At 49.6% G+C, this 71,261-nt stretch overlaps 4 protein-coding genes across 4 annotated transcripts; 2 read left to right on the forward strand and 2 right to left on the reverse strand.

Moving 5' to 3' along the window:
• The first annotated feature begins 26,102 nt into the window (after positions 1-26,102).
• On the forward strand, positions 26,103-27,050 carry LOC123350359 (olfactory receptor 52E2-like). The gene has a single exon (XM_044988903.1). It carries the CDS (start codon positions 26,103-26,105, stop codon positions 27,048-27,050), a length of 948 nt encoding a protein of 315 aa, XP_044844838.1.
• A 7,052-nt stretch (positions 27,051-34,102) lies between these two features.
• On the reverse strand, positions 34,103-35,050 carry LOC123350351 (olfactory receptor 52R1-like). The gene has a single exon (XM_044988892.1). It carries the CDS (start codon positions 35,048-35,050, stop codon positions 34,103-34,105), a length of 948 nt encoding a protein of 315 aa, XP_044844827.1.
• A 28,390-nt stretch (positions 35,051-63,440) lies between these two features.
• LOC123350373 (olfactory receptor 52K2-like) lies at positions 63,441-64,382 on the forward strand. Its single transcript, XM_044988928.1, has one exon. The coding sequence runs from the start codon at positions 63,441-63,443 to the stop codon at positions 64,380-64,382; it is 942 nt and encodes a 313-aa protein (XP_044844863.1).
• Positions 64,383-68,220: 3,838 nt separating this feature from the next.
• LOC123350366 (olfactory receptor 52R1-like) lies at positions 68,221-69,168 on the reverse strand. The gene has a single exon (XM_044988917.1). It carries the CDS (start codon positions 69,166-69,168, stop codon positions 68,221-68,223), a length of 948 nt encoding a protein of 315 aa, XP_044844852.1.
• Positions 69,169-71,261: the final 2,093 nt, after the last annotated feature.

Consider the following 71,261-nt stretch of genomic DNA (forward strand, 5'->3'; position numbering starts at 1 on the left):
GGGGTCATTAGTCCTTGTTCAGAGCTTCCTTGTTGGAAACCCAGTTAGAGAAATGAAGATAAGATGGAGCTGTCTCAGGGGTCCTTTTATATCCTCTGCCCTGTGCTTGGAATTTTACTGTCCCAAACAGAGCCCATGCCAGTACATTGTCAATATTAATAACTTCAGACACATATACACAGGATAATCATACTTAGCCAATCATTACTTTCCCACTGACACGTGGCAGGACATACTTTGTACAACATTTGTTGCAATTGTATAACCATGGTAGCAAGAATGATAAAAATGGTCATATTCAATCATATCACAGCATGTTTTCATCCCATGATGGAGCAACAGCTGCAAGTGTCAGAGGGGTAGCCGTGTTAGTCTGGATCTGTAAAAGCAGCAAAGAATCCTGTGGCACCTTATAGACTAACTGATGTTTTGCAGCATGAGCTTTCGTGGGTGAATATCCACTTCTTCGGATGCAACAGCTGCAAGCAACCTAAGCAAGGGGCATTGCCTGGGTTCTAGCACAGTGAGTAGTTGGGACACTAGAGACACTGAAGGATGGGAAGAGCAGATAAAAATGTGTTTTGACACAGGGAGCCTGCTCCTTGTACACAGAATGGAGGAAAGAGTTCTTTAAAAGTGAGAAGTGGACGTCTGTGAACTTGGCTGTTTCCTCCAAGCATCACCAGCCAGCGTCCTTGGCTTTGAACAACCTGCCCATACAGGGGTGCTTTTAAGCGTCCCTGCATTTTCTGGGACTACCCCAAGGACAGAACTCCTGTGATGGGATCCCCGGGGTGCAACCAGAACTGTGGGGCCACTGAGCCCTCTGTCCTGCCAACCTGGGGTGTCCCTCTCTCACTATGATGCCTTTACTGAATAAAAATAAAATATATTGCACAAAGTGGAAGAGCTCCAGCCAGAGAAACTGAGAGCTCCAACCAGAATATATTGGAATTGGAAAAGGTTCAGAAAAGGGCAACAATAATGATTAGGGGTATGGAGCAGTTTCTGTATGAAGAGAGATTTAAAAGACTGGGACTTTTCAGTTTGAAAATAAGATAACTAAAGGGAGACACGTTAGAGGTTTATAAATTCATGAAAGTGAATAAGGTAGCGTTATTTACTCCTTCCCATAACACAAGTACTAGGGGTCACTAAATGAAATTAATAGGCAGCAGGTTTAAAATAAACAAAAGGAAGTATCTTTTTCACACAACGCACAGTCAACCTGTGGAACTCCTTGCCAGAGGATGTCGTGAAAGCCAAGAGTATAACAGGGTTCAAAAAAGAAATAGATAAATTCATGGAGGATACGTCCATCAATGGCTATTAGCCAGGATGAGCAGGGATGGTGTCCTATGCCCCTGTTTGCAAGAAGATGGAAATGACCGACAGGGGATGGATCACTTGCTGATTATCTGTTCTGTTCCTTCCCTCTGGGGCACCTGGCATTGGCCACTATCAGAAGACAGGATACTGGGCTAAATGGAGCTGTGGCCTGACCCAGTCTGGCCGTTCTTATTTCTCTCATAAGAAAGCAGTGACCTGTCCTACGCATCTCATGCCAGCAGAGGCTCACAGCTGACAGGCCCACATGGAAATAGGCACCTCCCTGCTGCCAGTGAATCATCCCCCTAGCAGCATACATCAGTTGCCATCAGGTGCCATTTGTGAACCACTAGAAATAATCCCATTAGATGATGATTCCCCATGGACATCTCCTTTCTGAGATCTATCCATTAGCCAGTTCTTCTCCATTTAATGAATGCTCTAGTGATATTGTCTAGTGCTAGTTAATTAATCTGAGTGTCATGTGGTACTAGGTCAAACTTGCAATGGTCTAAATCTATTACATCTCCCCAGTTCCCTTTATCACTCAAATTTGTTGTCATCTAAAAAAGGCAACTTTTAATTCTTTATTGACTAAATCCCCTATCAGCTTTTCCATTATTATGCCCAGGACTGATGTAAAGCCACCAAGCATTTAATACCCACATCACACTTTTAGAATATTTACATAATACTGGATATCTCTGGTCTTCCAATATTTATTAAAATTACCTTCAGTTGAACAGAGATCTCCCCAGGCAACTCCTTTAGGACTTTTTGGATGTGAGATATCTGGGGCTGCTGATTTAAAAATATTGATCCCTAGTAGGTGCTGTTTACCATTCTCCATAGTTATCAGTGGACTGGAAAGAAGTTCATGTGATCTGAGTGCATCATCCTGCTTCTTTCCAAATACAGCACAGAAAGGTGTATTGAACATTTTTGCCCTTTCTGCATCATTATTAACAGGGTTACCATCTCCAGCTATCAGCGGGTAGCCAGGTTAGTCTGTATCCACAAAAACAACAAGGAGTCCGGTGACACCTGAAAGACCAACAGATTTATTTGGGCATAAGATTTCATGGGTAAAAACCCCACTTCTTCAGATGCATGGAGTGAAAGCTACAGTTGCAGGCATTATATACTGACACAGAAATAGAAGGGAGTTACATCACATATGGAGAACCAGTGTTGTCAGGGCCAATTCGATCAGGGTGGATGTAGTCCACTCCCAATAATAGATGAGGAGGTGTCAATTCCAGGTGTCAAATTTGCAGATGAACTGAAGCTCAGCAGTTTCTCTTTGGAGTCTGGTCCTGAAGTTTTTTTGCTGCAGGATGGCCACCTTAAGATCTGCTATGGTATGGCCAGGGAGGTTGAAGTGTTCTCCTACAGGTTTTTGTATATTGCCATTCCTAATATCTGATTTGTGTCCATTTATCCTTTTCCGTAGAGACTGTCCAGTTTGGCTGATGTACATAGCAGAGGGGCATTGCTGCCATATGATGGTGTATATTACATTGGTGGACGTGCAGGTGAATGAACCGGTGATGGTGTGGCTGATCTGGTTAGGTCCTGTGATGGTGTCGCTGGTGTAGATATGTGGGCAGAGTTGGCATCGAGGTTTGTTGCATGGATTGGTTCCTGAGCTAGAGTTACTATGGTGCGGTGTGCAGTTACTGGTGAGAATATGCTTCAGGTTGGCAGGTTGTCTGTGGGCGAGGACTGGCCTGCCACCCAAGGCCTGTGAAAGTGTGGGATCATTGTCCAGGATGGGTTGTAGATCCCTGATGAGGTGTTTTCACACCTCAGCTGCTAGAACAGGGCCTCATCCTCCCTGATTGAACTAACCCTCGTTATCTCTAGCTTGCTTCTTGCTTGCATATATATACCTGCCCCTGGAGTTTTCCACTACATGCATCCGACTCAGTGGGTATTCACCCAAGGAAGCTCATGCTCCAAAACGTCTGTTAGTCTATAAGGCGCCACAGGACTCTTTGCTGCTTTTACAGATCCAGACTGACATGGCTACCCCTCTGATACTTTCCTAGAGACTGGCTCCAGTGGGGGGGGGGGGCGAGCACCTGGCTGGCGTATGTGGCTCCCCGCCTGGTGTGCTGGCTTTGTGGGTCCCCTTCCCAGGCGCCCGCCTCTCCCAGTCACTGTGCAGGGAGCCCAGGCGCCGAGCTCCGCTTTGTGGAGCCCAGAGATCGAAGTGACTGACAGCGCCAGGCTGCATCGCTCTACCCCAGAGACTCTGTGGGTCCAGCCGCAGGGACTTGCTCAGGATCGCCCAGGATGGACCTGTCTGAAGCAGGAATTGAACCCAGGCCTCTTGAGTGTCAGGCCTGGCCCCGCCACTGGGTCCCCCACGCTTGCTTCCTGCCTAAGGGGGCTCCGACCCTATGAGCCTTGTTCCCCTCTATTCACAATACAGCTGAGGCCATCTCCCCGTCACACCCAGCTCCTCTCCACACCCATGGCCGGCCGGGCAGCCCCCCGCCCCCACCTGTCCCGGCTTGTCCCAGGTTAGCCCCACTCCTGCGAGGCGCAGCATGTAGGGACATAGCTGTGCCCATAGGGAGCTCACCACAGGATCGGGGCCTGAGCCAGAGAGCCCTGTGGGGCAGGAGACGGCTTGTCTGCCACGTCTGCCCAGCACAGGGCACCCTGCTCCGGGATGGGGCTGACGGGCCTGAATGCAGTTTGAAGGATGCTAATTATAGCTCAGCTTCTGCTCCTTATCATTAGTTATCTCACAGCTACAGCTGGGATCAGAGCTCCCTTGTGCCGGGCGCTGCACAGACACAGCGAGAGAGACAGGCCCTGCCCCAGCTGGGATCAGGCCCTGCTGTGCCAGGCGCTGCCCAGGTGGGGTTGCCAACGTTCTACTTTCACAAATCCGAACACCCTTGCCCTGACCCCTGCCCTGCCCCTTCTCCGAGGCCCCGCCCCCTCTCACTCCATCACCCCTCCCTCCGTCGCTCACTCTCCCCACCCTCGCTCACTCGCTCATTTCACTGGGCTGGCTCTGGAGGTCGGGGTGTGGGAGGGGGTGAGGGCTCTGGCTGGGAGTGCCAGCTCTGGGGTGGGGCCAGAAATGAGGAATTCAGGGTGAGGCAGTGGGTTGGGGTGCGGGGGGGGTGAGGACTTCAGCTGGGAGTGCAGGTTTTGGGGTGAGGATGGGGATGAGGGGTTTGGGGATGAGAGGGGGTCAGGGCTGGGACAGGGGTTGGGGCGCAGGAGGGGGTCAGGGTGAAGGATTTTGGCAGCACTTACTTCAGACAGCTCCCGAAAGCAGAGGCATGTTCCCCCTCTGACTCCCACCCAGAGGCACAGCCAGGGGGCGCTGCACGCTGCTCTGTCTGCAGATGCCGCCCCCGCAGCTCCCATTTGCTGGGAACTACGGCCAATGGGAGATGTGAAGCTGGCGCTTGGGATGGAGGCAGCGTGCGGAGCCTCCTGCCTGCCCCTATGTGTAGGAACTGGAAGGGGGACATACCGTTACTTCTGGGTGCCATGTGAAGCCACGGCAGGCAGGAAACCTGCCTTAGCCCCATTGTGCTGCCAAGTAGACTTTTAATGGCCTGGTCAGCGGTGCTGACTGGAGCTGCCATGGTCCCTTTTCGACCAGGCCTTCCTGTCAAAAACTGGACACCTGACAACAGTAGTGCCAGCCACTAGACCCTGCCCTCCCCTCTGCTGCTGTGTTGGGCCCCAGATCACTCCTGCAGATTGCACACAAAATTGAGCTTTATTAGCCACCTGCAAGCCCCAACCCTAACTTTCGTCCAAGGCCCGGAGGCGGCTCTCCTCTTCGGAGGCGGCGCTGTTGAGTGACGGGGACAGCTTCCTCCGCCGGGCCTGCATCCTCTCCCGCAGGGCACACAGGTTCTCCACGCGCAGCGCTGGCGTTCTGTCGTGTACGTGGCGATGGTGGGCGTGAGCACGATGCTGGTGGAACCAGCACACCTGGCCTGTGCTCTTGCCAGGACGTGACCCTGGCTGCGGAAGCTCAGTTTCCAGCCCGGCCCGGTGCGCACGGCGCTCCAGGTTAGACACTGCGACTGTCCCAGATGTGTCCTCGGTGGCGTTTCCTCCCACGCCATTGGCTGGTGTGGCCACCCCGTGTGACCTGGCCTTGCCTGGCCTCCTGCATGTGCCCTGCCGATCCTGGACTTCCTCTCGCACCAGGGATTCCCCTTCTCTGCTTCTGGACCTTGTTCTTCTACCGGTGGGCCTCCCTCTGCTGCCGGATCTCCACTCTCTGCTGCGGGCCAGGATCCCCTCGCTGTCCGGTCCTCTGGCCCTGCCACTGCACCGCGGGCCTTCCACCCGGCTCTTGGAGCGGCCCCGTGGGTGAGAAGGGCTGAGTCCCCGACCCCTCTGCTCTCTGAGCTTTGTTCTGGAGGACTCCATGGGAGACGGCTGGTTGGAGCCCAGGGCTGCTGAGCCAGACTGTGAGACTCCTTTGCCTCCTTCTCCCTTGTGACTGCCGGTTGTTCGGGCGTCCCTGGCAGCGGGGCAGGCTGGGGGTGGTGGCCATGGGGCAGAAGGTCCCGCTGACGCAGCCGGCATCCCACTGGGGTCATGCACCTTCCCCTCCCTGCATTCGCTCACTCTCAGGGTCACCCGCTCTTGGTATCCACCATACTCTGCTGAGGGCCCTGTTTCCTCTGGAGAAGGTTCTTCTCCCCTGGTCACGCTGTCCCCTCGCCTGGCATTGGGGGAGGCTGCCCCATATCCCTGGGGAGCCCCATTCCCTGGCAGCCCCCTGGTCCGAGCGGCTGCGGCTGGATCCTTTCTCCCAGCACCGTCCATCTCCTCCGTGCTGGAACACAGCTGGCATCTCCTGACCTTTGCCCGCACATGGACGTTGGCGCTGAAGGTCACGCTCTTGGGGGACAGAGCGAGTTTCTGAGGGGGTGGCGGGGCTCCACGTGGTGCAGCCACTGACCTGTCGACCTGCCCTCTCTTCTCCACAGATGCCCTGGAGGTGACGCGTTTGAGGAAGCCCAGCATGATTCCCCTGAAGCTGGAGCCCTTCCTCTTGCAGGGGATGGACAGTGACTCGGCCCCTCTCCCTGGAGGTGCACGGGGTGGCTGTTCAGCCCCGGGCGGTGCCTCAGTCAGCACCAGGGCCTCTGTCTGCCTCATGTTGGTTCCAGCCCTGGGGCCTGTCCCCTCCGCCGGCATCTCTCTCATGCCGCATCGCCCCTCCGTGTCACTCCTCTCCTTCCACCCCAAGCTGCCTTCTCCTTCCGCGTCCCAGGCTGCCACGGCCTCGCTGTCCCAGCCCCCGACCATCTCCCACTCGCCCTCGGTGCTGAAAGGGGACAGTCCCTCTGCAGACCGCAGGCGCTGCTCCGAGGGGCTGGCTGGCCACCGGCTGCTGGACACGGGGCCCACAAGCTCATTGGAGGCTGCGGACGAGCCTTTGTCTCCCGCATTGTCCCTGGTTACAGGCTGGGGATGATGTGCTGGTGGGGCCCACGTCTGGCCTCCCGCTTCCTCTCCATCCTCAGCGCCAGCGGGACCTTCGTACAGGGGGGCACCAGCTGCACGGCTCAGATCCCAAGACCGCTGGTAGGATGCACCTTGCTCCCCTCTGCAGGCATCACCTGACGTCTTCCTGCCCCTCGGGCGCACGTGAGTCTCTAGATGAGTCCTCGCCACATCTGATTTCCCAGCCCCCTCGGCAGGACAGGGCGGGGGGCTGAGTCCCTCCTCACCGGCGGTGAAGAGGCCATGGCACGTCTCACACAGGTACTGGTTTGCCTGGCTCTGGGACTCTCTGATCAGTCTCTGGCCCAAGGAGCTAGCTGTCGGGAATCCCGGCTCTCCTGTGCCCGCGGGGCGGGCTCTTTCTCCCAGGGCTTCCTGACGGGGCCCTCCCAGCTGGCTTTTCCGGCCCCTCCTGCGCTGCAGCCGGATGTTCATTTCCCGCCTGTGTTCCTGGGCAGCGGCTCTCAGCCGCTCAGCTGCCATGTCGGCATAGATGGCCTGGGAGCGTATGACGCAGGGTGGCAGGAGGAAGGAGCCCAGGGCCTTCTGCGCCAGGTGGATGTCCAGCCAGTGTGCCGCGGCCTGCGGAGAAGCAAGATGCACCCGTGCCAGCGTGGGCCCCTCGGGCACTGGGCGAGAGGCTGCGCGAGAGCTTTCTCCCTCAGACCAGTCAGAGGCCCTGGACTTGCTGCCCTCCGGAGACGACGGAGAGGAGGCAGGCGGTTCATCTTTTGCCGCGCTGGGAGTGCCCTGCCCCTGCCATCCGGGCTCAGCATGCAGAGGGCTTGGAGCTGCCGCGTCTCCTAGGAGAGTTGCTGACCCCCTTGCATGGATACGCTGTGTCTGCCACCCAGGAGAGCTGGTCCCCGGAGAGCAGGCGCCATCCCACCCCTCGAGCTTGCAGCACGGGCAGTCCAAGCATGTGCAATGGCCCATTTCCAGGTGGCCCATGATTTCCAGAGACAGAGGCTGCTTCCCCCCTGGGCCATGGTGGCTGCGGCTCCGGGCTATTCTCCTGAAGCTGGATTCCAGCTCCTGCAAGATCCTCTTCTCATTCCAAATGGCTGTCTCCACAGACGAGCTCCGGGAGCTCCTGCCAGTCCCCGCCATCCGTGGAGCTCCTTCACCATCGTGGGTCCTCCACTGCCCGGGACTTTCCTCAGAGCTCTGCTCTCTTTGCTGTGGGTAAGACTCATGGGCCACCCGGCGCAAGGCCCGTCTCTGGGACTCCTGGGCCCTGTGGGAAATTCCCAGCACCTTCTTCCTGGGAAAGTCCAGGGTGGATTTCAGCTCTGCCTTGTCCTCAGGGAAGAGGCGTGGGGAGCTGGGGGGCCCTTCCCCATTGTTCGTCTGGGAGGTCTCCTGGCTTCTCCTGCCGCTGCTCCCCAGGGTGTGTTGGGACACTGCCTCAGAGCAGCTGGCTTCGCCCTCCTTCACCCCCATTTCAAGCCAGTGCTGGGACCGGTGGGTGAGGGGCTCCCTGGGGCCTGGCTGGAGCTCTTCCGATTGCCCCGTGTAGAGGGCTGTAGGACCTTGGGGGGGTGTAGGGAAGACATGGAGCAGGGGCTGGGTTTGGCCTCTGGGCTCTGCTCCTGGTGGGGCAGGCGGCAGGAACATCCTTAAGGACTCCAGGATCCTCTTGGGCAGGCCCCATCTCCGCTCCAGGGCCAGTTTCCTCACATGTGACTCCAGGCGCTCCCTGGTTTCCGTGTGCAGGAAGAGCAGGCTGCCCGTGGCGAAGCTCTCGCTGGCTGGGGCCTGGGCCCACCTCGGGGGGCCCCTCCCAGGTGGTGGGGGTGTGAACACGCCCAGGGATCTCAGCACCACCCGAGGTAAGCCCCACTCGTGCTGGAGCTTCTTTCTTAGGATGTGGCTCTCCAGATGGTCCCTGGCCTCGGCTGTGACCAGAGGCGGCCCCGTGACCAGAGGTGGCTCCTTGTAGCCGTTCCTCTCCGTCTCCTCAGCCCCCATGCGTCCAGCCAGGCCCATCTGCATCCAGGCCCTCCCTGCTGCACTCCCCAGCGGCACAGCCGGAGCCTTCGGCATCATCCTCCGCAGAGACGCCGCCTGCAGCGTGGGCAGCCCCCAGAAATGCACCAGCTGCTTGTGTCTCACGTTCATGTCCAGGGTATTCACAGCCGTGGGCGGCAGGCAGAGCAGGGAGCCGGCCCTGGGCTTGGGGGGCTTCTGGCCTGCGCAGATCAGCCTGGGGAGGCGGATCCTCTCCCCGTCCCTGGCCACTCTCTGGGATCTCTTCACCAGGGCCGGCCTCACCCCCAGCCTGATCTCTAGGCACTTCCTTGCGAGGTGCCGCTGGAGCTCGTCCCTCCGCTCAGCAGCAAGGCCATGGGTTCTGCTGTCTCCTGCCAAGCGGCTCCCTGCGGGGACATCTGGCTGGCTGGGCCTCAGCTGGCTTTGCCCGACGCCCCTTTCTCCACCGGCCCCAGGAAGCTGCGGGCCAGCCGGCGGGGCAAAAGCAGCAAACAGCCGCAAGGACTCCTGGATCCTCCGGGGAAGGCCCCACCTCCGCTGCAGCGTCAGCTTCCGGAGGTGACGCTCCAGGCGGCCTCTCGTGTCCCTGTCCATGAGTGAAGGCTCCTGTCCCAGGACAAGGAAGTGCAGCTCGGCGCGTTGGCGGGCTGCAGTCGGCCCCGGCAGCGGGGGCTCCGGCACAAAGGCTCTGAGTGACCGTTTGATGAGTGCAGGGAAGCCCCACTTGTGCTGCAGCCTCTTCTTCCTGACGTGCAGCTCCAGGGCCTCTCTGGCCTCCGGGCCCAGGAACAGAGCCTCCCATGCCCAGAACTCAACTTCAGCCTCACGGGGTGGAACCGGCCCAGGGGGTGCCCTGGGGACCATCCTGCTGAGGGACTGGGTGTAGAGAGTGCCCAGGCCCCACAGGGCCGTGAGATGTTTGTGCTGCACATTCAGCTCAAGGTGGCAGACGTCCTCCGGGTGCATGAAGGGTAGCAGGGGGCTCCTGGCTTTCGGGGCCCTGTCCCCAGGAGGGATCAGCTTGGGGAGGGGCAGCCGGGACACGAGATGCAGCCTTTGCCAAGAGCGTCTCACTGCAGCGGGGACGGCCCCCAGCCGGGTCTCCACACATTTCTTTGCCACGTGGATCTGCAGCCGCTCCTGAGCGTCACGTCCCAGGCTGAGCCGCGGGTGGGGAGCAGCGACCACTCTCCTGGCTTTCCCCACGCCCTGCTCCAAGTGCACGGTGCTCTTGTGCCAGGGCAGCAGGGAAGGCCCCTCTGCATCCTTTTCTGTACGGCTGCGAGGCCTGAACTCCGCAGGGGCTGAGGCAGGCTGGAGCAGCCGCACCGACTCCTGGATCCTCCTGGGCAGCCCCCAGCGCCGGTGCATGAGTCTCTTGCGGAGGCTGAGCTCCAGCTCTCGTCTGCTGCCCTCTCTGAGGAAGCACAGCTCGGGCTGGAGAACGGCCACATCCCTGTCGGCCGACGGAGGGGCCTTGGGCTGGCCGGGGCGGGGGGCAGCCGCCATCAGGTCCCGCATGGATTTCTGGACGATCACAGGCAGCCCCCACTCGTGCTGCAGCCTCTTCTTCCTGACATGCAGCTCCAGCTCCTCCCGGGCTCCCGGTGGGAGGAAGGGCAGCTCCTGCTCCGTGAACTTGGTCCCAGCTGCGCGGGAGCTGGCGGGCGGCGGAGCGGGCGAGGGGCCTGCATGGAACAGCTTGGCCAGGGACTGTCGGTACAGCGTGGGCAACCCCCACCTGAAGCTCAGGTGCTTGTGGAGAAGGTTGAGCTCCAGGTGATCCGAGGCCGCCTGCTCCAGGAAGAGCAGCTCCCGGGGCCGCAGATCCAGGGATCTCTGGCCCGGCTGAATCAGCTGGGGCAAGGGGAGCTTTCCCACCCGGCGGGCGGCTTCCTGTGAGTGTTGGGCCCTGCGGGGGATCAGGCCTAGACGGATCTCTATGTTTTTCCTGGTCACATGTCTCTCCAGCAGCTGGTGGCACGTGTCCCGGCTGAGGGGCTGGCGCCATGCAGTTCCCAGGGGCCCGGCTAAGGAGACAGCCACCGCTGTGGGGCCCACGGGTGCCGCCCTGGAGGGTGATTCTCTTGGAGCCCTTCTCGCTGACAGCCTCCTGAGCGGCCGGCTGGCCCTTCTGCCTTGCGTGTCTGGATGTGTCCCCGGAGCTGCGGTCGTGGGGGGCATGAAGCCCCGCAGGGACTCCTGCACCCTCCTGGGGAGCCCCCACCTCCTCTCGGCCACCCTCCGCCGGATGTGGGCTTCCAGCTGCCTCTTGGTGGCCAGAGGGATGGGAGGGGCCGCGCTGCTGACACGGAGCTCCATGGCTGCCGGCTGGTCGCTCCCCTTGGGCCTGGGGCGCGTGGGCGGGGGTGGCGTGAAACACCTCAGCGATCGCCGCACCAGGCCCGGCAGGCCCCATTCGTGCTGCAGCCGCTTCCTCAGGACATGCCTCTCCAGCAGCTCCCGGCCCTCGGGGGCCATGAAGGGGGTTTCCAGGGGGCAGAACTCGATGGCCACACCCAGGGGCAGCAGGGGGGCGGGTGGCACGGGCGGGCAGGGCACCATCTTGGCCAGGGACTCCGCGTACAGGGTGGGGAGAGCCCAGAGGTACTGGATGTGCTTGTGCCTCACGTTGAGCTCCACGCTGCCCGCCTTGCAGCTGAGCAGGGGGCAGAGCCGGTGGCGGGCCAGGGGGGCCTTGCAGCCTGGGGGGATCAGTTTAGGCAGGAGCAGGTCTCTGTGCCCCAGGGCAGCCATTTTCTGAGAGCTCCTCAGCACGGCGGGCAGCGCGCCTAGTCTGATTTCCAAGCCCTTCCTGGCAATGTGCCCCTGCAGCTCCCGGGTGTCTCTGCAGCAGTGCGAGCCGGGCGCGGATTTGGACGCTCTGGCGGGGCCCTGGGAGGCCTTGGCTGGGGCTCTAGCTCTGAGGCCGGGCGTCTGGGCTGCCCTCGTCACTGGGCCTGGCCCCCTTGGAGCCCATCTCCCAGACGGCAGGGGGCTGAGCCGGGGGTGTGGAGGTGTGGCTGGCATCAGCAGGCTTCTCCCTTTGGAGCGGGAGGCGGGAGTAGGAGGTGGCCCTGGCCCGGCAGGGACCCACGCGCTGGCCCTGTCTGCGTATACCAGCCGCTCGGCTTGCCAGGCCGCCTCGTTGCACAGGGCGCAGTCTGAGTTGTCACACAGCAGCTGGCGGATGGAGCTGCGCCTGGCAGCTCGGTGAGCGCGGCGTGGGGGGTCCCGGCACAGCCGGTCACACGGCTGCTTCACCCGCTGCTTCTTTGCACCTAAAACAGAACAGCAGAGAGGGCTTCTGAGGAGAGATGGGGCCTGAACATAGCGGGGGCCATGGGCACCCGAACCATGACCCCACCCACCTGTACCGCCCCAACCCCGAATCCCCATTCCTGCACTGCTCCTCACCCCAAGGCCCTGCCCCGTGCAACTCCTTCTCCCAGCGCCCCGCCCGCCTGTGACCCATTCCCCCTGAGGCCTCGCCCCCACACCAAGCCCCGCTCCTCCGCCACTGCTTCCCTCCAAGAGCCTGCCCCCCGCTTGCTATTTCTTCTCTGCACGCCCTGCCTCCTGTTGCTCGCCCTTACAGCCAGTCAAAAGTCAGAGGGCATGGCCCCCCGGCCCCCTCACTCCAGTGCCCTGGCCCCAGGCCACTCTGCGCTGCTGCTCCAGAACCAGGCATGCTGAGCTTGTGAGAGCCCGGAGCCCGATGAAACACTCTGCCAGCACCACACCAGGCCCCCTCTTAAACACTGCCAGTGCTGTGAACCTGGCCACGGAGAAGTCCCAGCGCCGTGAACTTGGCCCAGGCATCGTGCCAGGGCCGTGAATCTGGCCGGTACGCTGTCCCAGTACCAGAAACCCGGATGGCACATGGTCCTGGTGCAAATAAACCAGCAGAAATGGGTCTCTCCAGTGTGCGGGATCCCAGGAAATCTCTCTAGCAAATGTTGGGCTGGCGGCACCTAGCAGCCTTGGCCTTGCAAGCCCTGGTACGATGCACAGCAATGGAGTGGCAGGCGGCTACACCCCTATCCAAGACAGAGCAGACGGGCTGAAATAAAGACAAGAGCTGCTGGACAGTGGGCAGTGCCTCCTGCTGGCAAAGCTGCCCTGTTCTGGGAAGGGCAGGTAACTCCCCCCGATGCTCACCACTAGCCTGCGCAAAGCCCTGGAGGACATGGGGACAACCTGCCAGAGGGGACAGACAATGGGGTGTTTGCCTCCATTGCTGCAAAGCCCCCAGACAATGGTTCGTTAGCAGCATGTCGGCTTATCCCGGCTCCAGTCAGCACCTTGGCTCCTGCTCCCATCCCCAGGCGCAGGCCAAGTCTGAGGGGCCTTGTGTGGGACCCTTGGGCCAGGGTGGAGGCTTGGGAAAAGCCCTGGGATTCTGAGCCAGGGAGCCGTCAGGGAGTGTTTGGCAGGGCCTTACCTTCTCCCTCGTCCTCCGTCCCCCTCCGCCGGAGCCTGCTGACCAGAAGAGCCTGCGGGAGCCAAGGAAGCGGCAGAGTTATGTGGAACCCAGACTGAGGCCGCGCAGTGCCAGCCTCCCGCCCAGCCCAGCCCGGTGCCAGGGGTGCCCACGCTTCCCTCCACCTCCTGCAGCTGGAGAACTCCAGGCTCCTTCGGCCATGCCCTGGGCTCCCCATCCAAGTGTCATTGGAACAATCCTGGGTCCCCCAGCCCCCGACATCGGGGCATCGCCACACCAGAGTGGGTGATTTCTGCCCCCAGTGTTATGAGTCGAATGGGGACCAGGTCCTTGGGCTTCGCAATGTGATCTGGCTAACTCTTCTCTCCCCATCTCCCCTGGTTCCCACCTGCGAGCCCAGCTCCCCAGCTGATCTGGGACCCAAGGCAGGATCCCCAACTGACCACACCCAAAGATCTGTCCTGGATTCCCCCTTTCTCCCCCCACCTCTTGCCTGCCCTCTCCCTGGCTGGCTGGGAGGCCAGGGACCCAGGAAAGCTTGTGGCTTTGGGAGGGAGCTGGGAGGGGTTTGTTCAGCTTCCCCCAGCGGAGGGAAATAACTGGCCAGAGCCGGCTTAGTGCCAGGGGTGCCGGGAACCCTGGGACCACGAGGGAGAACCCTGGCATTTCTAGCACTAGCTGGTGGTCGGGGCAGTAAGGAACAACCAATGAATGGAGCCACGAGCTCTGTCTGTGGCCCTGTCTCTCTCTGTGGATGTGCCCCACCAGCCCAACGGGGCCTGGTCAGAACAGGGGGTCTCGGGCGCTCCCACCCACCCACCCTCCCTCCCTTCCATGGGGCTGTGTCCAGGCAAGCTCTGCTGAGAGCACAGGATGGCTTGGGGGTGGGGGTGGGTGGGGAGGGTCCTCCTACCATCCTTCTTCTCCAGGAGAAGCTGTGCTGCGTCGCCATGGCCACCCAGATGACCAGGACCAGAAGGACGCAGGTGTACAACACCCAGGAGCTGTCCCAGCAGGCACAGAACCAGCTCTGCATGATCCCCACTCCCGCGTCAAACATGCCGGGGAGGACGGTCTGGACACGCACTGGGCGTGGAGACACTACACTCCCTGCTGCTGCTGTGGCTGGATCTCGCCTGAGGGGCTGTTTGTTCCAGTGACGCATCATAAAGGGCCAGGACCAGGCGGGTCCTGACATCACAAAGGGACTGCAGGCATCAGAGGTGGGCAAGACCCTGGCTCCCTGCAGCCCCTCCCCAGCCCCCCATGTAGGACTTAGAGGCTGTGAGTGAGTCACCCCGTAACCTTCTCTTCATTAAGCAGAAGAGATTGAGCTCCTGAGTCTCTCACTAGGCGGCAGGGTTTCAGAAAATCTGATTAAGCAATTCTCTGCTCAGTATGACTAAGGATATCTCCATTTACTGTACACATTCACACAACATTGCCCATGCTTGCATTTTATCAGGAGATTGGCGACATTTGATGCAAAGCCTCAACTGCTGGAGTCACATGATTATATGAGACTCTCAGCTTCCATGACAACAATAACTAAGTTTCTGGCATTCATGGTTGTTCAGAAAAGAAAAAATCTGACCCAAGTGCATCCTAAAGATTGAAAACCCAGAAGGTGAATAAACAGAATCCAAATTAATTATTTTTTTTAATCATGGTTTTGGAACCAATCTCTCGATTTTTATGGGACCTGACTCAAGATTTTTGCCCTCTGGAGGGTCATAATACTGAAATTATATAGTACAAACTGTTCTGTTTGCAACACATTTGTGACCTCTTGATAACCCTCTTATTTTTCATGTAGAGTTTAAATAAATAAAAGTAAACTGAGTTGTGGAGTTTAATTTTTGATAAATCTGGGAATTAGAGCGACAACCATTCCTGTATTATTATTAGAGCTGGTCCAAATTTTCAAAAGAAATATTTTTGCTGAATTTGCTGACTGGGCCAAGACAACACAGCAAGTCAGTAGCAGAGCCTAGACCCAGCTCACTTGACGCCACATGTCTGCTGATGCACAGCCTACGTAGTGTAGCGTGTGTATGTGTGTCTGTGAGAGAGCGACAGGCAGACAGTGCACGCAGGTACCCCTTCATGGGCTACAAGTCTGCATGACACAACCTGCCAGGCGTTGCCGTTGTCTTTGGCAGTATGCTGTACTCTGGTCGGAGCAGGCAATATAAAACTCAGCGTAACATTTCTCGTCAGGTTTAGGTCACAATCGTCCACTTTTTCTGGGTACTAGACCTGCATGTGGGGGCATCATTAAACCGAGGCTATTTTTAAGGTACATGCAGGCCCCCACAGGGGTGGGGTGGGGACAGGGCCTTGGGGAGAAGGAGCAATGTGGGGTGGGGAGTTCGGGGAGAAGGGACAGGATGGAGGCACAGCCTCGGGGAGAAGGGGCTGCGTGGGGGCAAGGGAATGGGGAGATGAAGCGGGATGGGGGCAGGGCCTTGGGAATAAGGGGTTATGTGGGGGCAGGGAATTGGGGAGATGGGGTGGCATGGGGGCAGGGGCTCAGGGAGAAAGGGTGGGGTGGGGGCAGGGGCTCAGGGAAAAGGGTGGGGTGGGGGCAGGGGCTCAGGGAGAAGGAGCGGGGTGGGGGCAGGGCCTCAGGGAAAAGGGGCAGAGTGGGAGCAGGTACTTGGGGCTTAGGGTGGTGTGGGGACAGGGCCACGGGGAGAAGGGGTTACGTGGGGGCAGGGGCTCGGGGAGAAGGGATGGGGTGGGGGCAGGGCCACGGGGAGAAGGAGTTACGTGGTGGCAGGGGCTCGGGGAGAAGGGGCCGCGTGGGGGCAGGGGATTGGAGAGGAGGAGCGGGATGGGGGCAGGGGTTCAGGGAGAAGGGGCAGGATGGGAGCAGGGCCTTGGGGAGAAGTGGTGGGGTCAGGGCCTCAGGGAGAAGGGGTGGGGTGGGGGCAGGGCCTCAGGGAGAAGTGTGCCAGGCTCAGATATAATGACATGGGCCTATATCTTCAAAGGGTGTCTAGGCAACTAACGCTCAGTGATAAGATCTAGACCCTGGTCCTTGTGCCAATGGGCTGGCAATGTAATTTCCAGCCTGGCACATGGCAGGGGCAAACAGTGGTGCGTAGGAGATGGACAAAGAAGGACCAAGGTTACAGCCAGCTGGTTATTTACTGAGGTCTCCACTTCAGCAAAGTGCCTTGACTTCAGTGGAACTCGAAGAGCTTCAGTTGCTTAGCTGTAGTGAGCCCAGCGTGTGTGTGTGGGGTGGGGGCGTGGGGATGGGGGGTTGGACTGGAAAAAATGCACAAGCTTCCTTGGGATATCAAGACAGGGCAGGGTGAGATAAAGCTGCTTTTGTAATGACCAGCCACTCCCAGTCCCTATTCAAGCCCAAATTGAAAGTGTTAAATTTGCAAATGAATTTTAGTTCTGCGGTTTCTCTTTGAAGTCCGTTTCTGAAGTTTTTTTGTTCAAGAATGGTTACTTTTAAATCTGTTATAGAATGTCCAGGGAGGTTGAAGTGTTCACCTACTGGCTCCAGCTAGTAAAGGACTATACCGCTATTTGGATTTCCATTGTTTCTAATATGCTAAAAAGTCGTCTTATTATTTTCCTTAGCCCTGCTAGCCATGGATTTGTTGTTTGTGACTTTTGCTTCCCTTAGCCATTATCTATACTTCATAACTTCTCATTTCTATCAATTGCTATCCACTTTCTCTGCTTTAGAGGCACTGATGGATGATGTTCTATCAATGGACGGGGGGCAGACATCCATGCTTGTTCTCCTGGACCTCTTTGCATTATTTGACACTGTTGACAATGAAATACTGCTGCTGTCTCACCTGAGAAGCAGCAGAAATCCAAAGGGATGCACTAAGATGGTCTTGGAGGGACACACCCAATTAGCGGTGATGGGAAATTGCATCTCTAGCACTAGACCCCTCCCTGGTGGAGCCCCAGAAGGATCAGTTCCCTCTCTGGGGCTTTTCAACATCTCCATGCAGCCTCTGTGGAAACTGGTCATGCAACATGGACTGAAAAACCACAATATGCAGGTGACACCGAGCTCCTCCTATCCCTCCCATTTGACCACATCACTATCACCAGGACAGGCCCCGGCTGCACTCTATCCACAGGAGCATTCTGTTGGTATTGTTTTTACTGAGTCTGTTCCCCCAAAGCAACCCCAGTGACTAAGATGCTGTGAAGCTCTGTACCTCGGGGGAACACCCTACACCACCATGTTCATCTTTATAAAATGACTGTGTGGTATCCAGTGCAAAGTTTGTCATGTTGGGTGTCTTCGGAAGGCTCATAATGCACTGAGCATGGTTGTTATAATGATGTTATAGTAAATTGTCACAGTAAGGTTATAGATTATAATTTCATGTATATAGTTATGAGGCTGAAAATGCATCCTCATGGTTTAAAGCAAGCCCAGGCAAAAACTCTCAAAGAACAGAGCGGCAAAGAGACCTGTGACACCTTATAGACTAACAGACATATTGGAGCATGAGCTTTCGTGGATGAATACATGTATGCATCCAACGAAGTGGGTATTCACCCACGAAAGCTCATGGTCCCAAACATCTGTTAGTCTATAAGGTGCCACAGGACTCTTTGCTGCTTTTACAGATCCAGACTAACACGGCTACCCCTCTGATACTCAAAGAACAGAGAGGCAGTTCACACCTCATCAGGGCATGTATGGGACAAACCCAGCCCAGCCTCACAGGAACAGCGGACGCTGGCGATGAGGCAATGCTCACCTGACTCTGAAGGGGGGAGCAAAGCCAAGAGGAAAGAAAGGACATGATGAAAGGGAGAGACATTTTGCCCTGCTCTCTCTCTTCTACTTACATCTACAGACACCACCACCACCAAGTGACTGAACCCTGATGAAAGGGGAGAGCAGGCATAACTGGACACTGCAAGATGGAGGTTCCTCGGGTCATGTCTGGGACCGGAGATATTGGCTAGTGTCAATCGGCTGCACAATCCAAGGACCAGCTTCCATGGCAGAGGCTGTGTGTGAACAGCCCAGGAGTGGGGGTTCGCAGAGCAGAGCAGAGTAAGGCTGGCTCAGAGTGTCAAGGATTGGAGTGATCTAGCAGATCACTGGTCCAGAAAACACCAGAGGGGAACATCAAAGATGCGTTGGCAGGTTTCTGAGTGGGAGTGGAAGCAGACACCCAGAGTTTACACCTCACAGGACAGGGGAGCTCACATGCAGCGAGTTCTGAAAACCTGAGATTCACCTTGAGAGGATGGCAAAGGTTCAGGCTCCCTCTGCCAGCCTTTCCTCTGCATCCCACCCCACGAACCATCCCTGTGAGACCGGGAGTCCATTTCAATCTGGTGTGACAGAGAGACCATGGTTATAGCAGGGAAGTCAGGACTCCTGGGTTCTGTCTGTCATCCTGCTACTCAATCTCTTTGTGACCTTGGACAATTCATGTCTCCGTGTGCCTCAGTTCACCTATCTGTATAATGGTGATATGTTCACTGTGAATTTCCTTTGTTAGGTGTCTTAAAGATCCTTCAATGAAATGTGCTACACAATACCTCAGTCATGTACTTTCAGATCTCTCTGTCTGCTATCTACCCATCCATCCTGGGCATTTACAGTGTATTAGAACCCATGAGATCTAGGCATTATCCCTAGTTTTTGTACCAATCAACTATAATTTTTCAATATACACAAATGCACAGAGCAGCCAATTCCTCTCTGACTCAGCACAGAGACCAAGAGTTCTCATCTCCCTTTGGGAAGGTCCCTTAATTACTGTTTACTGCTGAAGCTCGATAAAGAGCACAGAAATGCAGAGAGGCCTGTCTCCAGCCGGTTTAGATCCAGATACCGCTTCTCCCCTAGAGGCCAAGCATTTCTCCTCTAGAGGCAGAGTGATCCCCCCCGGGATTGCACAGAGCTGTATTATAAACAGTGCACACCCCTGTGTCAGCTCTCAGCGTGGGATCCTGCTGCAGATGCTGGAGTGAGAGAGGCGTTGGACACAGCTACCTGAGGGGGAGTCCCAGGGAAGACACTCCTGTCTCAGAATTCACAGGTACCCATCTCTTGCTGACAAGTTCAGCTGCTCAAAGAACTCAGTGCAACAAGCATATGATGCAACAGCTAAATTCTATTTTGAAAGTTTCAGGCATAACAATTCAGCTGACTTCCCAAATGAAATTAGGAGAACAGCTAGGACAATAGCTGTGTTGCTCATGTTGAGAAATTCTTATAATTGTTCCACTGAGGAGCCCTTGCACCTCCCTGCTGTCTAGCAGATAACAGCTGCTGCCCCCCATTAACAGACTGAACCCTGAAATACAAGAGGAGGAGGGGACAGTCTCTGTACATTATCACAGCTGGCTCCTCAGGTCTTTACTCAGTTCTTACTCCAAGAAGAGTATTGCTGAATTTAGCTGAAAGCAGACACTCAGAGAGGGAAATTTCAGTCCAAGCACTTAAAGTTTGGAAAACTTATCAGCAACTGAAATTGAGGTTTTGTAATTGAAGGTGTCAGACAGCTTTAACTAATGGTGGTGCCACCAAAACCACCTACAATGGCCAATCCATTGGTGAAGCCCATTCAGCTAAGCTCTTTGTTCCAATAAAGTCTGTGGCAAGGAGTTCCACAGGCCAAATATGGATTATATAAACAATGTAATTTAATCAGTGTTATATGTTCAGACTTGTAATGTAATTGAATGTTCCCCTGTTTGTGTGTTGTGAGACACAGTAAATATAAATGCCTGATCTACTTTCTTTATTGATCTATCCATAGGGTTTAATGTCAGAAGGGAGCATTAGATCATCCAGTCAGACCTCCTGTATAACACAGGTCATTTAACTTCACCCAGTTACTCCTGTATTGAGCCAAAAGAAGGGACAGCAAGGGTCAGTTACTCAAACCCCATGCCAGGATGCAGGATTTGTTGTGTCTTAGTCATCGAAGACTAATGGCTTTCCACACTCCTTTGGAAAATCTCCAGTGAAGGAGCTTCTGTTACTTCCCTGCGCATCTGTTCTATTGTCCTACTGTTCTTACAGTTAGGAAGTTTATCCTGAGATTTAATCTGTTCTGCCTCTTCTCCTGCCTTCTATAGTAAGAGATCAACTTTTCTCCTTTTTATGGCAGCCTTTCAAGTATTTCAAGACTGTTGTGATGTCCCCCCCTTAATCTCGTTTCCAAACTAAATATACCCAGTTCCTTCAGTCTTTGCTCGTATGGCTTGTTTTACATCCCTTTGGTCATCTTTGTTTCTCATCTGCAGATCCTTTCTAGCTACTCTGCATCCTTCAAATACATGTGTGGAGTTTTGGTCACCAAATACTCCAGCAGAGGCCTAACCAGAGCAGACTAGAGCAGTACTAGCACGTCCCGGGACTTGCATGGTATACCTCTGCTAATGCAACCTAAGATTGGTTTAGGGTTTTGGGGTTTTTTTGCAAGAAGTCAATGGAAAAATTCTTTCATCAATCTAGGTACCATCCCTTTGGGAGATGGATTACCTACACTGATGGGAGAACTGTGCCGTTGGTGAAAGTAGTGTCTACACTAAAACACTATGGCAGAGCCACTGTGACATTTTAAGTGTAGATAAACCATTAAGCAGATCTTCCAGAAAAGCATCCAGTCTGGATCTGCAGACATGAAGAGTTGGAGAATGCATCATTTCTCTTCACAGTTTATTCCAATGGTTAATCATCCTCAGTGCTAAATATCTGGCCTTCATTTCCAGCTGGAATTTGTCTGGCTTGAGCTTCCTTGCTCTGCCTTTCTCTGCTAGATTAGAGAGCCCATTCAGACCCAAGGCTTTCTATCCATGAAAGTCTTTGCTTGATTGTCTTTTTGATGTGTTAATGTGTCTCTCTCTGTCAGACATTTTTTCCAGCCTGCAATCATTTTGGGGACTCTTTTCTGCATCCTCTCCAATTTTCAACATTCTTTTTGAAATGTGGAACCCATGTGCAGAGGTAAAAATCCTTCCCCTGTTCCAACTCACCACTCTCCTGTTTAGGCATCGGCCCTTTTGGCGACAGCATCACACTGGGAGCTCACTATGAGTTGGTCATCCACTATGACCCCTAAATCCTATGACCCCTAAATCCTTTTCAGGGTCCCTGTGTTCCATAACACAGTGCCCTAGTCTGTGGGTTGGGCCTGCGTTCCCTCTTCTGAGAAGTTCAACTTTGCATTTGACTGTATGAAAATGTTTGCATGGGCCCAGCTCACCCAACTGTCCAGCTCAATCAGTATTTCTGCCCTGTTCTCCATATTGTAACCACTGTGCCAATCTTTGGGTCGTCCGCAAATCTTATCTGCAGTGATTATCTATTTCCTTCCAAATTATTGACAAAAATATTGAATAGCATCAGGCCTAGAACTGATCCCTGCAGAACCGAACTAGAAAACCATCATTTCCTGACAGTGGCCCATTGACAACTGCTTTCTGAGATCTATCAGTTAGACAGTTTTTAGTCCATTTAGCATTTCCATATTTTATAGTGTTTTTTAATGTGAATGTTTTCCCCTATTAAATAAAATGCCTCAGAGAAATGGAAGTCTATTGCATCTGCACAGTTCCCTTGATCAACCAAATGTGTACTCTCAGTAAAGGATGAAATCGGTTTAATTTAACAAGACCAGTTATCTGTATTTTCCATAAATCATAGAATCATAGAACTGAAAAGGACCTCAAGAGGTCATCAAGTCCTGTCCCCTGCACTCATGGAAGTACCAGCACCATCTATAACATCCCTTATAGGTGTTTGTCTAACCTGATCTTAAAAATCTCAAGTGATGGAGATTCCACAGCCTCCCTAGGCAATTTATTCCAGTGCCTAACCACCCTGACAGTTAGGAAAATTTTCTTAATGTCCAACCTAAATCTCCCTTGCTGCAATTTAAGTCCATTGCTTCTTCTCCTATCATCAGAGGTTAAGGAGAACAATTTTTCTCCCTCCTCCTGGTAATAACCTTTTAGGTACTTGAAAACAGTTATGTCCCCTCTCAGTCTTCTTTTTTCCAGACTAAACAAACTCAATTCTTTCAATAGCCCCTCAGAGGCCATGTTTTCCAAGCCCCTAATCATCCTTGTTGCTCTTCTCTGGACTCTTTCCAATCTGTCCACATCTTTCCTGAAATGTGGCGCCCAGAACTGGACAATACTCCAGTTGAGGCCTAATCAGTGCATATTAGAGTGGAAGAATTACTTCTTGTGTCTTGTTTACAACACACCTAATTATACTTCAGACCATTTCTCCAGTTTGTCCAGATCATTTTGAAATTGCATCCTATCCTCCAATGCACTTGCAACCCCTCCCAGCTTGGTATCATCTCCAAACTTAAAAAGTGTACTCTCTATGCCCTTATCTAAATCATTGATGAAGACATTGAAAAGAACCAGACCCAGAACCGATCCCTCTGGAATCCCACTTGTTATGCCCTTCCAGCCCAACTGTGAACCATTGATAACTACGCTCCAGGAATGGTTTTCCAACCAGTTATGCATCCATCTTATAGTAGCTGCATCTAGGTTGGATTTCCCTAGTTTCTTAATGACAAGGTCATGTATCAAAAGTCTTACTAAAGTCTAGATATACCACATCTACCACATCCCTCCTACCCACAAAGCTTGTTACCCTGTCAAAGAAAATTATCAGGTTGGTTTGATATGAATTGTTCTTGACCAATCCATGCTGACTGTCACTTTTCACCTTATCTTCTAGGTGTTTGCAATTTGATTCCTTAATTATTTTCTCCATTATCTTACCTGATACAGAAGTTAAGTTGACTTGTCTGTAATTCCCTGGGTTTCCCTTTTTATAGATAGGCACTATATGTTCTCCTTTCCAATCTTCTGGAATCTGCCCTGTCTTGCATGACTTTTCAAGGATAGTAGCTATTGGCTCAGATATCTCCTCAGCTAGGTCCTTGAATATTCTAGGATGCATTTCTTCAGGCCCTGGTGACTTGAATACATCTAAGTTGTTGAAGTAACATTTAACTTGGTTTTCCCCCTAATTTAGCAACTAAACCTACCCCATTTTCACTGGCATTCTCTATGCCAACCTGTAGCAATGTGCAGACTTACCCCTGCAGTGCCTCCTGCTGGTCTCTCAGGAAATTAGTTCTTTTTACATCCAGGGGCACCCTCTGCAGGCTGATGATCTACCACCTTACTGCTGGCCTGTGTCCCTCCCAGGACCAGGTGCCCCTTTTACCTGGGATGCTGCCACTCTGGCAGTAACCCCTCACAGCCTCAGGGTCTCCCTTCCCAGGGGAACCCCCACCATCCCCACTTTGCCTCAGTGTTTAGTTACTGCCAGTCTCTGTCTAGCCCTACTCACTTTTTTTTTTAAATAATGGAGATAGATATACCTAACTCCTAGAATAGGAAGGGATCTTGAAAGGCCATTGAGTCTCCCCCCCCCTGCCTTCACTAGCAGGACCAAGTACTGATTTTGCCCCAGACCCCTAGGGGCCCCTTCAAGGATTGAACTCACAAACCTGAATTTAGCAGGCCAATGCTCAAACCACTGAGCTATCCCTCCCCACAGGGGAGGCTGCAGTGTAAGCCACTCATCATAGGCAAAGGGGGTTCAGACCTGCTGCCTCTGCCTACCCATGGGCTGCCCCTTGCAACCCAGTACCTAATAGGCCTTATCAGGCCTGCAGCCTGGGGCTTTCCTAGGCTGGAGCTCCCTGGCTCCCTAGGCCTTTCCCCAGCGCTGCTCCAATCTAGGTTCCCTTTTTGGCACCTTGCAGCCAGGCTCTTCTCCCTTGACAGACAGATGGAGACTGGCTGGGCTCCTGGCTCACTGCCTCTTATAGGGGTCAGCTGGGCCCGATTGGGGCATGGCCACAGCTGAGCCTACTTTCCCCAATCAGCCCAGACTTCTTGCCCCAGCCCCAGCCCTCTCCTGGGCTGTTTTCCACCCCAAAGGGCAGGAGCGGGTAACCACCCCGCTAGACAACCTTCTTTGTGAAAACTGAAACAAAGAATTCATTAAGCACTTCTGCCATTTCCACATTTTCTGTTATTGTTGTTTTGTGGTTGACTGGCATTAATTATATTCCTAGACCTTTTTTTGGAAATAATCCCATACCAGTTTTTTTTATTGTTTCCTAACCTTCCTTAAAAAAACAAAACAAAACAAAAAACAAACAAAAAAACCACTTTCACGTTTTAAAAATACTTCACGTTTAACGTAGTATTGTTCTGTATTTGCCTGGGGGTGGGGGGGTTGCTGATGCCTGATTGCGTACTTCTGGTTTCAAATGAGATGTGTGGTGGATCAGTCGGTTAGTAATTCTGGTGTTTGTAACTCTGAGTTTCTACCATAGATGCTGTTTAAACTCCTCCTTGACTGCTACTGAACTGGAAAGTACTTAATCACTGCATATGATATAAGTATCTCATATGGCTTCTTTCTGAATGCAGAACAAATCTATTATAACACTTCTACCTTTTCAGCTACATTAACTTGTTTCCTTTCACCCTCTAGGAATTGGCCTAAACTTTTTCTAGGATTTCTTTTGTTCTTTATAAACTTAATAACCTCCTTTTTGTGATTCTTAGCCCTACCAAGTATGGATTTTCCTTGATGTCTTTAACGTCCATTATCAATTTTCATAACTTCCAATTTCTATTGCTTTCTATTTTCCATTTTTCCCATTTGTTATATATTGCTTTCCACCCACCCACCCCAGAATTGCTGCCTTCACTTTGCCCCTGAAACAGCCTTTTAGCAAAAGGTGTGCACTTTCTTCATTGTGGAAATGTGGTTTTTTAACTATCGAATACACTTTTCTTAAAGGATTAGCAATTTTCCATCCAATTTTTCTGTCTAAATTTTTGCTCCAAAACAGTTTTGCTGATAATTTGCCTGTGCTCAGGGGAATTAACCTTTTTAAAACATTAAGTACATATACATGTTACTGGTTGGGAATTCTTCTGTTTGTAAATGTGAATATAATCAGTTGCATTCTTTATTTTGCTCTCCTCTATCATAGGCCCTGTTCTTAGTCTCTTCTCTAAACTAAACATTCCCAGACTTTTCAGTCAGTCCGCATATGGCAGCCTCACCAATGCATATAGCCTCTTTCAAAAATCCCCTTTCTAGCTGCTAAATCGTTTATACGGAATGGATGACCAAAACTGAGCACATCTCCAGAGCAGGTTATTCTCCATCCCATACCATAGGCATCCTAACATTGTCCTTGTTTTGGCCACTATTGCGAATGAGCAGGTATTTCCTTGGAGTTGCTATCAGTGATGCCCAGGTCTTTTCTCTGAGCTGTGCTCTAGTTGGGATGTATCCCCCAGCACATGTCCTCGCAAAGATTTGGTTTTTGGGTTTTTTTTCACTCTCAAATGTTGAGCAACTGGGTGAATGGGGAACTCCCTACACCATGGACTCTCTAGCCTGAGTCTCATTGAATTAAGGAAGAATGATGGATAACCAGTATCAACACTCACGTTTTCTGCTTGTGCCTATTAAGGTTTCCCACATCACAATGTGTAGGAATTATTGACACATGCTGCACAATAGCATATGGAATTGGCATTAGTACAGTCTGTTCTTCATAACTTATTTCTCTGAATAATGAAAATGTCATTTTTCAGTGTGTGAAGAGCGACCAATCTGCTTCACCCATGAGAACATCCTCCAGTAGTGCATGTAGTGCCTCATATTAATATTGTCTCTCCATCCAGGAATTTGTACTGCGACCATCACTCTTGACCCTGGGCACGTACAGGAAGTCAGGGGAACATACACTACATGCAGGAGACACTGTCCTGCCTCAGAGTTGGACACCTTCTCCCCTACTCTATGTCAGATTCCAACACAACCGACTTCATCAACCCCTCCACCTTCATCCTGCTGGGCATTCCTGGTCTGGAGTCAGCCCACATCTGGATCTCCATCCCTTTCTGCACCATGTACGCTATAGCCGTCTTTGGGAACTTCATTATTCTGTTCATTGTAAAGAGGGAGCCAAGCCTCCATGGCACCATGTACTATTTCCTCTGCATGCTGGCCATTACTGACCTGGTTCTGTCCACGTCCATCCTGCCCAAAACACTGAGCATCTTCTGGTTCAATTCCAGGGAGATTGATTTCAGTGCCTGCCTCATCCAGATGTACTTCATTCACTCTTTCTTAGTGATGGAGTCTGGGATCCTCGTGGCCATGGCTTTGGATCGTTATGTGGCCATCTGCCATCCTCTGAGATATTCCATCATCCTGACAAACATTGTGGTGGCCAAGATTGGCCTGGCTGTGGTGATGCGTGGCAGCACAATTGTTCTGCCGTATCTCCTCCTGGCGAGGCAGTGGCCATATTGCAGAACCAACATCATCCCCCACACACATTGCGAACACATGGCCATAGTGAAGCTGGCCTGTGCCGACATCCGCATCAATAGTTACTATGGCCTCTTTGTTGTATTCTCTGTGATCTGTGTGGATGTGCTTCTTATTGCTATGTCCTATACTCACATCCTCAAGGCTGTCTTCAGCCTCCCCACAAAGGACGCCCGGCTCAAGACTTTTGGGACCTGCATCTCCCACCTCTGTGTCATCTTAGCCTTTTATATCTCAGCTCTCTTCTCCTCTCTCATGCACCGGTTTGGTCACAATGTTTCCCTGCATTTCCATGTGCTGATTTCCAACATTTACCTCCTGGTGCCCCCCATGGTAAATCCCATCATCTATGGTGTGAGGACCAAACAGATCAGGAGCAGGGTGCTCCGGCTCTTTACTCATAAAGGGACCTAATTTTTTCTCCTGGTGCTCTTGCTCTGCAGAGCTGGCTGGTGACATGGTGCTGGGCCCTCTTCCTTGAATTACTGACTGGACAGTCAAAGTGACATTAAACCCTTTCCTGACCTTACTGTGCTGTGTCAGTGCGACAAACTGGGGAATCGGTCTGTGTAGAACTCATTGGGTTGCCACCTTTCTAATTGCTAGTAACTGGATCCCAGAGGCTCCACATATTCCCTCAGAGCCCCTTCCAGTTTTGCGCCTTTTCATCCAAAGCTCTGACTGCCACTCTCTCCTCTCCTCTCCCCCATCACTTGGTGGATCATCTCTACCTTCCTCCTCCCTAGTCCTTCCCACCTGGGCTCCCTCTGCTCCGGGGCTGTGACGGGAGCTGCTGCAGCCTGACAAGGAGCCTCCAGTGAGGACAGTGGGGATGCAGCACTGGGCCTGACAGGCCAGTCAGGAGCAGAGCGGGAAGCCAGGAAGCTGTATAAAAGCAGCTGAGGGTTGGGAGCAGGGCTGTGTGGGGGTGGGCGAGATTGTGCACCGTACAGCTTGTGGGCCCTAAAGCTCAGCTACAGAGTCCTGAGGGCAGAGACCCTTGTGTGGCTTATTTCCTTAGCTTTTAGCTCCCCTTTGTTCCTCCTGGCAGGGGCCTATAGCAGGCAGAGCCCTGCAATGGGGATGGGCTGGGAGCCCTTTGCCCTGAGCCAGCTCTTGGGGGTAGGGCCAGGGATGAGCTTTGAAGCTAGGAGGACAACAGCTGAGAGAGGTGGAAGGACAAGCCCCTGCATTAGCTGGGAAGGCAGGATGCTGGGCAGAGGCCGGGGTGGCTGCGATAGTTGTCAGGGAGGGAGATAAGCCAGGTATTTACACACGTACATGGCATCTTATCAGGAACTACGGGGCACCCATTTCCTAGGGCTGGAAGTTGAACGGTGAAGGTGAACCTAGCATATACTCTACATAATGCTTTTTATCACTGAATCTAGAAGCTCTTTAGCTAGGTTGCTAGGCACTGCATAGAGGGCAATGATAAGAACATAAGACCGACCATACTGGGTCAGACCCATCTAGCCCAGTGTCCTGTTTTCCAACAGTGGTCAGTGCCAGGTGCTTCAGAGGAAATGAACAGAACAAGGAATCATCAAGTGATCCATCTCCTATCGCCCATTCCCAGCTCCTGGCAAACAGAGGCTAGGGACACAATCTCTTCCAATGTGCTGCCAGGAACCAAATCAGTGCAGCGTGTCACTCTGCGGTAGCGGCCCACTAGAAATAATAATCATCAGCTCTGCCAAAGTCATCCAGTGAATACATGGCAGATCTGGTCCTCTTCACTCCCAGCTCGCTGGTCTCTGCTGATGCCTTATCTCTAGATATCTCTAGACTAAACCTGATACGTTTATGGAGGGGATGGTATGATGGGATAGCCTAATTTTGGCAATTAACTGATCTTTGACTATTAGCGGTAAATATGCCCAGTTGTCTGTGATGGGATGTTAGATGGGGTGGGATCTGAGTTACTACAGAGAATTCTTTCCTGGGTGTCTGGCTGGTGAGTCTTGCCCACATGCTCAAGGTGTAACTGATCGCCATATTTGGGGTCGGGAAGGAATTTTCCTCAAGGTCAGATTGGCAGAGGCCCTGGGGGTTTCTCACCTTCCTCTGCAGCGTCGGGCACGGGTCACTTGCTGGAGGATTCTCTGCATCTTGAAGTCTTTAAACCACAATTTTAGGACTTCAATAGCCCAGACATAGGTTAGGGGTTTGTTATAGAAGTGGATGGGTGAGATTCTGTGGCCTGCTTTGTGCAGGAGGTCAGACTAGATGATCATAATGACCTTAAAGTCTATGACTCTAGTTAAATGTCTTGGGCCAAATCCTCAACTGGTGGAAGTGGGTGCAGCCCTGCTGAAACCAGGGGAGATTCCCTCACTAGATAATCCAATGGAGAGACAGCATCATACCTCTGTGCTGCTGCATGGACCGTACGAGCCAGGTCTGAGAGAGACTAAGCAACGGAACTTGTGGATTATGTTCCCAGATCAGAACACTCCCCTTCCTGCTGCCTCAGTTTCCCCATCTGTAAAAGGGGGATACCCCCTGTGAGTAGTAAGCATCTGTCAGTGGTGTCCATTTGTCACCATGCCTCAGTGGGCCACAGGAGAGGATGACAAATTCAGGACAAACTGCTGAGAAATAGGGCAGACACACCCCAGAATGGTGGTTATTCTATCATTAGATTATACCAAACCGGCAACAAATGTAAATTTCTGTCTCACCAGTCCAGTGTTCCCTCTAATTATTCCCACCCAAGTGCAGAATGAGTTTTGTTATGCGCAGCAATATGATGGTGATGTGTGCACATAACCCAATTCATATGGTGGAGTGGGGCCGAGGGGTGTGGGGCAGTGGGCACTGGCTGGGGGTGCAGGCTCTGGGATGGGGCCATGGATGAGGGGCTCATGGCTGGGGCAGACGGTTGGGGTGAAGAGGTGCGAGGGCTCCGGCAGCGGGGGTGGGGGTCAGAGATGAGGAGCACAGGGCTGGGGCAGATGGTTGGGTGTTTGGGGTGGGAGCTCCGGCTGGGGGTGCAGGCTCTGGGGTCGGGATGGGGTTGAGGCATTTGAGGTTCAGGAACGTGCTCTGGAGCTACGTCAGGGACAGAGGACTCCCTCCAGGACTCTCCCACAGCAGCACCTGGGCTCGGGGAGAGGAGATGCCCTTTCCCCACTACGGCAACTCTGGGACTGGGGCTGGAGGATAGGCACCCCCTGCCCCCCCAGCAGGTCCAGGCCGGGGCTGAGTTCAGGCCAGGAGAGGGACACCTTGGCCGCAGCTGGGTCCAGGCCAGGCGACACCGGCAGGTCCCCCAGGAGGGTTCCCGGAGCACCTGTGTGGTGCTAAGAAGGCTTCTGTGCAGCCATTGTGCAGCTTACAGGGAACTGCACTGGTAACGACAAGCCCAAAATGCAGCCTCCTGAGGCATCTCAGCCTTTGGATCACCACCCGGACACCAGATTCTGCGACGGGTTGGGTCACAGAGACCCCCTTGAGACTGTCACCTGATGTGCTGACACTGCCTGTGAGCCCATTTTCCCTGCCAGCTTGGGACTCCAGAACCCTGTCTCGTTGAGCCAGACATGCTAGGCACGGCTTAGCAAGTGCTCCTGTCTCCAGCACCCAGACACCGAGTTCCCAATGGGACCCAAACCCTAAATAAATCCGTTTAGAGAGAAAGATGCACAGCTGTTTGCTCCCCCAGGTATTAATCACTTACTCTGGGCTAATTAATAAACAAAAGTGAGTTTATTAAGTATAAAAAGTAGGATTTAAGTGGTTTCAAGTAATAACAGACAGAACAAACTAAGTTATTAAGTAAAATAAATCAAAATACGCAAGACTGACAAGGATATACGCAAGGATCTAGTTACAAATACTAACTTCTCATGCTAGGTGTTATTTCAGGTATAATCCTTTTCAGACCAAAGTTGTAGTTTATGGCCTGGGTCCAGCAATCACTTACACCCCCCATAGTTACAGTCCTTTGTTCCAGTTTCTTTCAGGCATCTCTTTGGGGTGGAGAGACCATCTCTTGAGCCAGCGGAAGACAAAATGTAGGGGCTTCCAGGGCCTTTTATATTCTCTTTCTTGTGGGCGGAAACCCCTTTGTTCTTCTGTGAAAAGTCACAGCAACAAAATGGAGTTTGTAGCCACCTGGGCAAGTCACAGGTCCATGAATGATTCTGCTTTTTGCAGGCCGATGCCATTGTTTACATATTAGTCTGAACATTCCCCGGAAAGCTCAGATGTGAATTGGCGTCTCCCAAAGTCCATTGTGAGTTAAGTACTTATGATTACTTGAATGTACCTACACAATATGTTGGCCAAACCTCCCTTATGTGTTTCCTACAGCAAACTCTTCAAATACAAGCATAGAGCCAACACTCATAAGTCCAGATATAAAAATGATACATGGATGTATTCAGTAGATCATATCATATTTACACTCATAAGCATATTTCCATAAACATAAAGAGTGCAATGTCACAAACTCCATGATGAGCATTTAGTGAAAACCAATTTCACCACATATAGAGGCCTTCCAATCCCATGAGATCAGCCACATAGCCAGGCCAATACATAATTCAGATCTTACCTAATTGACACGTTGCTCCTGATCCTCCTCTGCTCTGTGCATGGAATTTTACTGTCCCAAACAAAGCCCACAGCCTCTGTTTGTGGAAAGTTATTGGCCCAAGATGGAGTCCATTGTCACATGAGCATGTAACATGTCCTCACATGCTTTGATGACTCTCATTGTGAGGGATAACTGTCCTTGATGGGCCATCAACATGTAGTTGTGTGGCCTTAATTTAAATTAGCTTCTGTACCAAATGACTGGTAGATAGTTAATGTTATGCACATTTTTTAAACGGGCTCCAGAGGTGATCCCAGCAATTACAAGCCAGAATAAATGGTCAGTTTATAGACTGGAGAGAGGAAAATAGTGGTGTACAACAGAGACTGTACTGGGACCAGTATCGTTCAACAAATTCATAAATAATCTGAAAGACGGGGTAAACTGTGAGGTGTTACAGCAGTTAGGGCTGTTATATACTTAGAGCGGGTCCCTTATAACCATACAATCTACAAATCTGCAAGGATTATATTTGTGTGGACCTCAGTCTGGGTCCTTGTCAAATGCTGGGTGCTTTTGCCCTTTAGATTATTTATGAATTATATAGATCACTTAAGGATCCTCAGTTATCACTTTAAGGATTGATAGGTTCTTGTCCCAAAATCAGGCCCGGTATTATTTACATTATTATAGAGATGGGAACCCTGATGTGCAGTTACAACACTCACACTACAGGAACTCTTTTCTCTTTTCTATAGTTTTTTAATACATTTAGCACAGTCACAAATACCCCAACTGAACAAGATAGATAGAGAACATACATCTGCATTTCCAGAGACTCACACCATCCCTTGTACAACAACCTGAAGTGTTAGCCATCACCTTCCTTATCACCTTACCCATCATCACCAGTGGCCATCGTTCTGGCACCTCCCAAGGGCAATATCTCCTTCTCCCGCTGCCCCTAGGCTGGGATGCCATTTTTATAATATGTTACACTAACATTGTTATGTTTGATGCATATTCACTAGGGGATTTTTTTCCCTTTTCCCTTATTTGTATTTCCTCACCTTACTAATGTTGAAGTGTCTTTTTCCTATAGGTCAGTATATCATTGATCTCAGCGTATTACCATATTCATCAATTCCTTACCATGGCCCTTTTGTGGTTAGGTATCACATTTGTTATTTCTGTCCTAACTGGTCATTTTGGTCTGGTCTTAACCAGTTATTCCCCCCCGCCCCCCCCGCCAAGTTGTAGTGTACCTGTTAAGTTTAAAAGGTATGAACTTAGGAAAGTCCCTATGGTAACTTGCTTTAACATATCATATGTGAACCTTATGCTTTATCTCATAACCATCTTTCTAGGTGAAAGGTCCCAAACAAAGGTGAGCCAACTTTGCTATCTGGGTGAAAGGTCCCACACCTGGGTATGCTGACTTTGCCCTTGGGCAACATATAGGATGTAGCCTGTAAGTCCCTTGTACTACAGCCAAACTACTTTAATATAAACCTATTATAATAAAACAAATAATCAAAACCATAAAGGAATAAAAAATCTAGAAGAAAATATCTCTCTATAGGCAAGCAAGCAGGTTAGCCCTATAGGTTACATCTCTTAGGCACATTTGCTGTGTGTTCACCTCTCAGCCCCATCCTCCTGCCAAGAGCCAGGGGCCTGCTGGTGCCTCTGTCCAAACTTCCCAGTCTGCATCTGGCACTCTGAACGTGTCCGGCACGCCATTGCTGCGGCTCAGAGGTGGAGGAGGCAAGCCATGTAAATGCATCTCTGGCCCCCATTCCCAGACAAGTTATTATTATTAAAAAAAAAAATTATTAAGTGTGTCTGTCTCTCAGCCCCGTTCCTCTTAAAGGGGCTGGTCATGTTTCTGCATCTCTCAGCCCTGTTCTCACGGGGGCACGGCGTGTGTCTGCATCTCTCAGCCCCTTTCCCCTCACCGGGCTGGGCATGCGTCTCTCTCTTTGGCCAAAACGTCTGTTAGTCTATAAGGTGCCACAAGACTCTTTGCTTCTTTGGCCTATTCCTCCACCAAGTAGGTCTGTGTGAATTAAACCGTGATCTCTTCAGGGAAGAAACTGGTTTTGGTTTTGGTTTGGATGGTTTCTGGTCTATGTATGGCGCTATGCAGCTCTATAATGGATACCAAATATTAGTAACTGTAGTGTATAGGATTAGAGTAGGATCCCTTTAAATGGTTTGAGAGCCCTGTACCAGAGCTCAATATGTTCTACATTTCAGAAGCCACCAGAAACCAGCCAGTTTCTACCTGAGCCTTGAACCTTTGAGTATATTTGGAAGATACAGTCGTTTGGGACCCAGCTGTGCCCAAGTGACTTCTTCACATTATTTTTGTTGTACAACAAACCATTGCTGAAAGCTGATATAAGCCACTGAGAGTGAAGGGTGATAGAGATCCACAGAAATCCCACCAATGAGCCATCCTGCACCCAGGCTGAGGATATCATGGGAGCTGAGGGAAGAGGTTTCCCTCTCACATTTCTCCTTAGAGCTACCACTGAGGTGATCTGATGAGATGACTTCCTTGGGCAGGAAGGGAAGGTGGAGCCCACCGGAGTCCATAAGAACATAAGAACGGCCGTACTGGGTCAGACCAAAGGTCCATCCAGCCCAGTATCCTGTCTGCTGACAGTGACCAATGTCAGGTGCCCCAGAGGGAGTGAACCTAACAGGTAATGATCAAGCGATCTCTCTCCTGCCATCCATCTCCACCCTCTGACAAACAGAGGCTAGGGACACCATTCCGTACCCATCCTGGCTAATGTCCATGCTGACATCTCTATGCTCACATACCAGTGTGAGTGATGGCAGATCATGAATGGGTCAGAGGCCATGGCGATGAAAGTTTTATATTCATGGATTAAATTAGACAGGCACAAACTGCTCAGATTCCTTTCTGCTGGAAGATATAGAGCACCCTCTCCCGGATCAGTTTGGTTTTCATCCCATACACTATAGGGTTTAACATGGGGGGCACCAGCAGGTAGAGATTGGCCACCAGGATGTGGACATGGTGGGGAACATTGTGGCCAAATCGGTGGGTGAGGAACGTGAAGAGAGCGGGGATGTAAAATGACAGGATAACACACAAGTGAGATGCACAGGTGCTGAAGGTCTTGAGACGGGCGTCAGTGGATGGGAGTCTGAGCACGGCCTGGAGGATCATAGCATAGGACACGGAGATGATAAGCACATCAACCCCCACCACCATAAAAGCCACAAACAGGCCATAAATGATACTGACTGTAGCATCCCCACACACCAGCTTCACGACTGCCATGTGCTCGCAGTATGAGTGGGAGATGAGGCAGCGCTGGCAGAAGGGCAGCCTGCTGACAAGGAGGGAGAAGGGGCTCACCAGAAGGACTCCACGTGCCAGCACCAGGCTTCCCATTGTCACTATGGCTGGGACGGACAGGATGGTGGAGTGCCGGAGGGGGCAGCAGATGGCCACGTAGCGATCCAAGGCCATGGCCATGAGGACGCCTGACTCCACCGACGAGAAGGCATGCACAAAGAACATCTGGGTGAGGCAGGCATGGAACCCGATCTCCCTGGAGCCCAGCCAGAAGATGCTCAGCATTTTGGGCAGGGTGGATGTGGACAGGACCAGGTCGGTGACGGCCAGCATGGCCAGGAAGAGGTACATGGGCTCATGAAGGCTTGGCTCAGTGTATATAATGAAGAGAACAATGACATTTCCCAGCACAGCAATGACGTACATGATGCAGAAAGGGAAGGCGATCCAGAACTGGGCCTCCTGAAGTTCAGGGATGCCAACCAGGAGGAAGGCAGGAGGATGAGAACGGGTGCTGGTGTTCGCACATGACATGACTTGCCGTTCTTCTCCTGTCTGAGCTGGGCAAGCTTTCACCCTGTAAACAAGCAGCAAAGAACCCATGAGGGCTGAGGCAAAAAGGCATCCTTTAAAAATGGAAGTTAAAGTGAGGAAAATAGAAAGCAGCATAAACTCTGGTAAACAAAGTGTACACATATAATTAGGAAAGCCAAAAAGAATGTTAAGAACAGCTAGCTAAAGACTCAAAAAGTAATAGCAAAACTTTTAAAGTACATTAGAAGCAGTAGGACAGCTAACCAACCAATGGGGCCACTAGACTCTCGAGCACTCAAGGATGATAAGGCTACTCTGGAGAAAATGAATGAATTCTTTGCATCAATCTTCACGGCTGAGGCTGAGAGGGAGATTCCCAAACCTGAGCCATTCTTTTTAGGTGACAAATCTGAAGAACTATCCCAGATTGACGTGTCATTAGAAGAGGTTTTGGAACAAACGGACAAATTAAACAGTAATAAGTCAGCAAAACCTGATGGTGATCATGCAAGAATTGTGAAGGGACACAAATGGGAAATTCAGAATGACTAACTGTAGTCGGTAACCTATCTTTTAAATCAGCTTCTCTACCAAATGACTGCAAGATAGGTAATGTGAGGCAAATTTTTAAAAAGTCTGACTTTGGGGCAAACTTGTTGAAACTATGGTGAGAACAAAATTGTCAGACACATACATGAACATTATTTGTCTCTTTGAAGACTGCTTGAAGTTTTTTTGGATTGTTTGTTTCCTCTCTTTGAGATTCAATTCCCTTTCCTCTTCTGGCTTTCTCATGAGGATGAGAAGAATGAAGCATGATGGGGAGGAGGGCACTCTTGTCTCCTTTCTTCTTTCTCAATCAGTGCAACATTCTGTCTCTCCCTTTCGACCCTTCTCAGAAATCTAGGGAAAGGAAAGGACAAGTAGGCAAATGCATAAACCTGTGTGGAAAAAAACCAACCCTAATGTGGATGTGGCTGCTGGGCTATTAATGACTAAATGGAGAACATTAGCCAGTCCTTGTTGGAGACAGAAGTGCAGCCTTTTAGCAAAAGGCAGACCCAGTTGGAGAAAACAGAATTAAAACCCAGAAGCCTCAGGAGAAGGGGGCTAGTCAGAGAAGTTCGGATTCAGAGCTGGTTAGTGAGTCTCACGTCAGTGTGGGCTGGAATCTTTGTCCTGTGGTTTATTGTAACAGTGGCGGGTGTCTTTTCTTTACAAGCTGACATTTGTGTACTGCTGTCATGGCTAGAAGCCCCACCTGAGATTGGACCCCATTGTGCTAGGGCACTGTCCAGTCCCTGACTTGAAGAGCTTGCAGTTTAAATAGCAAAGACAGACACAAGGTGGGAGGAGAAACAGGCACAGAGCGATGACTTGCCCAAGTTCACAGAGCAGGTCAGTGAAAGATCCAGGAATAGAGCTTGGGTCTCTAGTTCCATACTCTAGGCCCTACATTATGCTGCATCTCAACCCAGCTGCTTGTTCATTTTGAGAAAGATGGAAAAAGAAGGTGCTGGCTCTTAGACACTATGGGTAGGTGATGCTATGATCAGTGCTCCACGTAATCTCATTTTTCTAGAAGATCTGCTTTGGTTCCAATAGGAATTAGCTCAGGGAATTTCTATAGTCTGTCTTATATAGGAGGTCAGACTAGATATTCACAGTTGTCCTTTCTGCTGTGCAGTTTATGAAGAGATGACATTCCCCACTTGCTCATGTCCCTTGATCAGGGCACACTTCTTCCCTCTGGTATATTTTCATAAGATGTGTCTAGTCTACTTTTCAATAACTCAGCTGATGGAGCTTTTACCAATTTGTTCCTCTTGAAGACAATTTCACCACCTACAGGTCTCACTGTCTCACTTCCTGCTGTTTAGCTTAAATTTTCCTTGTCTTTATTCCATCTCAGTGTTTCTAGTATAGTTACTTAAATACTTCGCCATTCCCTGTGTGGGAATGGACAAAAAATGGAAAAACCTGAATACTCTATTTTCATTGTGAGGGGATGCTGTGTAGGCCAAAACTATAACAGGGTTCAAAAAAGAACTTCATAAGTTCCTGGGGGACAGCTCCATCAATGGTATTAACTAAGTAGGTCAGGGACACAACCACACACTCTGGGTGTCCCCAAACATCTGACTTCCAGAAGCTGAGAGTGGATGACAGAGGGTGGATCACTTGATTATTACCTCTTCTTTTCATTCCTCTAAAACACCTGACATTTGCCACTGTTTGCAGATAGGATATTGGGCAAGATAGACCATTAGTCTGACGCAGAATGGCCATTCTTATAGTCTTATGTCTATATTATTTTGACCTAATGGGACATGTGATCTATGAAGGTATTTATATAGCCCCTATAACACTAGTGTGTTTGCATCTTTGCAAAAGACCAGGGAAGACCCACAAGAATGATTCCAGGGCTGAAAAGCACACTTGACTGTCAGAGCCATCACACTCTCAATCTGTATAGATTCAATTGACTTGGTCACAAAATGGAAGTCCTTCCATGGGGAGAAAATTGCTTATGCGAGTGGGCTCTTTCATCTAGCAGACAAAGACATACACAATCTAATGACTGGAAGCTGAACACAGAGAATCAGAAATAAGGCATACATTTTTAATGATGATGGTAATTGAAGCAATTCCAATCTCATAGCATGTCCATCTTATATAGTAGGTGAGATTCAAAATATGCTCCCCACATCATTTCTATTTATAACACAATTGCTTACATATTAGAAAGTACTTTATATGTCACCTAAAATCCAAAATTTAATTTCTTGTTGTATACCTTACCTTACCTCTGTTTTGGATGCTACATTCCAAACCAGTTGTCCATGAAGGTACCTGTACTAGAACACAGATAGGCTTGAAGGTGATGCAATGCCAGGTTCAATTGTTTTGTCTTGTACAATACTTGGATTTTGAATGTAAAACCATCAGAGGTAGCCACAAACAATCAAAACCGCTAAAGGTGAAAAATATACTTTACAGCCATACAGGGGTTCGCCCTATCTGTGACTAGAAACAAAAGGCTGTTTTCAGTCTAGCACAGAGAAGGAAAAGCACTCTGTATCCATCCACTGAGGAAATGCCTTCCCAGGTAAGAGTGTTTTCTTGAAAAATGAACAGGAGTACTTGTGGCACCTTAGAGACTAACAAATTTATTTGAGCATAAGCTTTCATTTAGCAGATGCATAGAATGGAACATATAGTAATAATATATATATATATATACAGAGAACATGAAAAGGTGGAAGTTTCCATACCCACTCTAAGAGGCTAATTAATTAAGCTGAGCTATTATCAGCAGGAGATAAAACAAAGAAAAACTTTTGTACTGTTTTCTTGAACATTTGGATCCTGGTTCTCGTGAAACCAGCCAGCTCTACAACATACTGAAATTTTGGGGTAGGAGGTGCTATCCACTTTATGAGATAGAAAAGGTAATTAATGATAAGTGTAGACCCAGGTTTCCATTTTATGATTTTCTTTTTGCATTGTATCTGCCACTATCTCCTGCTTCTTGTTAAATCTTTATTATTTCTTAAATAAATCAACTTTTGTTTCATTACAAAAGCTCACAAGTGCCGTGTGTAACACAGGAGCGGTGCTTTAAGGTAAATCTGATAAACAGGGAATGCTGCTCTTCAGGGGCAGTGAATCCGGGATGTCTGTGACTAGGGAGTGTCAGTGGGTGTATAGCAGAAGGGACTGACTCAAAGGGACCTGGGGATTGAGTTCCTGCAAGGGGAAGTCAGGACTGGCCTAGCCCAGAGGAGAGAACTTGAGCGGCTGAAGGGCAAGTGGTGTCAGGGAACTGCCCACCATCCACCACAAGAGAGATTTCCTCTCACTGAGGCGGGGGCTAATAAAGTAACTCACAGTCCTGGGGAGTCCTGAGAACCATACAGAACCACACACTGAGGAAAAATAGATCCCTCCATGATAATCAAAGTTTACAGACAGGCTGCTTGAGACCATATGAGCATTTGATTTAAGTCTCTTCACTTTGTATAGTTTGACTTTTGATGTTAACAATTTATGTTTTAACTGTTATACAAATTTAAGTTCTTCAATCTCAGTGTCTGCTGTCATTGCTTATGCATTGTCTGAGCCTCCCAATTTCCTGCAACTGTGAAAAGTTAAATAAATAAATAAAAAAGAAAACCCCATTCTTATGCAAAACCATGGAAATGTAAATTGATGAAAAAATGAAAATGCTTAAAAACAGAGAGATTATCCTTCAAAATGATAAAAAAAAATAAAAACTGAATTCTCCCAACCCTAGACATAGCTAGCCTCCTGTTTTCTAATGCAAAAACGGTCATCAGCTATGCAAAGTGTAGTGGGACACTCGACATGCGTGGACAGAATTGTAGGAAAAGCACTGAGTTAGCAAACCTTCCCCAAACTTGTAAATTACATTAATGCCGTGGGCATAAGTCCCAGTAATGTGATCTATACAACACCTAACATACACGTATTAGCCAACAGGACGCTTAATCCGCACACTTCCAGAGACCACCGAGCATCAGGGCTTTGTATGCTCAGAGCTGTGAGCTGCCATGTGAGTGAACCTCTCTCCCCACTGCACAGGGTGATCTTTCCCGTACATGCTCCTGTAAGCCACCCTCCTCCCCTGGTGTAACTGCTGAAGAGACTCCGCCATGAAGAAGTCAGTTTCCCCAAGACTCCTGACTTACCAGCAATCCCCCCTGCAATAAGACAATGTGATTTCAGCTCATCCGCTCAGGGAAGGATGAACCCAGCTCCAATAGCAGGAGACTCCCAGCTGCAGCGGTTGGAGAGTGGGAATAGCTTTATATACAGCTGGTGGGTGTCCCCATGGAGGTTCCTCATCAGCTGGGGTCTGTTTCTCTGGGCCACTGACACAGCTAAATAGGGAGCCTAAATATACACACAGAGGTGAATGGTGTCAGGAAACAATAACCCTCCCCGTCTGCGAATGAGACACTAACACCGACTCCTTTAAAATACGAGAGAAGATATAAAAGGGACACTGAAGTGAATTTTAGTTTTTTCCAGAACTCCATTTGCACTAGCATCTTTGACAATGGGATCATAGCTCTGGGGAGCAGCATTTTTTGGATGCGTTCTGTCGAACTTGTCTATTTGTCTTTACGGTATTCCTCGTAGTGGTGTCAAAAGGTGCATGTTATTGCACTCTGCTAACTGCAGCCAAATACAATACATAGGTCCTATATATATAATATGGGCTTTTAAAATTGTTTTTATTAATTGACATTAAGAGTAGTGTTTTGTTTTGGTTTGGTTTTTTGGGTTTTTTTTTATAAACCACAGTATCACAGGAACATACGAATAAACTTCTAAGCTCTGGGAATCAATGATTTATTGATAAATGCAAAATAATTCACATTGGAATACATAATACCAACTATCTTTATAAAGTCAATGGATCTAAATTAGCTGTTACCCCTCAAGAAAGAGATCTTGGAGTCATTGTGGCTAGTTCTCTGAAATCATCCATTCAATATGCAGCAGAACAGAACAAAAGAGCGAACACAATGTTGGGAATCACTAGGAAAGGGACAGAAAAAGACAGAAAAGATCATATTGCCTCTATAAATCCATGGCACACCCACATCTTGAATACTGCATACTGATAGATGTGGTTGCCATATCTCAAGAAAGAGATATTGGAATTGGAAAAGGTTCAGGAAATGTCAACTAAAATGATTAGTGGTATGAAGGGGCTTCCATATGAGCAGAGATTAATAATCCTGGGACTTTTCAGCTTGGAAAAGAGACAAATAAGGGGGGATATGAACAAGGTCCATAAAATCATGACTGGTGTAGAGAAAATAAATAAGGATGGGTTATTTGTTCCTTCTCATAATACAAGAACTAGGGGCTATCAAATGAAATTAATAGGCAGCAGGTTTAAAACAAGCAAAAGGAAGTACTTAGTCACACAACCCACAAACTGAGAAATTCTTTGCCAGAGGATGTTGTGAAAGCCAAGACTATATCAGGGTTAAAAAAAACAAAAAAACCTAGATGGAGGACAGGTCCATCAATGGCTATTATCCAGGATAGGCAGGATGGTGTCCCTAGCCTCTCTTTGCCAGAAACTGGCAATGAGTGACAGAGACTGGACCAATTGATGATTTCCTGTTCTGCTTATTCTCTCTGGGGCACCTGGCATTGGCCACTGTTGGAAGACAGGGAATTGGGCTAGATGGAACTTTGATATAACCCTGTATTGTCATTATAGTCTTATGATCTTTTGTGGCAATAAGCTATGTGAAAATGTGTTTCCTGGATTCATAGATCCCAAAGCCAGAAAATACTATTGTAATCATCTAGTCCAGGGGTGGGCAAACTTTTTGACTCAACGACCACATCGGGGTGCAAAACTGTATGGAGGGTCATGTAGGGAAGGCAGTGCCTCCCCAAACAGCCTGGCCCCTGCCCCCATCCGCCTTCTCCCACTTCCCGACCCTTGACTGTCCCCCTCACAACTCCTGACCCATTCAACCCCCCTGATCCTTGGCCCCTGATTGCCCCATCCCAGGACGCCATGCCTCAAATTGCCCCCCCCGAGACCGCACCCCATCCAGCCACCCCCTGATCCCTGTCCCCTGACTGCCCCGACCCCTATCCACACCCCCACCCCCTGACAGGCCTCCCAGGACCCCACCCCATCCAGCCACCCCCTGATCCCTGTCCCCTGACTGCTTCCTGGAACCTCCTGCCCCTTATCCAAACCCCCCACCACGCTGCTCAGAGCAGCAGGAGCTCGCAGCCCCATCGCCCGGCCGGAGCCAGCTGCGCTGCCCGCCCGGAAGCATGCCAGTGGGGGGAGGGAGGAGAGCGGGGGAGGGCCTGGGGGCTAGCCTCCCTAGCCAGGAGTTCAAGGTCTGGACAGGACAGCCCCGTGGGCCGTAGTCTGCCCACCTCTGATCTAGTCTGACCTCCCTAACACAGGCCAGAGAACTTCCCCAAACATTTATTGCAGCAGATCTTTTAGAAAAACATCCAGTCTTGAATTAAAAATTGTCAGTATTGGAGAATCCACCACAACCCTTAGGAAATGGTTTCAGTGGTTAATTACCCTCACTGTTAAATGTGTACACTTTATTTCCAGCCTGAATTTATCTAGCTTAAAGTTCCAGCCATTACCTTTTTCTGCAAGACTGAAGAGCCCAGTATTAAATATTTGCTCCCCGTACAGGTACTTACAGAGTTCAGCAGTCTCTCTTTGGAGTCTGTTTTTGAAGTTTTTTTGTTGCAAAATTGCCACCTTCAAGTATGTCACTGAGGGTAGCTCTACACTACGGGACTATTCCGAATTTGCATAAACCGGTTTTGTAAAACAGATTGTATAATATCGAGTGCGCGCGGCCACACTTAACACATTAATTCGGTGGTGTGCGTCCACGGTCCGAGGCTAGCATCGACTTCTGGAGCGTTGCACTGTGGGTAGCTATTCCGTAGCTATCCCATAGTTCCCGCAGCCTCCCCCGCCCCTTGGAATTTCCGGGTTGAGATCCCAGTGCCTGATGGGGCAAAAATCATTGTCACGGGTGGTACTGGGTAAATGTCGTCAGTCACTCCTTCCTCTGGGAAAGCAACGGCAGACAAGCATTTTGCGCCTTTTTTCCCTGGATTGCCCTGGCAGATGCCATAGCATGGCAATCATGGAGCCTGTTTTGCCTTTTGTGACTGTCACCGTATGTGTACTAGATGCCGCTGACAGAGGCGATTCAGCAGCGCTACACAGCAGCATGCTTTTGCTTTTGCATGACAGCAGAGATGGTTACCAGCCATACTGCACCATCTACCAATCCATAAATTGGTAAAAAGATGATCATGGCTACCAGTCGTTTTGCACCGTTTACTGCTGTCATAAGTGCCCCTGGCTGCTCTTAGCCAGGGGCGCAAAAGCCAAAATTGGGAATGACTCCCAGAGTCAATCCCTCCTTTTTGGTATCTAAAAATAGAATCAGTCCTGCCTAGAATATGGGCAAGTGTACTAGAGAACCACTGTATCAGAGAGCACAGCTGCTCTGTGTCAGATCCTGCAGAAATTATGAGCTGTATGCTATTCACAGGGGGTGCGCCTGCAACAACCCCACCTGTTGATTCCGTTCTTCCCCCAGCCTTCCTGGGCTACTGTAGCATTGTCCCCCCACTTGTGTGATGAAGTAATAAAGAATGCAGGAATAAGACACACTGACTTGTTAGTGAGAAATGAGTGGAAGGCAGCCTCCAGCTACTATGGGTACGTCTACACTACAAGACTATTTCGAATCTACTTAACTCGAATTTGTGGAATCGACCTTATGAAGTCGAATTTGTGTATCCACACTAAGGACACTAATTCGACTTTGTGAGTCCACACTAACGGGGCCAGCGTCGACTTTGGAAGCGTTGCACTGTGGGAAGCTATCCCACAGTTCCCGCAGTCCCCGCTGCCCATTGGAATGCTGGGTACGGCCCCCAATGCCTGCTGGGGGAAAAAATGTGTCGAGGGTGGTTTTGGGTAACTGTTGTCATTGAACCGTCAATCACGCCCTCCCTCCCTGAAAGTGCCGGCGGGAAATCTGTTCGCGCCCTTCTCTGGTCGGTTACAGCGCGGACGCCACAGCACTGCGAGCATGGAGCCCGCTGCGATCATCGCTGCACTTATGGCCATTGTCAACTCCTCGCACCTTATCGTCCACCTCTTCCACAGTCAGCTGCTGAGAAATCGGGCGAGGAGGCTCCGTCAGCGCGGTGAGGAGAGTGGCGCAGACCTCTCACAAAGCAGGGTACGCTGCGCAGTGGAGATCATGGTGGCAATGGGTCAAGTTCATGGTGTGGAACGGCGATTCTGGGCCCGGGAAACAAGCACGGACTGGTAGGACCGCATAGTGCTGCAGATCTGGGATGAATCATAGTGGCTGCGAAACTTCAGGATGCGTAAGGGCACTTTCCTTGAACTCTGTGACTTGCTGGCCCCTGCCCTGAATCATAGAATCATAGAATCATAGAATTCAAGATCAGAAGGGACCATTATGATCATCTAGTCTGACCTCCTGCAAGATGCAGGCCACATAAGCCGATCTACCCACTCCTTTAGCAAGCGACCCCTGCCCCATGCTTCGGAGGAAGGCGAAAAACCTCCAGGGCCACTGCCAATCTGCCCTGGAGGAAAATTCCTTCCCGACCCCAAATATGGCGGTCAGCTGAACCCCGAGCATGCGGGCAAGACTCTCCAGCCATACCCTCTGGAAAAAGGTTAAGAATATCATATCATTGACCCATTGTACTATTTACCAGTTTGTCACTTAATTGACCTATTGACTAAGCCCGTTATCCTATTATACCATCTCCTCCATAAACTTATCTAGCTTAAACTTAAAGTCATGGAGGTCCATGAAGCGCCAGGACACCCGGATGCGAGCAGCCCTGACTGTGCAGAAGCGAGGGGCCATAGCCCTCTGGAAACTTGCAACGCCAGACAGCTACCGGTCAGTAGCGAACCACTTTGGCGTCGGCAAATCTACCGTAGGGCTTGCTGTGATTCAAGTAGCCCATGCAATCGTTGAGCAACTGCTCTCAAAGGTAGTGACTCTAGGAAACGTCGAGGTCGTCAGAGATGGCTTCGCTGCGATGGGATTCCCAAACTGCGGTGGGGCTATAGATGGGACTCACATCCCTATCCTGGGACCAGCCACCAGGCCAGCCAGTACATTAACCGAAAGGGCTACTTTTCTATGGTGCTGCAAGCACTGGTGGACCATAGGGGACGTTTTACCAACATCTACGTCGGGTGGCCGGGCAAGGTTCATGACGCGCGTGTGTTCAGGAACTCTGGTCTGTTTAGACGCCTCCAGGCAGGTAGTTTCTTCCCGGACCACAAAATAACAGTTGGGGATGTGCAGATGCCTACAGTGATCCTCGGGGACCCAGCCTACCCGCTAATGCCCTGGCTCATGAAGCCCTATACAGGCGCCTTGGACAGTGAGAAGGAACTCTTCAACTACCGGCTGAGCAAGTGCAGAATGGTGGTGGAGTGTGCTTTTGGACGTCTCAAGGGGAGATGGCGGGGCTTACTCACTCGCTCGGACCTCAGCGAAAAAAATATCCCCGTTGTTGTTGCAGCTTGCTGTGTGCTCCACAATCTCTGTGAGAGCAAGGGGGAGACCTTTATGGCGGGATGGGAGGTTGAGGCAAATCGCCTGGCTGCTGATTACGCTCAGCCAGACAGCCGTGCCGATAGAAGATCCCAGCGGGAAGCGCTGTGCATCCGGGAGGCTTTGAAAGCTAGGTTCCTCGGAGAGCAGGGTAACCTATGACTGTCCACTTGATTTACAGAGAAGCTGAACCTGAGCCTGTTTCAGTGACAGTTGACTTCGATCTGCGGTTACATACCCCGTTCTCCAGGTTTCCCCCCTTCCAACACACGTTTTAAAATAAAGTTAATGGAACACTGATTATTAACAAAGTTTTCTTTAATTATGAATTCCTGTTCTAGGGTTGAAACATGGACACAGACTGTGGTGGGTACGGTGTGCACTGATGTACAGACCGCTTCTACACTAGAGGAATGACAGGCTCCTGCTCCTACAGCGGTCTTTGGGGGGAGGACGGTTTCGGGTGGGTGTGCAGGAAGGGGTGGGTTTGCAGGAAAGGGTGAGGGGTCCCGTCTTTGGGACGGAGTTTGGATGCAGGCTCTGGGCCGGGGGTTGGGGCGTAGGAAGGGGTGAGGGGTGTGTGGGAAGGGTGAGTATGTGTCCGTGGATGAGGGCTCTTGCTGGGGCTCAGGGCATCGGAGAGGCTCGTGGCTAGGGTGGAAGGGCATGGTAAGGGCAGCCTGCCTTGCCATTTGTGGATGGCAGGCGCTAGGACCCTGGGGCAGCATACACCTCACAGACTGACCCAGGGCAGCATACACCTCCCAGACTGACCCTGGTGCCTAGTGACTGCAGTCTGTGTGTGTCCTGCTGTTGATCCTGCCCCCAAGTCTGTACCCGGGTAATGGAGGCTGTCCTACGCAATTAAAAAACCCCTCCCCCCACACAAAGTCTTCTGACAAGAAAAACAGGACGGAAACAGTGAATAACAACAAACTACTTTTAATACTCAACTACACAGTGGGGGGATGAAACTTGGATTTGGGACTGGTTGATCCAGGAAGGGAAGCACTTCTCAAAATTTATGGCATCAGAGCTGTGTGGTACATGAGCGCTCTGCTGGGGTGCAGTGACAGTTTTCACGGCCCCTAGCGCCCCTCCTTCTTGTTATTTTGGGTGAGGGGGGGACAGGACTTTGTGGCGGGGGAAGGCGGTTGCAGATACAGTTCAGGGGGGCTCTCTGCTCCTGCCTGCGGTCCTGCAGAACATCTACAAGGCGCCGGAGCGTGTCCGTTTGCTCCCTCATTAGCCCAAGCAGCGTTTGAGTCGCCTGCTGGTCTTCCTGCCACCACCTGTCCTCCCGTTCAATGTGTGAGCGCTGGTGCTGACATAGGGTCTCCCTCCACTGTCTCTGCTCGGCCGCCTCGGCTCTGGAGCAAGCCATCAGTTCCGAGAACATGTCGTCCCTAGTCTTTTTCTTTCGGTGCCTAATCTGCGCCAGCCTCTGTGAGGGGGATGGCGGGGCAGTTCGTGAAAGAGCCGCAGCTGTGTGATGGGAAAAAGGAAGTGATTTCCTTGAAAAGATACATGTTTGCGAACACTGAACACAGTCTACTCAGTTTCTGTGAACAAGACCATACAGGGAACCTAGTCTCACGAGCTCTCAGGACAAGTTCAAGATTTCGGAATACGCTTTCAGTGGCTGCGGTCTTGCACCGGAGATCGGACAAGCGGGGCGGTACAGCTGAATCCGTTTATCAGCCAGGCCTGGTAAGCCCTACACTATAGGCTGCTTAACAGTTAATGGATAGCTGTGCCCTCCCGCAGAAGGCAATCTGGAAAGCATAAAGTCTGACCCTGTTCCAGCCCCTCGCGGCTGTGCCCGGGAAAGATCACTGTATGCTTTTCCTCTGCGGCCTCCAACACGTGGCTGTTAAACGAAGGTCTTTGCTATGCAAAGTAAAAGTCAAGCATTCACAATAGTAACAGTACACTAATTGCCCTACTTAGATGCAGCAGTCGCCGAACGACATTACCCTGAGGCGGGTCACTCGGAGAGAGAGAGAGAGGATGCTGCAAGAATCCCTGCACAGACCAGGGCCCTATGCAGCCATGCTGGTGGAGGCAATGATTCCGCTTTACGTGAGGATGGCCTGGCGCGGAAGAGTGTGCTTCCACGGAGCACCCAATAAGGCACCTCTCCCCAGGAACCCCCTGCGGAGGCTTTTCGAGCACCTCTACGAGAGCTTCGTGGAACTGTCCCAAGAGGATTTCTCTTCCATCCCTATATGTGTGGACCTTCTTTTTATATAGTTTTATATGGACAACTTTTTAGCTAGTTTTTATATAGTATATATTCCTGTTTTTTAAGAAATAAATGTTTCCATGTTTATAACACTTACCGACTGATCCTTCCCCTGATTCTGAGTCCGTGTTAACGGCCGGGGAGAGTTGGTAGGGGATCTCTGTGAGGGTGATGAAGAGATCCTGGCTGTCGGGGAAAGCGGTATTGTAAGCGCTGTCGCCTGCATCGTCCTCCACAAACCCTTCCTCATCTTTCCCATCGGCGAACATCGCCGAGGAACTGCCCCTCGACACTATCCCATCCTCAGAGTCCACAGTCACTGGTGGGGCAGTGGTGGCAGACCCACCTAGAATGGCATGCAGTGCCTCGTAGAAGCGGCATGTCTGGGGCTGGGCTCCGGAGCGTCCGTTTGCCGCTCTGACTTTTTGGTAGCCTTGTCTCAGGTCCTTGATTTTCACGCGGCACTGCATTGTATCCCGGCTGTATCCTCTGAGTGCCATGGCTTTGGAGACCTTCTCGTAGGTCTTTGCATTCCGTTTGTTGGAGCGCAGCTCCGAAAGCACAGACTCATCGCCCCACACAGCGATCAGATCCAGGACTTCACGGTCTGTCCATGCTGGGGACCTCTTTCTATTCTGGGATTGCATGGACTCCTCTGCTGGAGAGCTCTGCATCGTTGCAGGTGCTGCTGAGCTCGCCCCGATGTCCAACCAGGAATTGAGATTCAAACTGGCCAGACAGGAAAAGGAATTCAAATTTTCCCGGGTCGTTTCCTGTGTGGCTGGTCAGAGAATCCAAGCTTGGACTGCTGTCCAGAGCGTCAACAGAGTGGTGCACTGTGGGATAGCTCCTGGAGCTACTAAGTTCGATTTGCATCCACACCTAGCCTAATTCGAGATAGCCATGTCGAATTTAGCGCTACTCCCCTCGTCGGGGTGGAGTACCGAATTCGAACTAAAGGGCCCTCTAGGTCGAATTAAACGGCTTCCTGGTGTGGACGGTTGAACGGTTAATTCGAATTAACGCTGCTAAATTCGACTTAAAGTCCTAGTGTAGACCAGGCCTAAGATAGTCCAGACAGGACATTAAGCAGTGTGGAGGAGAGGAGCTCAGCATCCCTCTGCTAGTCCAGGGGCAATTGAATCTTTTTTTTTACACTTGAAGGGTGGGGGCTGACAGAGCTCAGCCCCCTGTTGCTATGATGATGATGGTTATCAGCCATACTGCACCATCTACCAGGAAAAATTAGGGCCACGTGCCCTTGATTGACCTGACGGATGCTAGTCAGCATGGTTACCAGCCCTTTTGCACTGCCCCATGTGCCAATAGGCTGATGATGACGATGGATATCAGTCTTATTGTACCATCAGCCATCCATGGCGTGGGGGGAGCAAGGATGTTGGTGTTGAGTGCTGCACCATCGCGTCTATCTGCAGCATTCAGTAAAGATAGGGTGACATGTAAAAGAGTCAAGAGAGGATTGTTTTCCCTTTCACTTCTGCGGGTGGGTGGGGGGGTGCGTAAATTGCCGAGCTATGTCCTGACCCACCGCGGACACGTTTGACCCTAGAAGCATTTGGAGCTCAGCCAAGAATGCAAATGCTTTTCAGAGAGACTGCAGGAACTGTGGGATAGCTTCAGTCCTCCAGTCCATGAGCGTCCATTTGATTCCTTGGCTTTCCATTACGCTTGTCACGCAGCAGTGCGCTGAGTCCCTGCTATGGCGTCTGTCTGGAGATTTTTTTAAAATGTTTTTTAATTCATCTTCTGTAACGGAGCGCTGATAGAACAGATTTGCCTGCCCTTACAGCGATCACGTCCGCATGGTCCATGCGGGAGCTCTTTCTTTATTTTGATTTTTAACTGCATCGCCACATGTGCTGATCGGAGCTCCACGCTGGGCAAACAGGAAATATTCAAAAGTTCGCGTGGCTTTTCCTGTCTACCTGGCCACTGCATCTGAGTTCAGATTGCTGTCCAGAGCGGTCAGTGGTGCACTGTGGGATACCACACGGAGGCCAATACCGTCGATCTGCGGCCACACTAACCCTAATCCGATATGGTAATACCGATATTAGCGCTACTCCTCTCGTTAGGGAGGAGTACAGAAACCGGTTTAAAGAGCCCTTTATACCAATATAAAGGGCCTCTTAGTGTGGACGGGTGTGGCGTTAAATCGGTTTAATGCTCCTAAAACCGGTTTAAACGCGTAGTGTAGACCAGGCTCAAGTGGTTAGAGAGGTTGAAGTGTTCCAGTGGGAGAACCACTTTCTAACCAATCAGTGACAGACTTGAAGGTGGCAATTTTGCAACAAAAAAACTTCAGAAACAGACTCCAAAGAGAGACTGCTGAACTCGTATTAATATGCAAATTCGATACAATTAACTTAGGTTTAAACAGAGACTGGGAATGGCTGGGTCATTACACTAATTGAATCTATTCCCCTATGTTAAGTTCTCCTCACACATTCAATGGGTCATCTCAATTATCACTTCAAAAATTTTTTTCTCCTGCTGATGATAGCTCATCTCAATTGATTGGACTCTTCCAGTTGGTATGTGTATTTCCACCTTTTCATGTTCTCTGTAGGTATAAATATCTCCTGTCTGTGTGTTCCATTCTATGCGTCCGAAGAAGTGAGCTGTAGCTCACGAAAGCTCATGCTGAAATAAATTTGTTAGTCTCTAAGGTGCCACAAGTACTCCTGTTCTTTTGCAGAGTCACTTTTTCCCAGGATAGAATCCCCCATCCTATAAGCATGACCTGCATTCTTTGACCCTAGATACATGCATTTACATTTAGCTATATTAAAACACATAGTGTTTGCTTGCACCCAGTTTATAAAGCAATGGGATCAGTCTGTATCAGTGACCTGTCCTCTTCATTATTTGCCACTCTCACCATTTGTGTGTTATCTGAAACCATTCCTAATAATGATTTTATGTTTTCTTTCAGGTCATTGGTGAAAATGTTATATAGCATAGGGCCAAGAACTGAGTCCTCTGGGACCCCACTGGAAATACACCCCTTGATGATGATTCCCCATTAACAGTTATATTTTGGGATCTATTAGTTAGCTTTTTATTCCATTTAATGTGGGCCATGTTAATTTTATATTTTCTATGTTTTAAGCAAAATATAATGCAGTACCAAGTCAAATGCCTCATAGAAGTTTAAAAATATTACATCAGCATCATTATCTTTATCCACCAAACTTGAAATCTCATCCCTATAATTACCTAGGTCATTCCTGTGACAGGTTGCCACCTGGTGTCCTGGGTTCCCATTAAGCCCACCCGTTCTGCCTGCCTGGGCTCCCCAACCCTGTCCTACTGTACCAGGCCCTCAATCCTCCTGTAGCACACACAGGTAGGGAGACACCCAGTTGCAAAGGAACATGGACGCTGAGACCAGCTCTGTGTGGGAAGACTCAGCTTGGGGACTGGCCAGCACTCATTTGCATGCCTCCTCTGGAGTGTAAACCCAAACATGTATTTATTGTCTTGTGTTGCACAGAAGACTATATAGCGTCAACTAATGAAATTAGCTCCCTCCCTCAATGTGGTCATATGCACAGATTTTTGCCCACTCCCAGTTAAGAATTACACAAATTGGTTATAGAGTAAACAAAAAAAACCCAAGTTTATTAACTACAAAAAGTAGATTTTAAGTGATTATAAGTAATATCAAACAGATTAAAGCAGATTACTGAGCAAATAAAGCAAACACTCAAACTAGACTTAATGCAGTAAACACATTGGCTAGAAATAGTAATTTTTCTCTCTAAATGTTGCTTTAGGCAGATTGCAGAATTTCTTGAAGACAAGCTGCTCTTGTTTGCAGCTTAAAATTCCAGGTATATCTTTCACAGCCAGACACTAACCCCAGCCCGGGTTCAGTACTTCCCTCTCTTTCCCTTTCCCTTTGTTTCTTAGATGTTTCCAAGTGTCATTCTGGGTGGGATTCAGTGAAGAATGAACCAAGATTAACTCACTCCCCAGCCTTAGATAGGTGGGAATCCTTTTTTCCCATTTTGACCCCAGCCCCTCTTAGTGCAAAAACACTAAAAGTCCAAGATGGTATCCAGTACCCGGTGACATGATCATCTCACCCTACAGTGTCAGAGCAGCATCCCAGGACACTTCTCAGGCAGGAGGGAGATTAACATTTTCAAAGACTTATTGTCCTCCTAATCATAGAATCATAGAATATCAGGGTTGGAAGAGACCTCAGGAAGTCATCTAGTCCAATCCTCTGCTCAATGGAGGACCAACACCAACTAAATCATTCCAGCCAAGGCTTTGTCAAACCAGGCCTTAAAAACCTCTCAGAATGGTGATTCACCACCTCCCTAGGGAACCCATTCCAGTGCTTCATCACCCTCCTAGTGAAATAGTGTTTCTTAATATCCAATCTAAACCTCCCGCATTGCAACTTGAGTTTATTGACTAACCAACCAGACTGATTGCATTTTGTCTGGTGGGTGTTGTCCTGGTTCAAACACTTTTGTAACTAATAAGAACATAAGAATATAAGAACAACCATAGTGGGTCAGACAAAAGGTCCATCTAGCCCAGAATCCTGTCCTCTCACAGTGGCCAATGTCAAGTGCCCCAGAGGGAATGAACAGGATAATGAAGAACATAAGAACATAAGAACTGCCATATTGGGTCAGACCAAAGGTCCGTTTAGCCCAATATCCTGTCCTCTGACAGTGGCCAATGGCAAGTGCCCCAAAGAGAATGAACAGACAGGTTATCATCAAGTGATCCATGCTCTGTCACCCAATCCCAGCTTCTGGCAAACAGAGGCTAGGGACATCATTTTTGCCAATCCTGTCTAGTAGCCATTCATGGACCTATCTTCCATGAATCTATCTAGCTCCCTTTTGAACGCCATTATGGTATTGACCTTCACAATACCCTCTGGCAAGGAGTTACAGAGGTTGATGGTGCGTTGCGTGAAAAATACTTTGTGTTTATTTTAAACCTGCTACCTATTAATTTAATTTGGTGGCCCCTTGTTCTTGTATTATGAGAAGGAGTAAATAACACTTCCTAATTTACTTTCTCTATACCACTCATGATTTTATAGAACTCTATCATATCACTCCTTAGTCACCTCTTTTCCAAGCTGAAAAGTCCCAGTCTTATTAATCTCTCCTCCTACGGAAGATGTTCTATACCCCTAATCATTTTTGTTGCCCTTTTCTGAACCTTTTCCATTCCAATATATCTTTTTTGAGATGGGGCGACCACATCTGCACGCAGTATTCAAGGTATGGGCATACCATGGATATATATAGAGGCAATATCTGTCTTGTTATCTATTCTTTTCTTGATGATCCCCAACATTCTGTTTGCTTTTTTGACTGCCGCTTCACAGTGAGTGGATGATTTCAGAGAACTATCCACAATGACTTCAAGATCTCTTTCTTGAGTGGTAACAGCAAATTTAGACCCCATCATTCCAATGTGCATTACTTTGCATTTATCAACATTAAAGGGTGTATGGGGTGACCAGGGAGGGGTAGTACCTCTGATGGGGGGACTTGTCGTACCCCTTCGGGGGTGGTCCGTCCACTTTGGTCCCCACCTGTCACTCAGCTCTCACTTGTGGCAAGTAGCTGCAGCATGCGGAGTGGCCATAGCCCGGGCAACGGCTTCGACAGGCCGGCTAAACCAGGTGAGTGTAACTGATGGTACTCAAACCTTCAGTGAATTAGGGATATGCCTACCCGCATGCGACGTCAGCTCCGGCGGACTGGGCGAAAGAGATCACTAAGATCCAGCGGCCAAGAAGGCGGTTCTGCAATGCTTTGTGGACAGCAAAGGGCTTGACGAGGCACGAAAGACATCAGGCCATCCACTGCAGCCAAAGAAGTTACCAGTCGTGACGATTTTTCGTACCATTGGTGTCTGGCTTCTAAGGTCGAGAGAGTGGGATTCCTCCCGTGCAACGGCTCTACCACTTAAAAAGCTTTCACGCACAGGTGCTGTGCAAGTCATCAAACATCATCATACCACCCAAGTCCTGTGGCGATGGGGGAGGGGCAAAGCGACAGGTGGAGGTTACCACTGGGAGCCGTAGTCCCAATCCTGCATGCAGGCGGCCTGTAGATAGGTGGTCGTCCGGCTCTGTACCTGGGGCAGCAGAGTTGCCCGGCAGCATCCCAGGCGTCTGAGCAGCCCTCTTCAGGACAGCACTGCTCACCCTAGTAAGGGAGGGGCCTAGAAAAGGTGGCCTAAAAATTGCCTGCCCTACAACAACTGGCCAGCAAGCCGCGGCTGGCAATTTAACCCAACCTGCGGCCGAAACCAAAAGAAAAATTTGAGGAAACTTACCATTGGTGTATGGAATGTTCGTACCCTCATGGATCGAGAAGCTGTTGCAAGACCTGAGAGAAGCACAGCTCTCATTGCTCGAGAACTAGCCCACTACAACATCGATATAGTGGCATTAAGTGAAACAAAATTGCCTGGGGAAGGTTCCTTGAGCGAACCAGGAAGTGGTTACACCTTCTTCTGGAAGGGTAAGACTGAGACAGAGGACAGAATACGTGGAGTTGGTCTGGCAATAAAAACCTCATTGATGCATCAACTCCCAGACCTTCCAGTGGCTATCAATGAAAGATTGCTGAAACTAGGCTTCCCACTAAATGCCAAACGTCATGCCACCATCATCAGTGCATATGCACCCACTCTAACATGCTCTGACAACTCAAAGGAACAATACTATGAAGATCTCGACAGACTGACACCTCAATTTGGGACAGATCTGTCACCCAAAAAGAATTGTTCAGGTTTGGAAATCTCCTTCACATCCTCAAAAGTATCAGAGGGGCAGCTGTGTTAGTCTGGTTCTGTAAAAGCAGCAAAGAATCCTGTGGCACCTTATAGACTTACAGACGTTTTGCAGCATGAGCTTTCGTGGGTGAATACCCACTTCTTCGGATGCAATACCCACTTGCATCCGAAGAAGTGGGTATTCACCCACGAAAGCTCATGCTGCAAAATGTCTGTTAGTCTATAAGGTGCCACAGGATTCTTTGCTGCATCCTCAACAGTGAAGACCGATGCAAAGAACTCATTTAGTTTCTCCGCAATGGCCTTATTGTCTTTGAGTGCTCCTTTAGCATCTCGATTGTCCAGTGGCCCCACTGATTGTTTACCAGGCTTTCTGCTTCTGATGTATTTAAAAAAAAATTGCTATTACTTTTCGAGTCTTTGGCTAGCTCTTCTTCAACTTCTGTTTTGGCTTGTCTAATTATATTTTTACACTTAATTTGCAAGAGTTTATGTTCTTTTCTATTTTCCTCACTAGGATTTATCTACCAATTTTTAAAGGGTGCCTTTTTGCCTCTCACTGCTTCTTTTACTTTCTTATTTAACCACAGTGGCTTTCTTTTTGGTTCTCGTACTATGTTTTTTAAATTGGGGTATACATTTAAGTTGAACTTCTGTAAAACACAATGTCTCCAAGATCTCTTTCTTGAGAGGTAACAGCCAATTTAGACCCTATCATTTTATATGTATATTTGGGATTATGGTTTTCATTGGTCATTACTTTGCATTTATCAACATTGAATTTCATCTTCCATTTTGTTGCCCAGTCACCCTCTTTTGAGAGATCCTTTTTGTAGATCTTTGCAATGTGCCTGAGATTTATCTATCTTGATCAATTTTGTATCCTTTGAAATTTTGCAGCCTCACTGTTTTTCCTTTTATCCACATTATTTATGAATATATTGAGTAGGACTGGGCTCAGTAGAGAGCCTTGGGGGACACCTCTATTTACCTCCCTCTATTCTGAAAACTGACACTTTATTCTTTCCCTTTGTTTCCTGTTCTTTAACCAGTTACCAATCTATGAGAGGACCTTCCCTCTTATCTCATGACAGCTAACTTTGATTAAGAGCCTTTGTTGAGGGACCTTGTCAATGACTTTCTGAAAATCTAAGTAAATCCATTGAATCCCCACTGTCCACATGTTTGTTGACCCTGCCAAAAATTCTACTTGATTGGTGAGGCATGATTTCACTTTAGAAAAACCATGTTGACTCCTCCCCAACAAATTATATTCATCTATGTGTCTGATAATTTTGTTCTTTACTATAATTTCAACCAGTTTCCCCAGTACTGAAGTCAAGCTTCTAGCCTGTAATTGCCGGGATCACCTCTGGATCCCCTTTAAAAAAATTGGCATCACATTAGCTATCCTTCAGTCATTTGGTACAGAAGCTGATCTAAATAATAGGTTACAGACTAAGTTAGTACTTGTGCACTTTCACATTTGAGTTCCTTCAGAACTACTGGGTGAATACCATCTGGTCCTGATGACTTGTTACTGTTTAGTTTAGTTTACATACATAGGCCATATTCCTTACTTGAGATACAAAAATGATACATGCATACAAATAGGATAATCTTATTCACTGAATCATAATGTTTCCAATGATACCTCAAATGACCCAGGTTGCATAAAACACATCTTAGTTATGCCATATTGATATCATAAATATAATTCTGTGAAGACTATAGGGCTAGGGTCACAATCTAATTGACCATTTTTAAATATTGGCCAAGCACCAGCTTTCTTTCAGTCTTCCAGAACTTCCCCATGTTCCAGGAAATTCCACTCCAAAGTGGCCAGACACGAAGAGTCCCCAGATCAGATAAAAAGGCAAAACCGAGCTTATAAACACTTTTACCACACATGTCACTCAAAAACTGCTGAGACTAGAACCTGTTGACTGTGTTTCTGTGAAAGTGGATGAAGAAAAAGGATGGGCAACTCCAGCTGTGGTAAAGAAAAATATTTCAGAGCCCAAATCATCTCTAATAGAGACTGACAATGAAGAGTCCAACACAAACCATCAACATCTACTGTTTGCTCCTCAGAAGGCACAACCAACAGAGCAAAAATGGCAGATGGAGAACAAGAAGAAGAAGATGCAAAGATTCCAAAATGACCAGAGACAGTTGGTGCAACAGCCAGATGACCAAGTTGTTACACATTCAAGTTATCTAAGTAGAAAAACAGAAGGATTCAGAGACATCTAACAGGCTGATACATACTGAACTTTACTGATAGCAGAGAAACAATCCCATAGTTGGTACCCACTTTCTAGATGATGTCATGATATCCTACTGCACTCTGGGGGCTGGGACCCCAGTTATTAGGAAGAGACAAGCAACAGTAGTGGGGATTCCCATTACTAGAAATATAGATATTTGGGTTTATCATAACCAGAAGAACCACATGGTGAATTGCCTGCTTGGTTAGAAGGTAGTGGACCTCACAAAACATCTAAATAGCCTTACAGGTAGTTCTGAGGAGGAGCCAGTTGTTGTGGTACAGGTAGGTACCAATGACATAAGGAAAGATAAGCGAGAGGTCCTCGAGTCCTGGAGTCCAAATTTAGGCTGCTAGGTAAGAGATTAAATTTCAGAACCTCCATAGAATCATTCTCTGAAACGCTTCCAGTTCTATGCTCAGGACAAGTAAGACAGGCAGAGCTGCTGGGTCTCAATCTGGGAATGAGACAATGATGTAAGTAGGAGGGGTTTAGGTTTAATAAGAACTGGGGAACCTTTTGGAGAATGAGTGACCCATACAGAAGGGATGAGCTCACAGGCATGTAAAATTAAAAAGCTTATGGAGGATTTTTTCAACTAAAGGTTGGGGAAAAGCCAACAGGTCTGGAGGAGCCACGCACTGTGAAATGCTCAAGGTCACACAGGAGCCATGCTGCTTCTTGGGGGGCATGGCCCACATCTGCAGGCGGAGGTGATCCGATCCAGTGAGAGTGAGTGGCATTGTGACCTGGCCTATAGGGTCGCAATGCCACTCAAATTTGCAGCAACTATCAAGAGTTGTGATTTCTGCAACCAACCCTCAGCCAGCGATATCCTTCTAGCCAAATCTATGAATGACTCCAAGAACATCCATCACTTGAACGGGCTCCTAGAGTTCATGACACTGGACGGACCCTGCATGGCTTTTAATTTGTTTTATAATTATGAGTTTTCCCCATTGTCTCTGCTTTTCCCTGGCACATGGCCCCCCCAGCTCCCTTGGGGCACCAGACACCCAGGCAGGGGGAAGAACAGGGAACTGTTTGTCAGTCTCACAGTCTTTGTGGTGCTGCGGCTGCTCAGGTGAGGCAGAAACCCTGCTGGGATCCCACAGCGATGGCTATAAACCTCCCTGCCCAGCGCTCCTCCGGCACTTCACAGAGACTATCCGGATGTCTCCCGCTGGCCCGGGCAGCCCCTCTCTGCTGAGCAGGAGCTGGGTGAGTGCAGAGCTTTGGAGCCCAGAAATGGCCATGATTAGCGGCACCTGCCCCACATAATAGCCCAGAGGAAGCACAGAGTTGAGACGGGGAGGGGGGATCTCACAGGTTGTCCCCGGTCAGGGAAGCTCAGAGACGGGCAGGCTCAGGGTCTGGGGAAATTGCAACCATATTATGTGCATTCCACCAAAACGAATAGCATTTAGTTAAGGGTTAATCTGGAAACAGGCTTTCAGAAGTGAGGTGATAAGTACTAGGATTTTTGCTAATTAATATAAAAAAGTAAATAACTAATTAAAAAAAAAAGCCCTGTAAATCAACAACCTTAAGTCTAGCCCAGGGGTTCTCAAACTTCATTGCGCTGTGATCCCTTCCTGGCAAACAGAAATTACTTCACAACCCCCAGAGGAGGGACTGAAGCCTGAGCCCACCCAGACCCCACTGTCCCGGTTGTGGGGAGCAAATCCTGAGCCCCACCACTCTGTGCAAGGGGAGGTGGGCAAAGCTGAGAGCTTAATGGCTTCGGCCCCAGGCCTAGAAGTACTAGCAACAACTTTTAAGAGCTGCTGCATCCCTTGGTCTGTAAGACTTGAGGTTGCAGGTTATTATGTGGTGTCCCATCTACCCACCATTGTTCTGGAAGGAAAACGTCTCTTCCATTCATTGCCTTGAATGGGATAACTCCATGGGGGACCACAGAACCCTTTATGGCCATAAAACTAAATGGCAACTGCTGATCCCAGTCATTACCCTGCTGGTTCACTACTTTTTTTTAGAGCAGTTTTAGGAGTGTTGTTAAATTTTTCTATTTGGCCTGAACTTTGAGGGTGCCCTGCTATGTGCAGTCTCTGCTAAAGTTCTAGTGCTTGACAGATTCCTTTGGTGATGTCCCTGATAAACTGAGGACTGTGATCTGAAGTGGGGGGGGGGGATTCCCCAGCTAGTTATTACCTGCTAAATCAGCACCGAGCCTGCTATTTGGACTCTTATTTTTTCGGGTGGGAATTGCTTTAATCCATTTTGTAAACAAATCAACAATTACTAAACAATACTGATTACCTCTGGCTGTTCTTGGCAAAAGTCCAATGTAATTAGTCTGTAAATGGGCCCAAGGTCCTTCAATTCTCTTGTGCCTTAGAGGTCCTTTGACGATTTTGGAATCAGGATTATTAGCTGCACAGGGCAGACAGTTACTTAAAAGCTGTTCCACATCCCTGCTCATATTTGACCACCAGCCAGTGGCTTGTAATATAGACAAAGAAGATTTTTTTTTTTTACTTTACACTGCACCCTCCCCCGATCAACTAGAGAAATTGCTTTTAAAAATTCCACCCAAATTTTAAAAAATTGCAATCCTGGTAAAAATAATACATTTTACTTATAATCAGAAGTTTCTTTTTTTAAAACACTCCACTTGTTTTATTAATGTCTAAGGCAAATATAAAATAAGTTTATCCTATTATAGCTCTAGGCTTTAATATTCATCCAACAGTAATAGAATCCAGAAATCATATGCTATGGTCCATAAAATAGACCCCAAACATAAAAACAGTAAAATTAAGAGCCTGCTTTAAAACATCTGTATTTGAATATAAACTTACCAAAAATGCTTTGCAACCACAAAATAGATGTTAAAAAGTCCTTAAGAATGTCATTTTGTTATTACTCCATTTGAAAATGAATCTGTAGTTGCTTATGTGGGTAATAATTGTGTATGCCTTAAAAGTGAGTGTCCTGTGCTCATAATTCATTATGTGTATAATATAACCCAGAATCCCCCCAAAATAAGTGCTTTGGGACAATTGAAGCCATTAAAAATGTAATTTTGAATATCAAGTGCCTAAATTAAAAAATCAACCAATTAAAAGTAAAATACATCTTATACTCCAATGAAATGTCTTTACCTATTCAAATAAATGTAATTGCTATTAAAATGTTATTTGATCATTCGTATATATATACGGTATATTTTTTTCAAGTTGCTAGGCAGGAGACATGTAATGTCATGGTTACTAGTATCAGAGGGGTAGCCGTGTTAGTCTGGATCTGTAAAAGCAGCAGAGTTCTGTGGCACATTATAGACTAGCAGACATACTGGAGCATGAGCTTTCGTGGGTGAATACCCACTTCGCTGTCATGGTTACCGTTCACCACACTGCTAACAAAATTAACCAGTAATTAAAAGGGTTAGCAGAGATCCGGAACACAGTGGGAGGGGCACATTGTTGGGATGGCATTGGTTATGTTCAGTTTGGCTTTACACACAATTCCCGAACATAAGTAGCTGAAGTCTGGTCTTTAATGAGGCAAAGTCAGGAGTGAAATCGAAAAGTGCCAGCGAGAAAATTCCAGCTCAGTCTTGGTAGAGAGCCTTGAGCCTAACGATGGACTTTCAAGAGAAACTCACTGAACTCATATATATGAGAAGGCCTCAATATTTAAAATATGTGGCCTTTAAAAGGGGGATGTTACCTTAGATTTAAAAGTTGTGTATACCCCAGAATGTGATCTAGCTAACTGCAGCCATACTATGTGCACACAGCCATGATGAGTTAAAATAGAACACCAAATAGTTATGGGTTGATTTCGGGACAGGTTTTCAGAAGCAAGGTCATAAGTACCGGCAGTTTTTCTAATCAGTATGAAAAAATGTAAATAACTGAAAATAACAAAAATAAATAAATGAACAAACATCCTTAAGTCTAGATGCCACTAATAATAAACGTTTATTCAAAATTTTAAAAAGTAATAACTTAATAAGGGACATTATGACCTATATGTTTTATAAAAGTTAGTTAAAAAAATAAATAAGAAAGGGTATTTGGTAACAGTCCTCAGGAGCCATCCTGGGAGAGATGGTTTCCTGATATCTTTATACGCAACGGAGAGGTGTTTGGCCAGCACTGGCATGTCTCTGATTACTAAATACTGTCCAAGAATATAGGTGAATCTCTGGGATGTTCTAAACCTGTTGTGCGCTTACATGTAATTAAGAGAAGTATTAGACAAGGGCATAATGACTTGCATTACTCCTTGATCAAACCGAATCTCTGAGTTCCCGTTGATTCATTCTTCACAGCGCCGGAAGTGAAATAGTGAAAATGACCTCACTGGGGGCTTTGACAACCCTGGGTAACAGAGCTCCTGTAGGTTTCCCAGCTGTCCTCTCTGTGGCAGAGACCCCTGTCTATTCCAGGCAGCATTGGTGGGTTGATAGTATGTGACTATGCTGTTCTTTGTCAAGGTCTGATTCTGCATCACAAGGTGTCTCCCATCTAGCTCCCACTGGATCCAACAGCACCTGCTTGTACCTAGCTTAAGGTAGAATTTTGCTGGAAGGTTATTGTCAGTGTACAAATTCTTTTGTACCAATTTAACTGAATGAGTTTAAAATTGCACCCAACATTTAACCAGTGCAACCCCATGTTTGCACAAGCTCCGATATCGACTTTGCACCCAGTGACCCTAGAAAATCCAGGCTAGGAGCTGGTGGAAGTTTTCCTAGCATGCACAAAGCAACTAGTACATTGCACTTGGATAGTCGGCAAAACTCCGCTCATGGCTCCTTCATTGTAGGCTGAGCTGTGAATGCTGGCATGGTTACTACTGATGGCGTGGAGTAAATTTACCAAAAGGGTTCCTTAAAAAGAAGCCAGGCTGTGTCTGGAGGTGTAAATCCCAACTCGTGCAGATGTACCCACACCAGCTCTGACCCAGCTCGCTCATTACAAGTAGAAGTGTAGCTGCCGCAGCACAAGCCATGGAACAGGCCAGCCTCCCAAAAACACAGCTTGGAGTTCCAAAGGGATTGAACCTAGCCCCCGCACCATCATGGCTACCCTGCTGTGTTTAGCACACTGTCTCTATCAGAGTTCGGAGTGACATCTCCAGCTGCATTGCTGACAAATCCACCGACACTAGATGGAGGAGTGAGAATGTCACTGGAGGAGAAGCTGGCAAGCGTGCCCTCCATTCTCATCATGTAATCTTTTGGTCCCAATCTTTTGGGTGCTTTTTTGTGCAAAGCTCCCGTCAATGCTAAACCCAGGGTTGTGAGTTCAATCCTGGGGCGGGGCGGGGCGGGGGGGTGCATTTAGGGATCTGGGGCAAAAATCTGTCTGGGGATTGGTCCTGCTTTGAGCAGGGGGTTGGACTAGATGACATCCTGAGGTCCTTTCCAACCTTGATATTCTATGAATGTCCCTGGGACTCCTGGGATCAGAGGCTCCCAGGTCAGACCTCTGGTATGAACCTTCTGTGAACTTCCTCCAAAAGGCAGGGCCATGAGAATGGACACATCTCTCCCAGGAATATGCAGGGCTCAGCCCTGAGTCTCCCAGCACTCCAGAATGGCAGCTTTGCTCTAATTGTGAATCCTGCAAAAAGAGACATTAGACACAACAGAATCAGTCCAGCTGAAGATTGTACTCTTCTCAGGTGAATTTATTGCTAGAGCGAACAATGGACAAACTGCAGAGAATCCAGGGGAGGGAAACAAAAAATGATTAGGGGGCTTCGACACATGACTTATGAGGAGTGACTGAGCTGAGGAAACTGGGCTTATTTAGTCTGCAGAAGAGAAGAGGGGGGATTTGATAGCTGCTTTCAACTAACTGAAAGGTGATTCCAAAGAGGGTGGAGCTCAGCTGTTCTCAGTGGTGGCAGGTGACAGAACAAGGAGTAATGGTCTCAAGTTGCAGTGGAAGAGGTCTGGGTTGGACATTAGGAGACACTTCTTCACTAGAAGTGAGGTGAAGCACTGGAATGGGTTCCCTAGGGAGGTGGTGGAATATCCTTCCTTAGAGGTTTTTAAGGCCCAGCTTGACAAAGCCCTGGCTGGGATGATTTAGTTGGGGTTGATCCTGCTTTGAGCAGGGGGTTTGCCTAGATGAGACTCCTGAGCTCTCTTCCACCCCTGATCTTCTATGATTCTAATTCATGCCGGCTTGACAGCCCTGCAGAAAGCTTTGTGGCACCAATCTACAATCCTTGACACCACTCCAGTAGGCCTCATCTCTAACCAACAGAACCTGCCTCTATGTCCTGCGCACAATCCACCCCATCCTCTTTCCTGAGATTCCCTCAAAGTGATTAATTAGTCCCTGAAGAGTCAGGGCTGAGACATCCAAACCCATTTCCCACATGAACAGTAATTCTCACATCACTTTCCATCCCCTCCCCTACTGCAGGTATTCAGGAAGCAATGCACAATTAGTAAAAACAGCTCGAATGAGGCCTCTCAGCTGGCCGCAATGGGCCAGATCTCCAGCAGGTGTAAATGGGTACAACTCTAATGGCTCTACACCCATTTACACAAGCTCAGGATTGAGCCTGAAGAGTCTATTTTCAGGCAGGATTTTCGTGGACAGTTCATAGTGCATCTAATGAGAGAAGTGTAGAGAAAAAGAAACAGGGCTTTGAACTGCTGCAGAGTCCTCTCTTATCACTAAAAGCCTCTGTAATGAGGGTGGAATGGCTGCAGCGCAGGAGCCAGGAATAGGTTATTTGTGACTCACTCTTCATGTGGCATTAGCACAGGACAGGTGAAGAACTAATGGTGACAAAACACCACCTGAGCATGTTCCCATCAGACGGTTAATGATTGTTTTAATAGTTATTTACAGGGGCAGGGAGCAGCCGTGCCGTGGAACTGAACAGACCCAACCAGCCCCACCATGGCAGCTTCCAACTGGACCATGCCCTACCCCTCCACCTTCATCCTCCTCGGCATCCCGGGGCTGGAGGCGGCACACGTCTGGATCTCCATCCCCTTCTGCTCCGTCTACATTCTGTCCCTCCTGGGGAACGGCCTCCTCCTGGCTGTTATCAAGACTGAGCCGAGCCTCCATGAGCCCATGTACCTTTTCCTTTCCATGCTGGCGCTCGCCGACCTCGTCGTCTCCACCACCACCTTGCCCAAAACCCTCTGCATTTTCTGGTTCAGGGACCGGGCCATTCACACCAATGCCTGCCTGGCCCAGATTTATTTGATCCACTCAGTTTCTTGCATGGAGTCCGGGTTTATGCTGGCCATGGCCTTCGATCGCTATGTCGCTATCTGTAACCCGCTGAGACACTCACACATCCTCACCAATCAGGTCGTAGCCAAGATAGGCCTGGTCATTGTGATGAGGGGGGCCATTTTATTTGTCCCTCACCCATTCCTGTTGAAACGGCTTCCATACTGCAGGACCAATGTCATTTCTCACACCTATTGTGAGTTCATGGCGCTGGTGAACCTGGCCTGTGCGGACACTACGGTCATGAGTGCCTATAGCCTGGCTGTAGCGTTTTTCACCGGGGCATCAGATTTTATCCTCATTGTCCTGTCCTACATCCTGATCCTGAGGGCTGTCTTCAGCCTCCCCTCCAAGGCGGCGCGGCACAAGTCCCTCGGCACGTGCAGTGCCCATGTCATCACAATACTGTTTTTTTACACCCCAACAACCTTCACCTACTTCTCCCATCGCTTCGGCCATGTGGCTCCTCATGTTCACATCCTCATCGCCAACATTTACCTTCTCTTGCCTCCCATGATGAACCCCATCATCTACGGGGTGAGAACCCCAGGGATCCGGGAAAGGGTGCTCCACCTTCTGGGCATCAAACCAGCCTGAAGCCCATGGGACCCGTCAGCAGCTGGGGAGCAAGGTCCATGCAGGCAACGTCAGGGCCGGCAGGGCCAGGGATCCAGATGGCTCAGTCACCCCGTCATGCGGAAACCCACCTGAGCAGTGGGGCTAATAAACACGCTTCTCTGGGTCTGCAGTACAGCACCGTTTTAATTTTTTCCTGCTCTGGAACATGTTACTCACTGGTCTAGAACATCGTTATCGGTTGTCATTGCCACCCGACCCAGCGAGATCAGAGCCTCATTGTGCAAGGGGCTGTAAGACATACAGCTAGAAACCATCCCTGCCCCATGAGATTCAATGTGGACAGACAAGCTGGACCAATCATGGGCAAGGCAAGGTTGTGGTCACCCCACATCACAGGTGATGGATGAGTCCTAGGCAGCCCAAGATCACACAGGGAGTCTAAGACAATGCCAGCAATTGCTTCAGGGCACCAGCCAACCTCTCTGATTGGGGGCAAGGAAGAAATGTCCTCTGGGAAAAGGTTAACCACCTTTGCGAGTGTCTTGCACCTGACCTGGTCACTGTCATACAGATGCAACTGGAATAGATAGGAGCCCGGCCTGAGTCAGTGAACCCAGTTCTGAGCCCTGGTCCAGAGCCTTAACCACAAACCAGGCCCCCGATCTACCACATGGCAAACTCATGTTCAGCCAGCTGCATCTCGTCCCGTGTACCCTCTCGTGCCCAGCCAACTGCATCTCCCCCCACCCTCCATGAATCCTCTCACGTCCAGGCAATTGCCACTCTCCCCCCCGCCACATGCCCTCTCAGGCCTATCCAGCTTCCCCTCTCGCCCAGCCACACATACTCTCACACCCAGCTATCTGCCCCTATCCCACAGGCCACATGCCCCCATAGGCCTAGCCAGCTGCCCCTGTCCCCTCTGCCACCCTCCCTCCCATGCCCAGCCGGCTGCCCCTCTCCCCTCTCAGAATCTCTCCCAGGATCCCAGGCCAGAAAGAACTTCACTGACTATCTCAGTGTGGACAGTAGGGGAGGCCTGGAAAGAGGTAGGAGGGGATCTCTCTACAGCAAAAAGCTTTGGGAAGAAGACTATGACTAGGAGTTGGCAGAGACCTAATGACTGGCCATTGTAAATGAATGTGTGTGTGTGGGGGGGTGTCTCTATGGATTGTGCACAGAGGACAATAGGGCTGGCAACAAGAGGCTTTCCTGGAGGACACTGAGTAGCTCCACACTGTCGTACAGTTTAGCAGCATTGCATTACAGGACCCACTACTAGGGAGGGGACCATGCCCATCTCCTCTCCTCTCTGCCATCCTCTCTTAAGGATGTTTGCTGTGCCTTCCTCTCTCAGCCCCACCTCCCTGCTAGGGGCCAGGCACCTGCTGGTGACTGTGTTCCAGCACCTCTGTACCTGGATCTTATAGTGTGTCTGGAATCCCATTGCTGCTCCTATGGGGCAGGAATTGGCCAGCCACATAATTGCATCTCTAGTACCCATTCTGCTCACAATGACCAAGCATGGTGTGACATTGCACTCCATATGTATTATGAAAATATGCTTATGAATATAAATATGACATAACTGGAATACACTTTATGTGAAATATCTCATGTAACATGTCCTTAGAAAGGCTATCATTTCATGGATATGATTATTCTATTTGCATGCATGTATCATTTTTGCAGAGGAAGTTAGGAATATTGTCTTATGTATCTCTATTTTATGTTCAAGACTTTGGGTCAGACCCTCTGCTTACGCTTCAGGGTCTTCAGTGGGGAAGCCAGACAGGGCTTAATTGCACATTAACAGACAGTAAAGCTTAACCTTCCTGTGGATGTGTGGGCCAGAGCATAAAGAATGGAGACTAGTGTCTTGCAGGGACATGTCACCATGTCACCTGCTCCTGGAATCCATCTTAAACCTTGTCCTTTTCCATGAGAAACTGGGGAGGGGGTCAAACTGAGACAAAGAACTCCTGCCTTTTGCCAAATCTATATATGGGGGTGAAGCAGGACAGAAGACGCTGCCAGTTGTGAGGAAATTCCCGGTTTACCACCTAAGATGTCTGCTGGAACTAAGAAAGACTGAACTAGCGGAAGGATTGGGCCCAGACTAGGAAGGCGTCTAGTCTGTGAAAGAAGCTTAATGGAACATCTTTGTGGGTGAGATATTAAATATAACCAGTTTGTTAGTGTACTAAGCTTAGCCTTGCTTGTTTGTTTTATTTTTCTTAATGACTTACTTTGTTCTGCCTGTGATTACTTAAAACCACTTAAATCATACTTTCTATACTTAATAACATCACTTTTTTATTAATAAACCCAGTGTAAGTAATTGTTACCTGTGGGGGCAAACTGTTTGTGCATCTGTCTCTTTCAGGGATAAAGAGGGTGAACGCTTATGAATTTACCATGTATAAGCTCTATAAAAGGCATATTTTTCTGAGATTTAGACCCCCTTGGGTCTGGGTATGAGAGTGCTGGGGTCAGGTACCTTGCTGAGCTGTTTTCAGTTTAGACATGCAGCTTTGGGGACACGCCCCAGACCCTGGCTCTGTGTTGTAGCAGGCTAGTGTGTTTGGCTTAACAAGACAGGGTTCTGGAGTCCCAGGCTGGCAGGGAAAATGGGCTCAGAGGTCATTTCAGCACATCAGGTGACAGTCTTAAGGGGGTGTCTGTGACCGAACCCGTCACACATGTGTCTGCCTCTGCCAGCCCCAAACCCCTCAGAGAGCCTGGCCATGTGTCGGTGTCTCTACACACTGTTTTCCACACATGGGCCATCCATGTGTCTGCATCTCATGGCCTCATTCCTCTGACAGGGCCCAGGCATGGGTTTGCATCTTTTTGCCCCATTCCCCTCATAGAGGGGCCAGGCGTATGTCTGTGTCTCTTGGCTCTATTCCGCTCCCCGGGCGTGTGTCTGTCTTTCAGCCCTTTTCCCCTCACAGGGACCGGATATGTGCCTGTATCTCTCTGCCCCATTCCTCTCTCAGGAGCTGTGGTGTGTCTGTGTCTTTCTGCCCCTTCCATGCACAGAGGCCAGGCATGTCTACGTCCATTTGCCCTGTTTTCCTCACAGAGGGGTTCATGTCTGCATCTCTCTCAGCCCCATTCCCTTACAGGGTCTGCGTCTGTCTAGTGCGTTCCCCTCACAGTGTCAAGGCGTGTGTCAGTGTCTTTTGGTGCAGATCCCCTCATATGGTCCAGGCCAGTGCCTAACTATCTCAGGCCCTTTCCCCTCACAGGAGCCCCATGTGTGTCTGAGTTTCTTGGGCTCATTCCTCCACCAAGTAGAGCTGCACACGACCTACAGTCCATTATTCACAATAGTGTTGCCGTCTATTTCAGGAATAGTGTGTGAATTAAGCTGGGACCTATTCAGAGATGAGACTATTGTTTTTGTTTTGGATGGTTTGCAGTCTATATATGGAGCTATGCAGCTCTGTAATGGATACCAGACATTAATAACTAGTGTATAGGATGAGAGCAGTATCCCTTTGAATTGTTTGGGAATGCTGTAACAGAGCTCAATGTGTTCTACATTTCAGAGCACCAGAAACCAGCCAGTTTATACCTGAGCCTTGAACTTCAGGGTATATTTACTAGACACAGTTGTTTGCGACCCACCTGTGACCAGGTGATTTTTTCCCACGTTATTTTTGTTGTACAACAAACAATTGCTAAAAGCTGATATAAACCATTGAGAGTGATGGGTTACGGAGATCCACAGAGATCCCCATCTCTATGATCAGATACCACTGTGAGTGATGGCAGATCATGAATGGGTCAGGGGCCATGGCGATGAATGTTTTATATTCATGGATTAAATTAGACAGGCACACACTGCTCAGATTCCTCTCTGCTGGAAGATACCGAGCACCCTCTCCCGGATCTGTTTAGTCTGCACTCCATACACAATAGGGTTTAACATGGGGGGCACCAGCAGGTAGAGATTGGCCACCAGGATGTGGACATGGTGGGGGACATTGTGACCAAAGCGGTGGGTGAGGAACGTGAAGAGTCCAGGGATGTAAAACACAAGGATGACACAAAAGTGAGATGCACAGGTGCTGAAGGCCTTGAGACGGGTGTCCATGTATGGGAGTCTGAGTATAGCCCGGAGGATCATAGCATAGGACACAGAGATGATAAACAAGTCGATCCCGACCACCATAAAAGCCACAAACAGGCCATAAATGATACTGACTGTAGCATCCCCACACACCAGCTTCACGACTGCCATGTGCTCGCAGTATGAGTGGGAGATGAGGCAGCGCTGGCAGAAGGGCAGCCTGCTGACAAGGAGGGAGAAGGGGCTCACCAGAAGGACTCCACGTGCCAGCACCAGGCTTCCCATTGTCACTATGGCTGGGATGGACAGGATGCTGGAGTGCCGGAGGGGGCAGCAGATGGCCACGTAGCGATCCAAGGCCATGGCCATGAGGACGCCTGACTCCACCGACGAGAAGGCATGCACAAAGAACATCTGGGTGAGGCAGGCATGGAACCCGATCTCCCTGGAGCCCAGCCAGAAGATGCTCAGCATTTTGGGCAGGGTGGACGTGGACAGAAGCAGGTCGGTGACAGCCAGCATGGCCAGGAAGAGGTACATGGGCTCATGCAGGCTTGGCTCTGTCTTTATAACACAGAGAACAATGACATTTCCCAGCACAGCAATGACATACATGATGCAGAAAGGGAAGGCGATCCAGAACTGGGCCTCCTGCAGTCCTGGGATGCCAACAAGGAGGAAGGCAGCAGGGTGGGAGCGGTTGCTGGTGTTCAGAGATGACATGACTTGCTGTTCTTCTCCTGTCTGAGCTGGGAGAGCTTTGACCCTCTAAACAGGCAGCAAAGAACCCATGAGGGCTGATTCAGTTCCTGGGAAACAGGGGTGCAAGTGAGTTACTGAACATCAGATCAAGTTCCTCTGTTCAAAATATCAGCTCCGGTCCCAGGACAGCAGCTCGCAGAGAATCACTGGAGTTAGACATTGCAGCAGCTCAGTCTGTCTCTCCAGGAGACTGAGGTTTTTTGGTTTATTTGTTTCTCCCCTTTGACATTCGGTTCCCTTTCCTCTTCTGGCTTTCTGTGAGAACAGTGCAGTGTTACGGGGAGTAGCGCCCTCTGACTTTTTAACTTTGTTCTTTGTCAATCAGTGCAGTATTCTGTCTCTCCCTTTTGATTCATCCCAGAACACTAGGTAAAGAAAAGGACAAAAAGACAAAAGCATAAACCTGTGTTGAGAAAAAAAAACCTAACATGGGTGTTGGGCTACTAATGAATGTATGAGCCACATTAGCCAAACCTCATTGGAGACACAGGTGCAGCCTTTTAGCAAAAGGCAGCCCCAGCTGGAGAAAAGAGGATTAAACCCCCAGAAGCCTCAGGAGAATGGGGCTAGTCATAGACATTTGGATTCAGAGCTGATTAGTGAGTCTCACATCAGTGTGGGCTGTAATCTTTTTCCTGTGGTTTATTGTAACAGTGGCGGGTGAATTTTCTTTACAAGCTGAGTGTAATGGGTCGACTCACCCCTGTGGCGCCTCCTGCTGGTGACTCTGGGGAATTAGCTCTTTCCAGCCCTGGAGCGCCTTCTGCAGGCCGGATATCCACCTGTTTACTACTGGCCCCGTGTCCCTCCCAGGAACATGGTGCCCCTTTAACCTTTAACTGGGTTTCCCCTTCCCAGGGGAACCCCCACCCCACTATCCCCACTTCGCCTCAGTAGTGGCTACTGCCCAGTCTCTATCTAGCCCCCGTACACTGGGGCAGACTGCAGTAGCCAGCACTCATCATCGGCAAAGGGGGTTTGGACCTGCTGCCTTGGCCTACCCCTAGGTTGCCTCCTGCAACCCCCAGTACCTTTTGCCCTGTGCTAGGCCGCAGCCTGGGGTTTTCTAGGCTGGAGCTTCCCCAGCTCCTCAGCCTTTCCCCAGCCCTGCTTCACCCTAGGTACCTTGTCTAGGTCCGTGCAGCCAGGCCCATCTCCCTCTAGAAACAGAGAGAGAGTGACTGGGCTCCTGGCTCACAGCCTTTTATAGGGGCCAGCTGTGGCCTGATTGGGGTGTGGCCCAGCTGCGGCTACTTCCCCAATCAGCCCAGCTTTGAGAGCAGCAGCTCTCAAGCCCTGCCAAGCCGCTTTTAAACCCCTTAAAGCCCGGAGCAGGGATCCACCCTGCTACACTGAGTTATTTGTGTCCTGCTGTCACGGATAGAAGCCCCACCGGAGATTAGACCCCATTGTGCTAGGGCACTGTCCAGTCCCTGACTTGAAGAGCTTGCAGTTTAAATAGCAAAGACAGACACGAGGTGGGAGGAGAAACAGGCACCGAGCGAGGACTTGCCCAAGTTCACAGAGCAGGCTAGTGAAAGAGCCAGGAATAGAGCCTGGGTCTCCAGTCCCATACCCTAGCCCCTAGATCATGCCGCATCTCAACCAAGCTGCTTGTTCATTTTGACAAAGATGGAAAAAGCCTTCAGGTGCTGGCACTTAGACACTATGTCTAGGACTATCACAAGGTTTAAAAGAGAACTGGATAAATTCACGGAGGTTAAGTCCATAAATGGCTATTAGCCAGGATGGGTAAGAATGGTGTCCCTAACCTCTGTTCATCAGAGGATGGAGATGGATGGCAGGAGAGAGATCACTTGATCATTCCCTGTTAGGTTCACTCCCTCTGGGGCACTTGGCATTGGCCACTGTCGGTAGACAGATACTGGGCTGGATGGACCTTTGGTCTGACCCGGTACGGCCGTTCTTATGTTCTTATGCTGCTATCATCAGTGTTTTATTTTCTCTCTCTCTTTTTTGGGGGGGATGGGGTGTGTGTGGTTCCAATAGGAATTAGCTCAGGGAATTTCTGTGGGCTGTCTTATACAGCAGGT

The sequence above is a fragment of the Mauremys mutica genome, chromosome 1, assembly GCF_020497125.1.
Source record: "Mauremys mutica isolate MM-2020 ecotype Southern chromosome 1, ASM2049712v1, whole genome shotgun sequence".
Classification (NCBI taxonomy): domain Eukaryota; kingdom Metazoa; phylum Chordata; order Testudines; family Geoemydidae; genus Mauremys; species Mauremys mutica.

Bases quoted from the DNA above. Each gene is read 5' to 3' on its own strand.
- LOC123350366 (XM_044988917.1), bottom strand. From the start codon at position 69,168: ATGTCATCTCTGAACACCAGCAACCGCTCCCACCCTGCTGCCTTCCTC.
- LOC123350373 (XM_044988928.1), top strand. From the start codon at position 63,441: ATGGCAGCTTCCAACTGGACCATGCCCTACCCCTCCACCTTCATCCTC.
- LOC123350359 (XM_044988903.1), top strand. From the start codon at position 26,103: ATGTCAGATTCCAACACAACCGACTTCATCAACCCCTCCACCTTCATC.
- LOC123350351 (XM_044988892.1), bottom strand. From the start codon at position 35,050: ATGTCATGTGCGAACACCAGCACCCGTTCTCATCCTCCTGCCTTCCTC.